The sequence below is a fragment of the Dromiciops gliroides genome, chromosome 1, assembly GCF_019393635.1.
Source record: "Dromiciops gliroides isolate mDroGli1 chromosome 1, mDroGli1.pri, whole genome shotgun sequence".
Classification (NCBI taxonomy): Eukaryota; Metazoa; Chordata; class Mammalia; order Microbiotheria; family Microbiotheriidae; genus Dromiciops; species Dromiciops gliroides.
Window position 1 is genome coordinate 282,244,186 of NC_057861.1, and position 61,131 is coordinate 282,305,316.

Here is a 61,131-nt window from a genome sequence, read left to right on the forward strand (position 1 = left end):
GGTTTGAGATAGCAGAAGTGATGAACTTAACCTGGGAGAGTCTTGTTCTGTGGATTTGCAACCAGGCAGAGCAGCAGATGGCAGCTAGGTGGTGGTGCAGCGGATAGAGCACTGGGCCTGAGTGAGAAAGCTCTGAGTTCAGATCTGACCTCAGCCACTTACTAGCTGTGTGACTCTGGGCAATTCACTTAATCTCGTTTGTTCCCAGTTCCTCATCGTAAAATGGACTGGAGAAGGAAATGGCAAACCTCTCCAGTCTCTTTGCCAAGAAAGTCTAGGACACAACTGACATGCTTGAACCAAAATCAACATCAAGAGTAGCAGATACAAAGTGGAATGAAATGAGTTCTTTCTAGAAAAAAAAAAAAACTTCTAAAAACTAATCCTCATTGTACCTGAAATCCTACTGTGTGCTTATTATAGCACTTAAGAGTAAAATGGCTTCAAACATTTACTTTGTAGTCTAAATTCATGAACTGAGAGGTTCAATCTATCTTTGCTGCCTGCAGGGTTATGTTTGAAGGATACCCTGAAAGCTTCATCTGGCATAAACACACCGAGCCCATCTGCTCAAAAGCAGTAGCTGAAGCTCTATGGAATACACTATATTATCATTATATGGCATAAATAACACAATCAAGTCGGCTTTGAGTAGAAATTCTGATTCCTATAAGAAAAGCAACAGTGTGTATTAATCATCTCTTACTTTGATGCCTGATTTAGGCATTGAAGCAACACTAGCATCCTAAAGACTAAATCAGTGGAGACGAAACTTCAGTACGTTTCTAACCAAGTTGGAAAAGGCATTGAGTGAAGGCTGAGTGGTAGATTTTTTAGACATCTGGAGATCAGTTTAACAAAGTGCAGAGCTGTTCACTATTTTGGCCACAAGGCAAATTAATGGGGGCTATAAGAACTGCCCAAAGAATTGAAGGCATGAAGAGGTTGCAGTCTCTTAGGAGGAAGATGTACCCACATCAACAAAGTCAGATTTTTTTAATAGCCATCACTCCATTACAATTTAATCAACTGAGGCATTTATATATCAGTGTTAAAATTTGAACTCATGGCCTACTGGACATACTGCAAGCTTTACTTTTCTTTGGGTCTAACTGAAGAGAATAAAACTAAAATTCTTGGATGGGTAAATTGGACTCTTTACATATAATCCCAAGATATGTTGACTAAAATAGTGGAATCTGTGATTTGTCAATTTAAATAACACCTGAAATGTTTATTTTTAGATTGTATAACATCATTTGGTCTTTTTTTTTTTTTTTTTGTCATTCACGTTAAGCTGTCTGTTTTAGGGATGGGCCTGATACCAGCACCCTATCATTACTTCAGATTCAAAGTCGGAAAGAAATGAGGCACTCATAAGTCACCGAATCGTTAATGAAGGGTTATATATATGTTAACAAAGGCCATCTGAAAAAAGATACAATGGCCCTTAGCTTCTCCAGCAGGAAAGGTTGTGGTGAAATGCCTGTCTTCAGACATCCACCCAGTCAGAGGGCATGAACTTCAGGTAGGTAGGTCTTTTATGCCGGTAGGTGACTAGGAAGCATGCAGACACAGCCAGCTAGAGGCTACAAGGAAGCTATATTAAGGGAAGCCATGCTGGTGAGTCTTAGGGAAAACTAATCCATTGTTGGGGAGTGGGAGGGAGGGGGAACCTGGGCCGGGCAGAGGGAAGGCATAGGCCTAACCATGTTATGGATGGGATTAGGTGAGGGGCATGAAAACACTTGGGAGATTTTTTCCCATCCTATCTTTCCCCCCATAACCCACTCCTCTTTCTAATTTCCCTATTACTGTACTACCACTATCCTATCAGTTATCCAGGTTCACAACTTGGGTTATCACCTCTACTTCTCACTTATTCTTCCTATATCCATCTATTGCCAAGTCCAGTTGATTTTAGTCATATCATTTACTACAGGCTCCCTTTTCTCTTTTGACACTACCATAAGCCTGTTGTAGGGTCTTATCACCTCATGGCCTAGACTATAACAACAGTTGGTTGGTGGTCGCCATGTCTCAAGTGTCCTCCCTATTGTAACCCTAAATATCCATTATACATATTTAGATATATTGATCTATATCTGTATCTAAACGTGTGTGGTTTTCTAGGTCAATATGAGACGTCCAGAGATCCTTATGTAAGGTTCTGTTTCTGAGTTTGATGCCTCTTCTATACCCACGGTCTTCCACCTCTATAAAGGAAAGGAGGTGGATAGTCCCATCTTTCCTTTAAGGTCACACACTTGGTTATCATTATTACATAGAATTCGGTTGTCTTTTTTTTTCCTTCTGATTTCCATTGTTGTCATCACTATGCATGTTGCTTCCCTGATTCGTCTCACTTTACTTTTGTTTATGTTAAGTCTTTCCAGGCTTCTGTGAGTTCTGCATGCTCATTGTTCCTCACAGTTGAGCCTAGGCTATGACAACAGAATTCTGAATAAGTCTTCCTGTGCCAAATATCCTTCCACTCCCTTAATTCATCCTTCAGACAATATTCCTAGACTAATTTTCCTTATTCACAGCTCTGGTCATGCTTGGTTTTTTTCTTCAAATTTCCATGACAGAGAAACTCACTGTCACCAGGCCAACAAACGCACCTCTAAGGGGTGTCTTTGCAAAAAGTCTCTTCCTCAATCATTATTGTTTAAGTTTTTGCCAGAGCCACCCTTTTGGGCTATTTCCAAAGCTCCTACAGATGGCTTGGTGGCCCCAGCTGTGAAGAGTAAATTAAATCATTTTGAAGTAGAGACAGGTCTCCCAATATAATTATTAATTTACCCCCCAGAAAACAATCTGTTGTGCTGTCAGATACCTGGGTATCAGTTGGTTTTGGTATATTTTTTCCATTGTTTTAAGGCAAAGTCGGGGTATGTACAAGTGTGCATACTGTGTATCTAGGAATGACTAATGTAAAAAACAAAAGGCATTATTAAAACTTTAAGAAAACCCAACTTCTCTGACACTTTTGTGGACAGAAACTCATCATATGTTGCTTAGTGTGGTTTCAAGTTGCCTGGTCAAAAAACTTAAAAACATTCTCACCCCATGACAATACTGTTCCGATGGCTTTAAAACTTAATAGGGAGGGCAATCTAGGTGGCACAGTGGATAAAGCACCAACCCTGGATTCAGGAGGACCTGAGTTCAAATCTGGCCTCAGACACTTGACACTTACTAGCTGTGTGACCCTGGGCAAGTCACTTAACCCTCATTGGCCCAGTAAAAAAAACCCAAACAAACAAAACAGACAAAACTTAATAGTAGAATAAAAACCTCCATACTGGTTAAAGAAAAGATGCAGAGCACTAATTGTGAAAGTAAAAAATGTCTTTATTTTAACTGGGTTTCTCAATGTATGGTTTCAACCTGAATGACAGTTTGTAACTGGAACAATCTAGTTCCCCTAAACTCCATAATGCTACAAAAGTACGACCCCTTTTCCTAGAAGTGGGTCAATAGCTGTGAAAATGGAAAGCACGACATTATTAGCAGCATGGCCACTTCAACTGCAGACCTCTTAACAGGGTGGTCAGGGGAATAAAAGCATATTTTTGTCTGCAAATTTTACACTAAAAAAGGCACAAACATTTACTTTTTTTTCTGATAAAGAAACGGGGACAAGGATGATAACACCGAAAGAACAATATTATGCACGGGAAAGACAAAGACAAATCAAATACAGCTATAAGGATTTCAAAGGATGATTATAGAAAAGGGAACCAAATATTTTACTCAAATGCTTTTATAGCCTTTCTGTAAAGATACAAATATATATATATATTTTTTATCCAAAAATATGTTTTATACAGATAAATGTTTCTCAATTAATGATTGGAATCAAAGTTATAGTTATAACATAAAGCATTGTCTTTCATAAGACTGCTCATCCACCTTAACTTTCAATTCCTTTTTGAATTAGTGCACATAGTACATATTCTAGATGTAAATATGACATTCGTTCAAATATATTTGATCAAGTAGACAGCATTATTTTCCAAAGGGTTTGCACACCAAAAAAGCATTGTTCTAGGACAACCGTACACATTGGACTTTAGACGAGCCCTACTAAGAGATATTTTTGATGAACTTACTTATTAAAAGGGCTGCATAAACCTTATTTTGCTTTCTACAGTGTACAATTAATATTCTATTTTCCAGTCTGTCAGTGTTTTTGACATACACTTTTGAAGACTTTGTTATGAATATTTTCATATTTATATAAGAATTTTCAATTCAATAGCGGCAATGTGCCTTTGAAATACTTCACGAATAGGTGTCTTCTTTTTTTCCCAATATTAGTATGCAACACTGACAAACCGCTAACTACAAAATAAAGCACAATTATTTTGGTGGTTTGATAAATCAGGTTTCCAGTTGTAATTCTACTAAAAATAATACTCCTAAAAATCAGAGACTATCTAAAACATATTTAAAGTTTGACTTCCAATTTTATGCTACTTTCATATGATCTTGAAAGAGAACTAAAAAAAAAAAAAAAGGATTCTTGTGGAATTGGCTACTTGCCAAGTTTCATAAAAAAAACAGGTGGGAACATTAAATTTAATCACCGATCTTGGACATATGAAATTTAAATAACTAATTATTCCCAATTATTACAAAAAAGTTTAAAAAAGACAAAAAACAAACACGAAAAAAGGTGTGGTGGTCCTTGATTATTCTGAAGACAGTAGCTAGTCTAAGCCAAAATGTTTCTCTCCCTCACAGGAAATCACCCTCCCCCAACAACCGCCCATAAAAAAAGATGCGTGAAATCATACAAGAATAGCAAGAATCAAAGAGCAGGAACTGTAATTTTTAGGATCAGAATGATGTCTAGTGCTGAAGAACTCCTATTGTAAAAAGCAGATTTCTTTGGGGACATTAGTCATTTCATTTGATACAATTCAGTTATGAGGATTTCTCTTTCCTGTTACGGGGGGGAGTCAGCTCCATTCGAAGTTACTGTTCCATTTACACCATTTTCTGAAAATGGAAAATAATTATTATTACTCATTTGTAAAAATATAATTAATGCAACTATTATGAACAGTGTTAAGTTATTATTTCATTTGTAGTTCAACAAAGACTCATTTATCTGAATAACAACCAAAAACCTATTAAGAAAAAAAGGTTGCTCTTTATCCAAAATAGATGTCAGCCAGTCCACACTCATGCACTCAAGAGAAAGAAGACCTCATTCACAGAGCTTCTTTTCATCTTACAGAATTCTAAAAAGGTTGGTCTCCTGCATTTTCAGCAAGTCTAAAAGTAGTAGTGAAGGTTTCAGGTGTTTAAGGACAGGCATATTGAACAGTGAGAAATGGGAACAAGAAACAGAAAACCTATAAAAAGCAAGATAAAGAAACTTAAAATAGGGGCAGCTAGGTGGCACAGTGGAAAAAGCACCAGCCCTGGATTCAGGAGGACCTGAGTTCAAATCTGGCCTCAGACACTTGATGCTTACTAGCTGTGTGACCTTGGGTAAGTCACTTAACCCCAACTGCCTCAGCAAAAATCCAAAACAAACAAAAAAAATAAATAAATAGCAGTTAGTGCCACTTGGTGCAAGGATTAAGAAAAATTCACAATAGTCCATGTTTACTTAGGGCTTTAAGGTTTACAAAGCACTTCACTGCTTAGATATACAGAGAGGGAAACTGGCAGTTATGTGACTGACAAGGGGGACATAGCTACTAAGTGGTTTTGTTGCTTATGGCGGGGCAGTGAGGGTTTAAGTGACTTGCCCAAGGTCACACAGCTAGTAAGCGTTCAGGTGACTGAGGCCAAATTTGAACTAAGGTCCTCCTGAATCCAGGGCTGGTGCTTTATTCCACTGCACCACCTAGCTGTCCCTGCTACTAAATGTTAAAGATGAATCTCAACCCAGATCTTCCAGGTCTAACACTCTATCCACTATGTCATGATGCCTCACAAAGAGCCCGGCAGCCACAAGAGAGACTGAAGCATCCTCGAGTAACAACTTACTATGATAATAATTGCTCCTAATGATAATTCAGTCATCCCAGCAGAGCAGCACAGTGCAATCTGGGGACTCAAAGCCTGTCTTGGCTACTTGCTACTTGGGTGATGCCTCACCTCTCTTGGGCCCACTCTCAGTTCATAAAATGGGGAGGTTACGCTGATGGCCTCTCAGCTCTAGATCTATGATCTCTTCTTCCAACACAATTCTGAACCTAGCACACCATCCACGGTGCCATTCTAAGACTTTCCTATTGAAGATAAGGTTAACTAATAGAGTCCAAGAAATCAGGGGGTAGCATCACTTTTAGAAAACTTTTCAACACAAATTGTAAAATTTGAGAAAAAATGACCCAAAGGATAAACTCTTTTTATTCAGAAAGACCAATTTCTTAAGACTTCTAGGGAGAAGTTTTAGTGTAATTTTGCATCATTTCTATTGGTGTCAATAAATTTAGACGTGGTGAATAGCAACACCTACCACAGATTATGTATTAGTGCTTCCCAAACGGCCCAACTGGAACATAGCAACATAATTAACTATTATCTCTCTTGCATTGTGGCAAAGCTGAGATTTCCCCACAGTTCTGGTTCTCTCCTGAACAGAACGTCACCAGGGATAATCTTTCCAATGTATCCCCAAGCAGATCTGTCTTTCTAACCCTTTTCAGAAAGTAATTTGTCTTAACACACACCCTAGCAGTCAGCCCTAATATGGACTTTTGCAGTAGTTGATTCATCAGTGTTGCTGGTTGGGTTCAATATACCTCTATCATGCTCTATCACGGTGAATTATACACTGCTTTCAAAGGCCCACATCCTTGACCTGTTCCAGCATAAGAATCCTCTCACCACATTGAATTTCAACCAGGGATCAAGGGATCCACAGGTTATATACTGTAAATTCTACCGGCCAAGTACAATGTGCCTTCTCAACTAAGAAAGCAATCTTAAAGAAGGGGTATGATTAGCTGAAAGTAGCAAAAAAAAATGCAACAGATATCTGAAATGAAAGTGAGGTTGGAAAAGTTCTGAAGTGAAATAAAGGGGGTGTGGAATACTGTGTGAAGGAAAATGGTGTGCAAATGTGTCTCATAAATTGTGTGTGTGGAAGTAAAAGTATGTATGTGAGAAAGATACACTGTCATCAAGTTCATAGTATGTATGTGTAATAGGAATGGAAGACACATTGTGCTAGACAACTGGGGAGAGGGAAGGAGGTATGTGTATGAGGTGTGTTGTGGGCAGTGAGACACTATTGTGGGATGAGGAAAATAGGGATACATATGCAACAAGGCTTGGATTTAAAGAAGAGTGGAACAAAGTGTACTTTAAAAGACCTCAATCAATGCAAAGGAACAACGAGGACTCTGCAACACAGATGTTGACTTATGCTTCCCACTTCTTGGATCAACCAGATATGCTGAAAGAGAGATATACTTACAAAGCACCGATGTGTGATTGGGTTTATTTCCCTATAATTATTGGTTACCAAGGAGGGGCTTCTCTGGGGGAGAGGAGTGGTGGGAAATGAGAGTGATGATGAAAAAGAAAAGTGCATCAATGAAACATTAACCAAAATGTTGCAGTGTACACAAAGAGTGTTTCTTTTGTGCCCATCCAGGTCAGGATGAGGAGAGCCCAATATCCTCATCCATCATTCTGTTCATCCCTTTGACCCAGCAAAATAGCTAATTAGGACTTGCCTGGGTATGCAAACTTCTGCATTCCTTTGCTAGCCTTGAATATATCCCCAAAATTCCTATTCCCGGTGCAGAGAGCACCACGATTCAGTGGATAGTTTGGAAACACTTTTATGTTCTTAACAATGCTGACTTGCCTCAGGGATACATACAATGAAAAGAGAATGATGGAGAAGGGATGAGAAGGTAAGTCATATATGTATATAAATACATATGTATGCATGCATGTGTGTGTATATATGTATGTACTCACACATATATTTATATTCTCCTTGAATCACCCTAATTAGAGTAATATGTCTCATTTTTGTCATCTCACCTTAATGTATATCTGTGAAACATCATACAAAATTGGGCTGAAATTAACCAGGGAGAAGTTTTATTAGAAAATCATGAATAATATCTTAATTGTTAAGGTGATAAGATACTAGGATAGGTGAGGGAGGTTATAAGACTTCTTTCTTACTCAAGATACACAACAAAATGAAAACAAGCAATTATCTGTGAGAGACGGGTGACACTGAGCCATGGCAAGAGAAAGATCTTGGGCTAGAAGACTTTTCAAGGCCCTAGTTTCTTTTATCCTCCTTCAAAAAACATCTCACAACACTCCTCTAGTTCTTAGAATGTTAAGATCCCTAAAACTCTAGTTTCCATGCTGGTAATTACCATCTCAGGCTGTAAGAACACCTCCTGTTTGTCCCCTTGGAATTATCTGTGACTTGGAACCAATGCCATCTCACTAGCAGGCTAAAAATTATAATTTAATTAATTTTAAGCACCTGCCATACACCAAATATTATGGATAATATTTACAATTTCACTTAAAAGTGAAGGAAATGAAGCTAAGCAGAAATATATTTTACATACTTGAAAGAAACCTCAAACATAGTAGCACTTAAAAAAAAGAACTGCTATTTACATTCATTTTTTTCTCTACAAAGAGACAAAATTGCTGCTCTGGAATCAATACGTTTTGTAGATGAGGAAACAAAGACAAAGAGTGATTGAGTAACTGGCCCAAGGTAGTATATATAATTAGTGGTAATGCTTGAAGTAGAACCCAAGCCTCTAATGTCTTTTCATTTTACTACCCTACATCTTAAAGACCTCAAGATCACATAATATCTTTCCTATAGTTATAAGACTTCAACTTTAAATTGGGATTTTGCTCTACAATTTACAAAGCATCTTCATATTATCATTTCAATTGAATTGTCACAAAAATCCCACGAGGCAGGATGGGTCTTAGGATTCCAGTCAAACAGGGCAGGAAGCTGGGGCTCTGTGAATCTGTGATTTATTGGAGGTTATAGAGCTAATGAGTAGCACAGCCAGTACTCAAACCCAGGTCCTAATCCCTCCTTTCCCACCTAGGCTGAAAGACTGACAGCTGCTTCAGTACTGAGGGCAGAATTTGCCTCTAATACCTAGATCAAGAATCAGTTCAATAAAACCTGCTTTTTCCTCTGGATTCTCAAAAACAATTCATATTTATGTCTTTCTTCACAACAATAAGGCAAGGTCAGTGGCATGTATACTATTGTCCCCCCCCCCTTTTTTTTTTAGTGAGGCAATTGGGGTTAAGTGACTTGCCCAGGGTCACACAGCTAGTAAGTGTTAAGTATCTGAGGCCCGGATTTGAACCCAGGTACTCCTGACTCCAGGGCCGGTGCTCTATCCACTGCGCCACCTAGCTGCCCCGTCCCCATCTTGTAAATGAGAAAACTGAGGTTCAGAAACTAAATAACTTGAGTGAAGGTTATACAATTATTAAATGACAGGGTCTGGATTTGAATTCAGGTCTCTTAACTACAAGTCAAGGGCTCTTGGAAAAAATTATTGTTTCGCTCAATATAGGACTGGTAGCTTGTATTATTTCTAATTCTCACTTAAAGAGCCTATTCTGAGGGGTTGCTAGGTGGCACAGTGGATAAAGCATTGGCCCTGCAGTTCAGAGGACCCGAGTTTAAATCTGGTCTCAGAAGTCACTAAACCCCAACTGCTCCCCCCCAAAAAGAGCCTATCCTGTTATTGTTTGTCTTGTTCCTATCATATTGAACTTCTATTTCTATCAAGTTTAGAGGACCCTGACTGACTTTTTGCTTTATTATGAACTTAAGAAACACCAACACGTAATATACAAACAAGAACAGAAAAAGGACAGGATATGAAGTATGAACTTCTTGGCAGTTTTTTTCTAAAAGGTGAATATTAAATGTGATGATAACAAAATTGCCCTGTCTGTCCTGTGCTCTCATCTATGTCTTTTCTCCTTTTTTTCTTTTTGCATCAATACTTACCAACTCCACTTCCTTAACAGAAGACTTCCCTTGCAATGGATAAAAACAGTCAAGTAAAACAACCCAATACAATGGATACAAGCCACAATTATGTTTGTTCCTAAATACATTTCCAAAATCCACAGGAGCAGTTCAGGAAATGCAAATATTTACTGTGTCAGTGATGGTGAGGAGGGAATGAGGAACTACGTGGACTAGGTAGATGTAGGGTTGGATACTGGAATGGCAAGAGATGAGCCAATATGGTGAGCTGGGCAGGTGAAGGTGGTAAAAATGCTAAGACATGGAGATGGCAAGGAGGGGCAAAGAGTACAAATATGATGCATAAAGATGGCAAGAGTGCTGGGTTGGGAGCTAGAGCCCATTAGCCTATCTCAGGACAAGGCAAAGGAGAGGACTCCAGAATCTGTTAAAGGAGAAGACAGGGCTGAGGAGAGAGTAGGAGGACAGGACTTCCTAGGACCAATACCAGGGGTACATCTATCAGTTATGAGGTACAGGTCATGGATTCAATGTAAATAGTTGGAAATAAGCCAGAAGTACAGATTAGGAGAACAAAGGAAACAACCCTCAGATTTATATAGCATTTCAAGGTCACCAAAGTCTCTTCCTCATAACAAGTAGATAGTATAAATAATATTATCCCCATTTGGCTACGCTCACATGTCTAGAGTATGAAAAGACCCTTACTCTTTTTCAAAGGGGAACCAGGAGATAAAAACAATGGAAAATGGATCAAATGGGTCTCGTAGCCAAATCTCTTTGTAGTACTTTTATATTTAAACCATCAGAAGCCTCAATGGCAGGGAGATGAAATACATTCAAACCTAAACTTCTGAAGCTAATGAGATTTTGTACACCCTGGCAAAAGATTATTGAACACCAAAAACCTGTGCATTGGGATAACTGCAATGTGTCATGGTTTGGGACCAATACTACCAAAACAAAACCACCGAGAGAGTAAAGAGTGAAGGTTAGGGCTCAGGGAAAGCTGTGGATCTGAGAAAGTCCTCTCTCTTGCTCTCTCCACCCATAGTAGCAGCAAAATTAAAAACAAGGTTTAATCTGGGGGGGGGGGGCACCTCCTTGAGGTTTAGTACCACATCATAGCCTAGGTTTTATATAGAAAGATAAATATAACTACTGTTCCACATTTCCCCTTTACTTCAAGGAGTCTTTTACTCATGGTGGGCAATACAAACCTTTTTCTTTTCTAGAAGACCTGCCTTTAGTCACCATAGATTTCTTTTTCACAGTCTGAGGCTGAGAAGAAGAATGTTCCCTCCACCTTCGAAGTTGGAAATTAATGAACTTCCACATCATAAATGCCTGAGTGATGCAAATTGATGCAAGAACAGCAATTCTGTGAATAGATTTGGAAATAAACAGAAAATTAGAGTACATTAGAACAAAAAAAAATTAAGGAGAAAATTGCCTTTCTAGTTCAAAAAGAGGCTGATTTATTTTATTTTATTTTATTTATTTGGTGAGGCAATTGGGGTTAAGTGACTTGCCCAGGGTCACACAGCTAGTAAGTGTTAAGTGTCTGAGGCCGGATTTGAACTCAGGTCCTCCTGACTCCAGGGCTGGTACTCTATCCACTAGCTGCCCCGAGGCTGATTTATTTTATGCTATCATATGTCTGGACAAAAATTGTCTTTATTTTCTCCCAACCTGTTTTATACTTCTTGTGGGTTGATGTTTTACTTCCTTGTTACTTCCCCCTTTGCTTCCTTTCTCAAATTAAAGGATTATCAACATTTCCTGGAAAAACCACACTTATTAAAATGTGTTTTTCAGCTGGACTAATTGTTTGCTTAGCACCAAGAGATCACTACTATTATAGGTAAAACAAAGAAAAGGAGAATTTCTCTGCCAGTTAATTAAAATCCTCTTAGTTATTATATGTATTGGCTAAATGCATATCAGCAAGCAAGGAAAGGAATGAATGAATGAATGAATGAATGAATGAAGCCTAAACAGGGACCTCTGACAAAATCCTTTCAATGGTTAAATTCGGCCAGTAAATAAACATTCATTAAGTGCTATGCATAGTGCTAAGTGCCAGGGAGGCAAAGAAAAGGCAAAAGACAGTCCCTATCCTCAAGAAGCTCACGATCAGATGGAGGGTGACAAGAAGCAAACACATACAAACAAGCCAAATGGAAAATAATTAAAAGAAGGAAGGCACTGGGATTAAGATGGGTTGGGAAAAGTTTCCTGTAAAAGATGGGATTTTAGGTGGGACTTGAAAAAAGCCAGGAGGCAGAGTGGAAAAAGGGAAGCATTTCAGGCATTGGGGCAGCCTGAGAAAGTGCCTAGAGCTGAGACAAGGAAGATCTTGCTTGTGGTCAGCAAGGAAACCAGTGTCACTGACTCTAAGAGTTCAGGGCAGGGAATAAGGTGTAAGAAGATAAGGAAGCTAGGAGCGGGTTAAGTTAGGTAAGGCTCTGAATGTCAAACATTGCTACTCTATTTAAAAAAAAAAAACAACCCCCCCCTCCCCCCAAAAACAAAAAAAAAATAAATACGACCAAACTATGGTGATGAAAAATACTACAACAAATTTTCTATTAATGATTTATTCCCTGGGGTTAAATAAATGGTCCATTCCACTTCGATATAGGATTTATGAACCTTCTGGAGATAAATCCACTAATTTACTTGTTTCTCCCTGGTATGAATGAATCTTTCCAACAAAATACATGTAAAGCCTACCCTTGAAGAAAAAGAACTTAGGTACGAATGAATCTACTGCACCTGACAGGCAACACATTGAAGTTTCCAGTACTGAAATCCAGCTTCTGATTTTCTGCTCTTGCTAGGCCAAAGCCAACAGTTAACACAGAGAGAATCAAAGTCAGAAGTCTTCCCAAAACAAATAGAACTGCCCACAAAGAAAATCTGTAAGACAAATTTCACAAGTCAAATACATTAGCATATACAGATGAGATAAGAAAAAGATCACAGTAAAAGCTAGATTAAAAGTCTTGAAATTAATTTAAAAGCCTGAAAGAGGATAAAATACTTAATTTTCTACCTTAGTTCAGAAAAATATGCTGGAGTATGTGGTATTTTTTTGGGGTGGTGGTGGTGGTGGTAAGGCAATTGGGGTTAAGTGACTTGCCCAGGGTCACACAGCTAGTAAGTGTCCATCTGAGGCTGGATTTGAACTCAGATCCTCCTGACTCCAGAGTCAGTGCTCTATACACTGTGCCACCTAGCTGCCCCCAGGTATGTTTTTTTTTTAAGGCTTTGAAGCATTATAATTTACCTTTTAATTCTGTTTCCAGACCTATTTACTGTTTTAGCTTCTGTCCTACCCAAAAACATTTTAATTAAATCCTTTTATAAGGATGCTCTATTGTCCTTTCCACTTACTGTTGATTTTTTTTTTTTTGCAGGGCAATGAGGGTTAAGTGATTTGCCCAGGGTCACACAGCTAGTGTCACCTAGCTGCCCCCTACTGTTGAATATTTATGCTTCTTCTCCCTTTATAAGTGTAATCTTAATGAAAGGATGTAAAATATTTTCAAATTAATGGTTTGCTGGGATTAAAGAAACACATTACCACGTACTTTATAATATCAAGTATTTTCACTTTCTTTTAAGCTTTTAAAGACAATTGTACAAGACTGATCAACTTGGGTATGGAATTAAATATTTGTGCTGTTTCAGAGACATGACAAATAACTTACCCTTTCTGATATTTTTCATCACTAAAATAAAACAGTCTGGAAATATGGAACAGAAACTCAACAAAGTAATGCACCACCAAAAGAACAAGTCCCAGATGGTTCAAGCTGTTAAAACAGAAACAAACACAAAGAACAATTATTAGTTTAGTAACTTCTATGAATATGGGGGATGAAAGAGATAAAAAAAACCCACAACTTACTTCAAAAGATAAGCTCCACCAATGTGAAACAGGTAAAGACCAATGTAGACAAGCTGTCGTGGAATATCTTCCTTTTAAGACAGAAAAAACATCAGAGATTAATTAAAGCACATTGACATTTAGAGGGGCAGGGGGCAGCTAGGTGGCACAGTGGATAAAGCATTGGCCCTGGATTCAGGAAGTTCAAAGCCGGCCTCAGATACGTGACACTCACTAGCTGTGTAACCCTGTGCAAGCTGCTTAACCCTCATTGCCCCGCAAAAATAAAAAAACAAAAAAGACATTTAGAGAGGCAGTGTGACGTGATGACAAGAAACATTTTCTAAACTAGAAATGTGCTCTTCAGCTTGACCCGATTATTTTCTTAGCACCAGGAGAGCACTACTTAACCAGGTAAAACACACCTTTTAAAAAGTCACGTTAAAAACAAAAAACTTTCTTGTTCTTGAAGTCAGGACTGTTCTGTAACATCTGGGATGTGTGGTCTCCACAGGCACAGAGGAAAGAACCTCAGAGAAGGGAGTCACTAAGGTCTAGGCTGCCCACACTATTTACTAGCTATTGCAAGTCACCAGCACCTGAATTTTTAAAAGGCACAAAAGGAAAACTGAAGCAAAGGTAAGCAGGTAAGAGAGGATGAACATGTGTTGGAACAGCACTGTACCAGAAGGGTCAAAGGTCAGAATGAGCTAATGCTGGTGAGTAAATCTGAGGCATTAAAAAAATTTTTTTTGCCTTTTTTTTTTTAAAGCTATAGAAAAAATATTGAAAGAGGAGTAGGACTGCTTCTCCCAGTGGATGGGCTAATCCATCTATATTCAATCTGTTAACAAACAGAAGGAAGAGCTACTACATTTTTACTTTGATTCTAGTTCCTCTGCCAAAGAGTTTGTATCGGAAGGAAAGAACAAAATGAATGAGTAAGCACCTAGTTGCCTTGATGAATCCAAATCACCTATCCCAGATGATTAACATCCTCATGTCCTGAAAGAAAGTAGCAGATGTCACTGGTAAGACAATATAAATGATATCTGAAAGTTCATGGAAAAAAGTGAGAGAGGTGCCAGACCTGGAGAAGGGAAAAATGGCATCTCACTTTTCAAAAACAGGAACGAAAATGATTATTTCCAAATTGTGGTCAATAAGTTTGACTTTAGTTCCTGGAAAAAATTCTAAAAAACATATTATCAAAGAGACCATTACTGATCATCTAAAGTGATTAATAACAAGGAACCAGTGTGGCTTCATTAAAAACAGGCCATGAAAAGACTCCCCCCCCCCCCCCCCCCGAAAAAAAAAAGAGAAGGGGGGAATTTGCTTTTCTGGATTATCTATGGGCTCATATACAATTCATTTACCTGAATTTTATTGTGTAAACTAAGTTCGTTCTATGTTTATTTTTTTAAAAAAGAACAGGTCATGCCAGGTTAAACTAATTTCCTTTTATGATAGGGCTATTAAATGTACGGATCAGTGGAATTCTGTAGATCTAGTTCAAAGAGATTTAGCAAAGCATTTGATAAAAAATCTCTTATGTTGCTCTTTAAGCAAAGATGGAGAGATGAATGTTAGAATTTGATGGATTAGGGAATGCTTAAATAGCTAGAACCAAAGAATCTTCATTAATAGTTTGATGTTAACTTATCTAGAGGTATGCAGAACAGAAGAGGTAATTTTTCTCACTGGGAATTCCCTATTCCAATAAATCAAAGATTAGGACACAAAAAAAAATAATGGGGAAAGACTGGGAAGATATGACAGTTGTTGTCTTCACATATTTAAGGGATATCATGTAGAAGGACTGGATTTTTTCCCCCTTGGTGGCCCCAAAAGGTAAAACTAGGAACAATGGATGGAAGCTGAAAAGAGAAATTTAGGCTCAAAGAAAAGTTTCCCAATAATGAGAACCATCTAAAATAGAAGGTGTCGATTGCCTTGGTAGCTCCTCATGAATGTGGCTCTTTAAGCAGAAGGTTGAATGACCCTTGTCAGGTATGTCTATAGAAGAAATTCTTTTTTGGATACGGGTCAGATTCTAGGATTCTGGCTCTGTTGTGCAACAAATCTTGACATATTTGAAGGTAGTCCTTTGAGGCTTAAACTGCCTCTCTGGGAGAGAGGACCACCATAAAAGAGTTCTCAAATTCTTCATTGAATACAATATTCTTTCTAATTATTTATTTAGTATGTTTCAATGAAATTACAGATATGCTAAAGGTAAGGAATTAAATAAAACCCTGTTTCATATGGCTGATTCTCTAAAGTATAAGTCTTTATCCCCAACTACAATGTAAGCTGTTAAAGGGCAAGGCTTTTGTCATATTTCCCTTGTGTCCCTACTGGGTACAAGGATGACAGATGCTCAAATATATTTTGTTGATTATTGGATTAAAATGACTATCTCTCATTTCACTTCACAGTCATTTTCTATGATTTATTTCTGAGTTTATATTAGAAAGCTAACGATATGTGTGTGCATTCATATGCTCATTTGAAATAATTAAATAGTAACCTATAATTAAAGTGGACTGGGAGTCAAAAAACTTATGCTTAGTACTGCCCTTACTACTAACTACAGTGTAAATTCAATAAATATTTTCTGGGTCTCATCAAATCAAGAAGTTGGTGTAGATTCAATTTAATTCACTTAATATTTACTGGGCATCTATTCTGCGAAAATTCTCTATTATCAGTGCTGGGATGTATGGGTTCTATATCAAAGATGGAGACACTACTCCAATGGAAATAAGACAAACACACAAATGTAACAAAATTGTAAAAGTACAAGTGGTAAAAATGGAAGTGTTAAAAATAACTAACAAGAATAAAAAGTCATTTCTGACTGAGGGGCAGGGAACAATACATGGAGAAGTTGGAATCTGAAGGAAGAGTACAAAGTTGTGTTATGTATTTTTTTTCCTCATAAGAGTCCAGGGTAACATCTGCAGAAGTTCTTTGAATGAAAGAAAGATGTAAATCACCAGAAAAAAAACACAACACTCTTGTTGGACCTCTACAACAAACACAGTTTCCCCATATGACTCAACTTTTTCTAGATAGCCATATGTTGAACCATCAAGTCTTACCCCCTACAGCCTCTCTTTTCTTTTCCACTGTAAAAACTTCAATATTTACAATTACAGTTTGATTAACTGTTGGAGCCCATGAACACAAAGGAACTGGTTATAAAATTTTAATGCATATACCATAGCATGTTTGTCCAATGTGTTACTCTGAAGATTAGTATCCCAAAGGCAAGTTAAAATATGCTAAAGGAATTCTCAGTATTTCTAATGAGAGCACTTTCATTTTCTTTCAACAAGTGATTGAATTTCTGGGAATGAAAAAGTATAACCTTTAGATTAGAATCCAAAGAAGGAACTCTGGTAACTTAAAAACAAAGCAAAGAGAGTGCTTAGTAGACAGAGAACATTGCCTGAGACATTTAAATCCCCCACTACCTACCCCCCAAATCTTTTGTTTATTTAGGGCAAACATATGTCATTCCACATTCTGTTTCTAAAAATGACAGAAATCTATTTTTTATTCTAAGAAATTCAAAATTATGTTGGTTTCAAAGCAGATCCATTTCCCCTGTTTTCTGATTTCAAATTCCAACCAAAGAGAAAAAAAAGTCCCAACTTGTTAATAGAAAATCAATTTGCTCTTTACTATGGTTAGCTACCTAAGTTCCGTTTCCGTATTTCAGCTCTATCAATGTCAATTGTGGGGGAGGGTCAATGGACAATGCTAGCCGTCACCCTCATAACCCTCTGCATTGTAACTTCCTGGGGCCAGAACTGCCCAGTGGATAATTGTTTTTAGTGTTTTTCCCTACACCTATAGATAGAAGCTCTAGATTGATACAGAAGTGGCTTAGAATCCACCAATTCTTTTTATATCCTCAGAATTATCTTTTAAAAAGTTTGGGAATATGGCATATTTTGTGAATTCTGGGCTCCTTAGCAAGAATATTGTCACTAACCTTTCCTGATTATTTTAGTGGAAGCTTATTTGCAACGCAAATGAATTTTAGGCTTACCTTTCCAATTTCTCAAACCACTATCCCAAGCACTAGACAAATATGCACTATTCATTCTGGTACTCTTTAACTAGCTTGCAAAAAACTCTTAAGTTATCCACCACACACTGGCACACTGACCAATGTCTTATTAAGAAATAGGGATATAGGATAGAGCACCAGCCCTGGATTCAGGAGTACCTGCGTTCAAATCTGGCCTCAGACACTTAATACTTACTAGCTGTGTGACCCTGGTTAAGTCACTTAACCCCAGTTGCCTCACTAAAAAAAAGAAAGAAAGAAAGAAATAGGGGTATAGAGGGGGCAGCTAGGTAGCACAGTGGATAAAGCACCAGCCCTAGATTCAGGAGGAGCCGAGTTCAAATCCAGCCTCAGACACTTGACACTCACTGTGTGATACTGGACAAGTCGATTAACTTTCATTGCCCCCACCAAAAAAAGAAGAAAAAAAAAGAAAGAAATTCAGTGCATGGAATCAGGAAGAACTGCACTCAAATCCTGTCCTTCATACTAGCAGTATGACTCTGGGCAAGTCCCTTAATCTCTCAGTGCCTCAGGTGATTTTCCTAAAATTTATGTAGTAAGTCATATACCTTTTGAGATTTGGAAGGCATTCCCAAATACTCAACATCAGCACACTGGTTATTTTCTGTTTCTTTACCAATGGGAGATATTTGCTGATGTATATAGACTTAAACTAAAAACAAAACAAAAAAACATTTCACGTAAGCAGCAATAAATGTAAGCCTATTTCCTGACCAGAATTTTAAAAAATTCATTACAAAGTAGGTCTCTGAAATTCTGTATTTTCCCCTTTGAAGAAAATGACACATTATCTGTCATCAACACCCCCTTTTGAACTGCCACTAGCAGCTCTCTTTCTTCTGTGTACCAGTGGGGAACATTTCAAAGCAATCACTGTTCTAGTCACCCTCTTTACCAATTCTTTCCAGACAGTGTTCTTCCCAAAATAACTTTCATAGAGTAAATTTTAAGTAACTGTTTAACACATATGCAGCTGCTACTTGCAAATTATGCTAATTATTTCAAACAGTTACTTTCAACTGTCACATATAGGTGTTAAAAATAGTTTTAGTTACTTCTGAGTTATGCAAATGACTTTACAAAAATAAGATGGGAGCTCTGGATGAATTCCACCTGGAACTGGTGAACATGAGGATCGGGGACAAAAATCAATGACTACTTTGAATTGTCTTTTTCCATCCCACCAAGTGAACAAACTTGGTGATATAATAAAGGATACAGATAAACAGTGATCAAACTGGATATAAATTTGTCTGTGGGCATATATATATCTAAAAACCAAGTGAGTAGATAGATGTGTCTAGAAAATTAGGTATAAATGCCTACAAGTAGCTAAAAAACCAAGACAGAGAATCTCAAACGTTATGCAGAATAGGGTAAATTCCATAGGGCTATGTACCAAGGGCATGTTTGTATTTCTGCCAAAGGCAAGTGGCCATTCATCTCTGTTCTAAGCGTAGCCTGATCTCCCTTGTAGGAAAGATGAAAAAAACTTAAGGACATCTTTCCATACTCAAGTTATTAGAGACAGTGAAGCCCCCCCTGCCTCTCTAAACCAAGGACCTGAAGTGGGGCTTCAAGACAGGAAAAAAGGGTCATCACTGACCACAAAGAAACTTGACTCTTATGTTAGGAGGTGGGAGAATAGAAGAATGTGGCCAAGAAGAGGAAAGGGACAGAATAGAACAACTGTGTACACAATTTGAGATTTTCCTAAAGGGGAAGGAATTCAATGCTTCAAATAAGGAAACGGCTTCTTATCCTCAAGGAATGATAAAGTAGTGCCACAGAAGCCATCAGCTGAGAGATCATCAAGCTGAAGCTATTCAGTGACCTGATAACACTGAAGATGTCTGCTTTATTTCTGGTGTGTGGATGCAAGACACAACAGAGAACCTCTCAAGACTTGTCAAGTAGAGAACTATTGGTGATTCACTTGACCATATATCATACTGCCAGAAGAAATCTAGAGAATACTGTCCAAGAGGATCACATGCCCTAGATTTTGAAAGAGTAGATTTCAAACAGTTTTAAAGAGGAAATAGGTGGGATACCATGGACTAAAATTCTACAGGGAGTCAGCTGAAAGGAATAGGAATGGGGTAGTTGGTGATGCAGTGGATAAAGTGCTGGGCCTTGAGTCAGGAAGACTTGAGTTCAAATCTGCCTTAGACACTTACTGTGTTACACTGGACATGTTACTTCACCCTTGTCTGACTCAGTTTCCTCAAATGTAAAAAAAAAAAAAAGATAATAACAGTACCTACCTTTGCAGGGTATCCTGTGAGGGGTCAAATGAGGTCATATTAACATAATGCCTGGTACATAGTAAATGCTATATAAAAGTTTATTCCTACCTTCTCCTATAATAATCAGATATATGCATAATCAAATGGAGAGAAGAGGATCATGTATACATATTAATAAGTATAAATTTTTTGGTGGTGGTAGAAGAGGGGGGAGAGGAAAGAAAAGCCTTCACGTTGGAGGTAACACAAGTTGAATTTTCAATTCAACTAGGTATTCTAAGTAGGGACCATAAAGGAGTATTTACAGTACTTTGCAGGCATGGAGGAGAACCTATGCAAAGACATGGAGTTGGGAAATGGAATGTTTTGTATAAAAAAAAGCAAATAGGATATTTCAGCTTATAGTAGAATTCATGAAGGGGAATAATTAGGAAGAATCCCAGAGAAGTGAGTTAGAAATAAAAATTAAAAGGCTTTGAAAGCCAAACAGAGGAAACTATATCCTAGAAGCAATAGGGAGCCACCAGGACTTTGAGAAAGGGAGTGACATCTGGCTCAGTACTGTGCATGGAAGATGGATAGAGAAGGAAGAGACAGGAGGCAGTAAATTAACTGGTAGGCTATTGCAATAGAGAGGGTGGTGTAGAGACTAAGGATAGATATACTGCTCTGGGAGTCATCTGCATAGACATAATTAAACTCATGGAAGTGATGAGGTCACTAAGAGGGTGATTGTAGGGAAGAGAGGCCCAGTACAGTGTCCTTGAAGTATGCCTATATTTAAAGGGAAAGGATAATGATAAAGCAAAGAAGACTGAGAAGAGGGAGAAGAACAAGGAGAGAAGTGTCACAAAACTCTAGAGTATTCTGGAAGGAAGAGGATCAACCTACATCATATGCTCCAGAGAGGTCAAGAAGGATAAACAAAGAGAAAAGGCTCCTGTCTGCATGTTTCAGGAGCAGTGGTAACTTTGGATAGAACAGTTTTTATTGAATAAGAACTTTTAAAACTATATGTAAGAGAAGATGGAAGCATGGGCAGGTAATAATAGGGTATATATAAGAACATTCCATTGTCATGTGGCAATTAAACAGGTTTGAGGGATAATTTCTGGGTAATTTTAAAAAGGCCAGTTTTTATTAATTAAAATGATGGTCATTTGGCCATCTCTCATAGAACAAAAGATAATCATGGTGGGCAGGCTCATAGCTTATATGCCCTTTTGGAAGAGGGGTGGCAATCAACTTTGACTGGTTAACAATTAATGAGAGAATGAATATTACAATGTGGGGCTAAACCTGAATTCTGATTATGGCACCCATTTCTAAGTTCCCCCCAGTGTTGGGCAATCTATTCAAAGAATTTATGTCCCACCCAAGTCTGAGCAGAAACACATGGCTACTCCACCTGGATAGGGTCTGAAAAAGAAAGTTAGTCCAATCTCCTTATCAGGAGACTGAACTTTTAAAAATCAGGACTTTAGAAAAAGGGAGGAATTCTGATCTCCCCAAATTGGTTATTAATAATAATTTCTTTTAGTCATATAAAAACAGATGCTAAAACTCAAAATGAGTTGAGGCTGGTAAAGTAAACTAGGGATAACAATAAGTATTTTTTGTTTTGTTTTATTTTGAAAAAGCTATACTGTGTATTAGGTGAAGAAAGGCTGAGATTGTTTCTTGGGGGAGGAAGGGGTGATACAAGAGAGAGAATGCAAAGTTCATCAAATCTTACTTTCATATCCCAGGTAAGTAAGGAGATGGTGAAAGTGCATTAGTTGCCTTTGGCGAATTCATGTCTCCTGACCCAGATGAATTACATAAACATAGTTTCTAAGAATTGGGGGGATGCTGATGGATAATACACTAACTGGGGATTTCTGGAAACTCAATGAGAGCAGAAAAGGTTCCTATCATTGGGCGGACGGGCAAATACTGCAAATTTCAAAATGAGGAAGAGAACCAAGTTGGTCCACCTATGCCAGGGATTCTGCCCAATTTCATTTCTGCCAAAATTTTAGACTATTATTCAAGAAATGTATAGCAAACATCTAGAAAAGGAAGCTGTGTATGCAAAAGGCCAGTGTGGCCTCATTAAGAACAGATCATGTCAAAAAAAAAAAAAATCTGGCCCCAGACACTTGACACTAGCTGTGTGACCCTGGGCAAGTCACTTAACCTCCACTGCCCCACCAAAAAAACCCCAACAAGTCATGTCAGACTAACCTTATTTCCTGATAGGGTTAATTAAACTGGCTTATCAGAAGAATACTGAAAATATAATCTACTTAGATTTCAGCAATGTATTTGATAAAAATGTCATTCTATTCTTTCGGAAAATGGATATGTAGACCACATGATAAATACAATTGGATAGATTCATAACTGGTAGAATGGCTAGCCTCTAAGAGTTGTCACTAATGATTAATTATCAACACTGAATGAAGTTCCCAGGGCAGTGCTCCAGATATGAGAATGGCAGCCTTGTGCTCTTCAACATCTTTATCAATGACTAAGATGTAGGAGTAGATAGTATGCCCCTCAAATTTTTAGATGACGCAAACCTCTGTCAACTTCAGCCAATACAGATCATAAAAACAGGATCCAAAAAGATCCTGACAGACCAAATGTTGGACTAAATCTAATAAGATGAATTAAAGAGAGAGAAGTGTAAAGTCTTATAGTTGGGTTAAAAAATTCAGCTTCACAAATACAAGACGTGAAAGGCATGGTTACACAGACGTTCATCTGTAAAAGAACCGTGGGCTTCAGCAGACTGCAAACCCAGTGTATCTTATCAGCATGACATGGCAGTGGCCAAGTTAATGTTATGCTGGGTTTCAATGAGAGGAATAGCTTTAAGAAATGATGCAATAACCCCCTTTGTACTCTGATTAGAGTTTAGGAAGAAAACTCTAAATCAGTGAGAGAGTGTCCAGAGAAGAGCAATGCGAAAGGTGAATGGCTCTGAGTCTTGTCATGCGGTGATAGATTGAAAAGAACCAGAGATTCAGCATGGAGAAGAAAGGATACTGAAGGGAAACAATACTGGTATGCAAATGTGTGAAGGACTATAATGTGGAATAGAGATTTTACTTAATTCTGTCTGGTTCCACAATGGGAAAAATTGCAAGGAAGGAAATGGAGGATTGATGACAAGAAGAACTTCCTGACAATTTGAACTATCCAAAAAGGGAATAGGCTAATAAAATAGGAGGTGATGTTTTCGCCTTCCCTCATTACAATGGAGGCTGGACCTCCATCATTACAATGGAGGCTGGACAACCATTTGTTGAGAATGTTATTTAGAGATCGATTACCTTTCGGGTAATGGGAATGGACTAGATGGTCACTGGGGTTACTTTTAGACTTCAAGGGCTGTCTAGTGGAATTCTGCCACTGTGAGATCTAAGATATTATTAGGATAGCAAAAAAACTTGAAGATCCTTAATGACAATACTGAGGGTAGAAGTGTCATTGAAAATTGTGGCTATCATCCTTGCCCTTCTTTTTCCTGATCTTAATTTAAGATTATAAAAAAGAGTAATAATCTTTTGACCTCTTTTTCACGTACTCACAAGTGATTACCCCCACCCCACCCCACCCAGCAAATTGAACTATCTTCCAATGATATCTAAATACACGGACTTCAGGCAGCTATAAGTTTGGCAGATAATATTCAGTGAGGTTAGTATTGTGAAACAAGCAAAAGAAAAAAAAAAATCAATGGCCACCATCCATGAATTACTATTTTTCTATATCAAGAAATAGGTTTATAATCCCTGACAAGGCATATGTAAAGAGTGCTAGAATCAAGAAGAGATGGTTTAGCTCCAGTAGCTAAAGCTTATGAGATGCATGACCACTGTCAAGTCATGTAAGGTGTCAGAAGGTTGAGTCTCCCTCATCTATAAAATAGGGACAATGCCACTTATCTCATAGGATTGTTAAGGATCAAATGAGAAGGTAAATCAGGTGCTTAAAAAGACTCCCTGAATATCAGCTACTTTATTATTATGTGTCATTAGACTGGGCTTGGTGAACAGAGGAAATTTTATGGAGTTCTGGAGGGAGAGGGTGGTGAATAATTCTAGGTATAGACGGACAAGCCAGGCATAGAGGGGAGTGCTCCTGGAAGCAGAATAGAAAAGTGAGTGAGAAGATGTCATGCAAATAAAGCATAAGGATATATGGAAGGAAAAAGACAGATCAGAATATTAAACATCCAGTGAAACCAGGAAAAAGCTTGAGAGTAGCAGTAAGTGGCTTATTTTAGTGGAAGGCAATGAGGACGATATTAGAGACTTTGGGGAAAACAAACTGGCAAAGACTGCCTTGAGAAAAGTATGCGTAGTAAGGAGACTAGAAAGTTAGGTGTTGGCTCTACTTAAGAATTTTACTTACATGTTCAAGAAAAATCATGACTTTCCTATACTTTAAAGAGAGGATCCATCCATTTTAGGAATGTTTGTTTTGAGAGAAAAAGTTGACTTCATTAGTCATAAACACTGGCTATGAGTTACTTCTCTTGTATTGAATTCTCTCTTAAGATTTACACATAACTCTTTATGCTTCAGTCCTCTAATATCTTAGTCCTTTTAATACAGCTGAGGAGTGAACTACTGATGGCAATTATAGTTCAAACTCAGGGTAAAAATGAAAAACAAAAAATGAAAAAAAAAAAACCCCAAGCAATAGTAAAATTCTGACTATTGGCACCATTCAAAATCTGTACTTATTAGCTCTTGAAGTGTTTGAATTAAATTGAAATCAAATGAATGACCAAACCTAGTTTTAGAAAGGAGAAAACTTTTTTTAAGAGGAAGGGAGGTTTGGGGAGGGTAAGCAGAAGGGAGGATAATGTGAGTAAAAAAGATACTAGATAAAATAATAAAAAGTTCCTCCAAGAAATTTTTTTAAAATTGATAGTAAGATAATTTTAAAAAATTATACATTGCCCAGCTTACTTTTTTGGTTTCTGGAAGTAGAGCCAGGAAAAGCATGAAACCAGTAAGCCAGCTGTGATATGTAGAAAAACTTCATTTGAAATCTGTACAACACAAGAAAGTGAAATAAATACTTTAAAAACATAATATATTTAAAGAATACAGAATAGAACAAATACTGGAAGTCAGGATCATTAGAGTTATCTATCATATCACTTCCTTACTGTATCTATATTGCATAGATACAATAGGGAGTGGTGTGATGAGAGGGATGCACTAGTGACCCCCAAAATAGATCCCACAAGCCACCTGCTTCACAAAACAGGCCTGAAATCCCCATCTTTGCAGTCCTTTTAAGGATTATTAAAACAAAGAAAGGGACACTAATCTCTATAGGTTGACTGGTTACCATAGAAATTACCACAAAATAAATCTAGCCTTTTTATAGTGCATAAACACTGATTAGTTTATCAGGGCAGCTAGCTGGAAAGCACAGAGAATCTAATGCTGAAGGGATGAGACACAGATTTAGTTTTGGGTAGGAGGGAAGGAAGGAGAAGATCCTTGCAACAAGAAGAAGCAGCAACCAGAGGAAGGGGAGCAAAAGGAGTATACCCCCAATGAAAAGACAGTGGAGCAGCATTAGGGTATAGGGTGTAGATATGCACATTTTAGAAAGGATACATATAATAGACACTTTAGAAAGCTTTCAGGAACTGAGGATAAAATGCAGTTGACACTTATTTAAAGAATAGTATTTCTTTATTTAAAAAAAAGCGTCAATGCAATGGGCATTTTAGCAAACATGGATGCAAAGACATACTTCTAGAGCTCCTTTTAAAATTTTTGTATCTCTCCTTCTCTACCCACCCCATCCACTTGTTATGTCAATTATTATGGAATACTTCTATTTTCCAGGTACTATAAGTAATATAAAAAGAAGTATGAGACACATTCTCTGCTCTCAAGGAACTTCGAGGAGTCTGTTGAGGTGACAAAACTGACATAAGTTTAAAAATTAGAGAAGCATACGGACAGTATATAACTAATTTTTACATGAATGGTACAGGGTATAATGGTGATGAGAATTCAGAGAAGGAAGAAGTCACTATGGGGAAAAGTATTGCAGAAGAAGGGAGACTGATTGAGCTTAAAAGATGAAAAAGAAATATGAAGGAATGAATGGATCAAAGCTAAAAAGGGAAAAAGGCAAGAAGATAGAGAAGAAAGCAAAGAAGAGGAAGTAAAAAAGCAAGAACAAGATAAAGGGAAGAAGAACATAACAAAAGGGCCAAGTGTAAGGAGTATTGAACTAATTAACATTTGTTGCCCTTTCTCTTTGACAGAACTATTTTTTTAATCAATAAAAGCAAACTAAGAACAACTTACGTCATCAGGGTAAGGGGGTAGGATTTCCACAGTATAGCTGATCTGAGATGAAGTTCTCCTAAGACAGTATTGACATAAAAATTAGCCTACAGAAGATAACTCAAAAATAAAGTAGAAGACTATTTCCATTTCTTTGATGCCCAATCCCATCACAATCCAGTGATAAAATAAAGGGACTACACTTCTCTAAAGTTCTTACGGCTTTAAGGTTTAAGTAGGTGCTCAAGGCAGTCCAAAATTTTTGTTGATGTTTTAAAATAATATTCTAGTATGATCAAATAGTTATTAAAATGCATAGACAATATTATTGACTTATTAATGGTCAAACTGGCATTTATTTGAAAAAAATACAGTTTAAATTCTATTTTAAGATATTTGATCTTATTCTTACTGAGTAGTTATCCCTGATAAGAAAGATTATTTGTTCTTGTAAATATTTATGAAGGTAAGACTCCATTTTAATAAACTTGACAAGACATGAAAACTATTCAGTGGAGAGAGGGAGGCATATCAATTATAAGTTGTTTGCTCTTGCTAACAGATCCCAACTCATGACGGCTACATTTTCACTCTACTCTCAGGACCTAGCCTATTTTAATCCCTCTCTCAAATCTATGAAAGAAACATTTTGCAATCTTTGCTACCTATTCCTCTATTAAAACAGGAGATATATGTATGTGTGTGTTACATACATATTTATGAATTTTAAAAACTTTCAGTGAATTAAATATTTATATACCAAATTGTAAATATAAAAACAAAAATGTCTTTGGAGATTGACGCCCATATGGACTGGTAAAAACATGTTACACAAGAAATTTTATTTAACAGAATTCATTGTAAATCAACAAAACACTGTTTCTATGGACCTGGATGTAGAACTAGTCTCCAAGTATCTTCATTAATTTCAGAGTCTATCTGTATTAATTTTGTGGAAAGGAGTATCAAAGCAGTCAATTTATAACAAATAGAGGGAGATAATTGACTACAAAAAGTAGAAAGGAAATTAATTCTTGGTTGATGTAACCCTGACCATCTACCCTGAAATTGTTCAAATGATTTTGTTTCTTTAACCAAAACAACTTTCCACCAACAGCCTACTGATTTATTTAATCTACTTTTAGAAACTCTAATACAGAAATCTAACTCTATGCTTTAAAATAAAAATGCCATTTCCCCCAAAGAATGTCATGCTTTTTAGAAAAATCTAACTTCTAGATTGTAATTTAGCAAAAATGTGTGGAAGATGACATATTTTGAGAAAAACATTAATAGAAATAAATGCCTTTAACATAAAAGTTCTTGCTTCTTCCATTAGTTAGAATGGTATAAGCAAAGTTCTGGTTGTACTTTTTGAAAAAGCATGCAATATTTTTAAAGCTCTCTGGAAAGCTGGCTGGCTTTATTTGCAGAAAATAGTGAAAAGATTTCACCTTTGGGCACCAGCAGAATTAAAATCATTGCTATCTTAAAAAATCTTTTTTGTTAACACAGATACTGCCTGCACATGAATACAAGAGATAAAAATATTTTCCTGATTCAGAGGCTATGGATGTAGTATATGGCATTCTAAACAAATAACACAAAACAAACTAATCACAGCATACAGTTCAATAACAAATGTATCAGCACCCTAATCTCCACAAATAGTTGGGGAAAAGGCAGAAATTAAAAATTTCAGTAAACCAAAATTAATTTATAGACAGGAGGACAGTTTCTATCTGGTGTTTAAAACATGCGCTTTTTGGATATGACAATTTTAGTATAGGGAATACTTACAGACACTAGAATGCTTGTGCCCCAAATACAAGAAAAAAGGTAGAATGCACTAAGTTGACCAGATTCATTAAACTTGCTGTGTTTCGTTTTGGAGAAGTGCATTCGCCTGTTAATTTTCTAAGAATAAAAAGTCATTAATAATTATTAGGAATCTAAGTACATAACAAGTTCATCTCATAATGCTTTACACTATGTTAAAGAAAGCTACATCTGGTACTTACATCTAACACGTATTCCTGAATTATGGCATGAATAATTATTGCTACCAGCATGTAGAAGAAAACTGTAGCCAAATCTTTGATACCATAGTAATAGAAAGAGAGTGTTTCAGTTGCACGGTCTTCTGAAGGTCAAAAAGAAAAACAAACAAAAGTACATATTAAGATTGTTAAGTAAGGATAGAACTCAGTACAACATAGTTTTATGGAAACAATCAAAAAAATAAGAATTAAGCTCTAATAATTTTCCAGGGTAATTTGCTCCTAGGGGAAGTCTAACTAACAAAGCTTCAGAAGCAATTACAGTTTTGATTTGAGAGAAAACTCAACTTCATCTGAAAAGGTCAAGGTTTATGCTACTATGAAAAAAAAAGAGTTAACAGCATCTCTGACTACTTTAACTATTACTGGCCAATTACGATAATTAAAAAAAATTAACCACAATTCTAATTAAACAAGAAATACTCTATTCCTTAACATCTTTCCCTCAGACTTCTTCTAGAAGTTCTTATCTTCCCTTTCCCCTTTTATTCTGCTTAGCTAAATTCATTAGAGACAACTTTTAATTTTTTATGGTCATGAGGCCTAATCACCTAATTATTACACAGAAGATTTCTAAAAATGTATAATTTAGAACCAAAGTGCCACAAACAAAAATAACTCTGAGTTTTGTATGTATTTAAAGAGTGATGTGAAAAAATGTTATTAACACTCATTCTCCATCCACAACATTTAATATCACTTTAAACTTTCATTTCCTTCCAATAAAGCTTATTTTTTTGTTTTGTTTTGTTTGTTTTTTGGTGAGGCAATTGGGCTTAAGTGACTTGCCCAGGGTCACATAGCTAGTTAAGTGTCAAGTGTCTGAGGCCGGATTTGAACTCAGGTGCTCCTGAATCCGGGGCCAGTGCTTTATCCACTGCGCCACCTAGCTATTTAAAAAAAAAAAAAAAGGTTTTAATTGTAATGTGATATGTTAGGAATAATCTTACTTTTTGAAAGAGAAAATGCAATTTGGCTCATAGTATAAGATAATTTAGGAGATCACTAAGTCTACTATTTATTCTTGACTGATTAAAAAAAAATTTTTTTTAAACCTTGAGAAAGAATGTTAAGGGGCAGCTAGGTGGCGCAGTGGATAAAGCGCCGGCCCTGGATTCAGGAGTACCTGAGTTCAAATCTGGCCTCAGACACTTAACACTTACTAGCTGTGTGACCCTGGGCAAGTCACTTAACCCCAATTGCCTTACCAAAAAAAAAAAAAACTAAATCAGAGAAAGAATGTTAAGCTCAAAATCTATTCCTACAGGCCTAGAACTATATAATCTGAATGATAAATATGAGGGTAGAGGGATGTTAGTTGATTTGAGATTTAGATTTTAAGCCCCAAATAGACAAATTTGCACGGTCATTTCTACACAGAGATATACAAGTCCTTCATACAAATAAATGTAAAATTAGTAAGTATATACAACATCAATTTGAAAGAATGAATTCTTAAGCCACTCCATTAAAAAAATCTGAAAAATTCAAGCACTGAAAAAGAAAAGCAAATTTCTATATAATATACTGGGAGATGCCAGTCAAAAATGGATTTTGTACTACAACTTGAACATCAATAAACTAGAGCTCCATCCTACTAATGAGGTGTCTGTGAAGATTAAAGTAGAAATAAAAGTCTATGGAATTCTCAATACTACTTTATGCTCTGCTCATCCCAGTAGCAAATCCTAAAAAGGTATTTAATTACCTGTGGCTGGAATGGTAACATTGTATTGAAGAGTAACAAAAATAACTGCTGCTTTTGTTGTAATCTGAAAGAAAGAAAGAAAAATTAAGACAAACCAGAGTGCTGAATCAACTTGAAGAACCTGACACATACAGATCAAATACCTCCTCCCAAATTCAAACAAGGGAAGAAAGAATTATGGTGATGGCCCCAATCCTTAGATACAGAAACCATTAAAGAAAGAAAGAAGGCAGCTTAGTATAACATATATGGAACTGAGATACAGAAAATGATGTACTGTGGTATGAGGAAAAAATTAGAATTTTTATTTCTTTTTTATCCAAAAAAAGGGGAAAGAAATGTAAACTTCATCGATATTTAATATATAGATTGACACTGGCAACCTAATTCAGTCTATATAACAGATGACACAGTAGCCCAAGAGAAAAGTGGGAGTTCTCCAACCATGATGCCTTCACCTAGTCCTTAAATTGTGACTTCTCTGTACTCAGTTAAATGGATAAACAGACCATGTTATCTGGTTTTAATAAAACCTCACAAAATGGGACAAGCAGCTTAAAGAGATACTTGTAAAAACAACAATGACAAGAACGACAATGTGGACTTAAGATAATAGTAATAAATAGTAAAGATAATTGTAGAATTGATACATCTACTCCTAGTACAAATATTGTCAGCCACATCAGGAAGTCAAAATAATGATGACCATTTAATAAGACCGGACGAGAAGTTGGCAAAAAAAGAAAGAAATCAAAATATTTGAAATATGGATTTATATCTTCTATTGTTAATAATGAAATTCTTGCTTAATGTAAATTGTGCTATCATGTTTAATTAGCAAGGTACTTAGAAACTAAGCTTTCATTGCTAAAAAAAAATAAGTATTACCTACAAACTCTCAGGTCTGCACAAAAGCTTGAAGACAACAATTTTAAACCTTTTTATAAATCTTCCAAAGTTTCTGTGAGTTTTGAACTGACTTGTTAAAAATCCAATCAGTGTCTGGGAAGAACTAATAATCATGGAAGAGTGAAATATAATAGCCAGATTTCAGTATAATTGGTAGATGGGAGTGAATTATGATTATCATGGTCTGTAAAGTGCAGCTAATGATTCACTTATTCTATATGGATCCATGTGCCTTTGTGAGGTGTCTTTTTCAGTTGAGTCATTAAAACCAAATAGTAAAATAAACTGAACTTAGAATCAGATCTTTGAATTGCTGCATCACAAAATATCAATATTAAATGAAGATTTCCCAAAAGAATATTCAATCATATTGTTCTCATGAAATAATTTTAATGAGAACAAAAGATTCTGCACTGTTAAATGTAAAATTATTGTAAATTATTGTTTTTTTCTTTCATCTGTTTTAATTGCTGTTTTGTATGCTTTTTACTTAAACGGATCTGTGATCCCATGGATTCAATTCAATAAATGTTTGGTTTTTTTTTTTTAAATTAAGAGGACCTACCGTGTGCCAGACATTGTGTTAAGTGCTGGGGACACAAATAAGACGACATTCAGTCCCTACCCTCGAGGAATTTACAATTAATGGGGGAAGACAACATACAAAAGGAAGCTGGAAAGCCAGTGGGACAGCTACAGGGAGTACCTGCCACAGGGGCACCCCCATTTCCTGGAGTTGAAACCAAGCAGAGCTGCAGGTGGAAAGTGGAGTGGGCTGGCAAGTACACACCCTGTCTTCTATAAAGTGCAGCAGTTCTCCAGTCAGAGGGCAGAGGGAAGCTAAGGTGGGTGGGAAGCTGTCTAGAATTCAAGGCTGAATTAGCAGCAGGATGATGAGATAAGAAACAGTTTCTCCTGGGAGGGGCATCTTGTTCTGTGGAACTAAAACCAAGCAGAGCTGCAGATTTAGTGAAGTGGGGAGACTCTAGAACTTCCTCCAATAACACAGGTTGTTGTCCATTCCAGGCACTTCTTGTCCATGTCCTCCTTTTAAGTCTGCCTTCCTGGCTTTCTCCTGACATCCCAGTTACCAGTGGAGCACTCTGGCCATCTCCCTGTTGTCCCCTGTTGTCATATGACCAGCCTTTTTAATCACACAGTCGCTCAATGACACCTTTTATTCCTATAATTGTTATAAAGAGCTCCAAACAAAAAGTTGCATCTCTTCTCTGCCCTCTGGATGACAATCACTTTGAATTCTTCAGGTGGAATATTCCATTCCTTGATGTCACAGAACAACACTGGTAGACTGTTAATACTAAAAAGATGGGCCTTGCTTTCATGGGAAGCTTGTGATGAGTAAAGCTTTGCAAGTCCTCAAAAGCAATCCAACCCACTCTCCTCTTCTTTTTCAGTTCAGGCCCAACATACTATCCATCTGTACAGTCTATCCCAGACAATGATGGATAAGCCCTATAATGTGTTCATCAAAAAGCATTTTGGGGGGCAGATAGGTGGTGCAGTGGATAAAGGACCAGCCCTGGATTCAGGAGAACCTCAGTTCAAATCCAGCCTCAGACACTTGATACTTACTCGTTTTGTGACCCTGGGCAGGTCACTTTACCCTCACTGCCTTGCAAAAAAAAAAAAAAAAGGCATTTTGATTTACTTGGTCTTTCCTGTGTGGACGAACAGGTCAAACAGATTACAGATCCATTGCAAGAGGCTCTATGACGTTCTGGGGCATGATGCATGATCAGCACAATGTCATTTACAAATAGGAACATCCGGAAAAGCTTCTCATCCATAGGGAATAATTCCTCTTTGACCTGAACTCTGCTATGTATCTTTTTCACAGTAATGAACAGCTTTAGTGAGCATGACTGCCTACTTTACCTGATGTTTATCAAACAGGTTATATTTCTGCTCTATCTTCTGTGGAATCTTGAATGATTTTGATATGAGAGACACCTTGTTGTAAAAGTCTATTTCTAGGGGCAGCTAGGTGGCCCAATGGATAAAGCACCGGCTCTGGATTCAGGAGGACCTGAGTTCAAATCTAGTCTCAGACCCTTGACACTTACTAGCTGTGTGACCCTGGGCAAGTCACTTAACCCTCATGGCCCGGCTCCCCTCCAAGTCTATGTCATTATATTTACTAATGGTAGTTATTAACATTCTTTTCAGTTGCCCTTTGAAGATGCCAAGATCATCCACTGTATCCTGAGCTGTCTCAGTCACCCTCACTTTTGTCTTCCAACTACTCTGGAAGAGAGTGAAGCATCTCCACCTCACTTAAATTCAAGCACAAGATAAGACATCACTCATTTGTAATGTCATTGGTTTTCTTTGAAAATGAAAATGAAGAATGAACAACAGCACTGGTATAAGGTCTGAGATTTTTTTCCCTACGTCTTCAGATATATCCTCATATCTGTTTTATGTCCAACATAAAAATGTATTTCATCCAACTTGGGTTTTTCTACCATAGTATGTTTTGCTGCATGTATAATACAATGGAACAATAGTATATGTATGAAATGTATAAATAAGTACATGTATGTCAGAAGTAAAGACTTTTTAACATAGGGCTATGGAACCAAAAGTTTGGAGAATAATTGCTATAGAAGCTAGAGAACCAGCCTTGGATTCAGAAAAGACTGGGTTCAAATCTTATGATTTAGATACATATTGGTTATGTAACCCTAGGCAAGTCACTTAACATCTTGCTGCCCCTTGACAAAACTTCTTGATACTCTCAGACAGACATTTTCCTTAAGGGGGCTTCTCCAAACCAAGTAACAGGTCTCCACTTTCAACCTCCAGAAACCACGAGATCTCAAACCATACAATGCAGCCAGACATAAAGGGGGACTGCTGATCACTAGAGGAAGCACTTCCTTATACTTCAATATAGCAGTGAGAGTTTCCTAATTTACTACAGTAAGCAGCCCTTGTCCAAAAGGCATGACTTGGTTGTTACTATTCTTTAGTCTCCTGAACTTACATAGAAATTTAAAGAATGTAATTTTGAGGATAGATGTCATCTTAATTTTTTTTTTATCTTTGAAGTTTTGTGAAGACTAGCAAAGTACCTTCTCTAAATTATTGAGTATTTCATTAACGGTCACTGAATTTCTTGCTAAAACAAATGTTAACGTGTAAGTTTAAAGGAAAAGAGTTAAAATAGAAACAGACTAAGGATGAAATTTAAAAAGGAGGAAGCATCCACTGTCTAAACTATTTAAATTACATTGTTTCGTGTGGATGGGGACTTTATTGAGAAGAGATTCCATTAGAAGTCATAGGTAAGTAACAGTGAATAATTCACATGATCATAACTACAAAATAGCCATTCTGCTTTGAAGAGTTGCCTAGAATTCAGAATAAGTGAAGAACTTAAAAATATAGGGCTGCCCAGGAAAGAAAAGGTAATAGATGCAAAAAGTAACAAGTGCTATTCTGCAAAATTTGTTTCTCATCACAAAGACTTGTGACTCCGAACAAAGGAAGAAAGAACATAAACTCTTTTGGGGTAGGAACTGTTTAATCTGTGTCTTTGTATGCATAATGTCTGGCACATAGACAGGGGCTTAATAAATGCTCACTGATTGCTAATAACAAAGCGGCTGAGATCCTTAGGCTACATGAAAGCTTCTTAAACTATAGGTTTGCATAACTGAATATGGAGGTTGTGAAAAATTTGGCAATAAAAGCTTTTGTGTACCAAATCTTACATACCTCTATACCAGGGGTCCTCAAGTGAAAAGGAATTGTGAATGGAAAAAATTTAAGAAGCCCTGGGCTAGATAACCTTTAAGATACTGAAAGTTAGGTGGTGGAGTGGATAGAGTGCCTGGGCTTAAGTCAGGAAGACCTAAGTTCAAATATGGCCCCAGACACTTACTGGCTGTATGACACTGGGCAAGTCACTTAACCCCATATGCCTCAGTTTCCTCATCTGTAAAATGAGCTGGGAAAAGAAATGGCAGTATCTCTTCAAGAAAACCCCAAATAAGGTCACAAGAGTTGGATGTGACTGAAATGACTGAACAACAACAACAAAAAAACCCAGGTGTATTGTTCACTTCTAAAAGAGGAAAACAGACTAAGAGCAGCTTAAATTTATCTTTTTACTTGATTTCTATAACAAAGTTGCAACAGGATTACAAGAATCATTATCGCTATATCCAGATAAGGAAACTAAGCAAGTGATTGAACATCTTTGAACTTACCATCTCAGGCAAGTAAGTAGCAGAACCAGGATTTCTACCCAGGTTTTGTGCTTTCAAGGTCAGTGCTCCTGTTCACTAACCCATACTGCTCTTAATGTAATAGGTCACATTTACATACTGCTTTGCAATCACCAATGGGTTTTACATGTGTCATTAAGCATAACAAACCACAAATTTGGAGAAAATTAAATTCTATCTAACATGTTCCTGAGCCTTTCCGAATCCTGTGTCTGTCAGGGAAAGAAAACTAACTTACTATCAGTTCAAGTAAAATAATTGAGAAGCTAAGCCTCATTGAGAAATACATCATGACCTAAAATCATAGAATCTTAAGACTTGAAAACAACATTATTAGTCACTTAGGCTCAATCTCCTTTCTGTTGCAGAAATCCCTTTTTTGATGCTCCTGATAGGCTGTATCAGCTTGAAGACTTTCAACAATGGGAAAGTTCCCTCTCCAACTAGGTAGCCGGGCCTGTATGATCATCACTGGAACATTCTTCCTTATTCTGAGCAGGATTTGTGATCCTGACTAGGAAGAGCTTCTTTACTCTGCCTCCTGACCAAGAGTTCTACATTATTCTAACTACTCTTAGTCCCAGCTCCACCCTCTGAACTATCCCAAGTCAGTCTTATCCTGCTCCCATATAAGAGCCCCTCCTTCCAGTTTTGGAAGAGAGCTCACACCCTCAATTCTTTTCTTTCTCAGTTCTTTCATCTTCCTTTCCTTTCCTTTTCTGGTTCCTGGATTAAACTTCAGTTTGCCAAAGTCCCTCTTAGTAACTGAAAATTGTGTCCATGAAATCTTAAAACAGGGTTGTCATGAAGTCAAAATGATCATAAAAATTCACTGTACTGGGATTAAGTTAGAAAAACATTTATGTTTTGTTATTTTAAATTTCTAAAAACATTTAATATTTTATTTTTCTCATTTACATGTAAAAATGGCTTGTTATTTCTTAACAGAGGATCTGACCTGTATATTGTAAACATGCATTCTGGAGAAGCGGCTTATAAAGCAAATTTCCAAATGCAAAATCTTATTTTCTGACGAATTTCCATTATAAAATAAAGGACTACTACTTATTATTTTTTGGCCTTAAAAGTTATAAGATATACTTTTATGCAAGTTGTAGTTAGTACATTCCACTTGAGAACAAAGATTGCATCTTACTTATCTTCTTATTTTCAGTGCCTAGCACAATACCCCACACTTAATAATGTTTGTTGAACTAACTAAACCTCCTAAACTGTTCCAAGCTAGTATGACCTGAGGTCAAAGAGAATTAAATAACTATTATTGAAGCACTAACCCCTAGTACATGGCCATGACCTAAGACCTTTGGGAAACAAACTTCAGTTGCTAAACATTCTTCTTAGAAAGCTAGAACGAGGAGCCAACTTGTACCTGTAGATCCCTTGATACATGCCCCTTTAGCCCTCATTTTGGGGTATACACCATCTCCTAGAAGTTTCCTTTGCAAAGGACTTTCCTCTCTCTTCTACAGAAATAATGTTCTCCAAACTTCCCTCTAGGGCAGTGATTTTCAAAGTGTGGTTCACTGACCCCTGATCCTCTGTGAGGTTAATACTATTTTCATAACAATACTAAGATGTTATTACATTTCACTATCCTCTTCTAATTAACTATCTGTTCAAAGCCAGATTTTCTTCATATGCTTCAACTCAAACAACATATTGCAAGAGACTGAATGTAGAAGCAGATATAACAATCTTCTCTTAGGCCAGACATTAAAAGATTTGCAAAAATATGTAAAACAATGTTATTCTAATCACTAAATTTTTTGTTTTAGAAAAGTTATTTTTCCATAAAAAGTTATTCATGTTACAGTGGAATGGGTTTATTATTGTTATTTTAAAATGAATTAATACTTAATTTATCAGTTTTAATTTCTAAAGTGGAAAATATCAATTGATTTAGTCCACATAAAAACTCTTTGGAATCCTCAGTAATTTTTAAAGAGTGTAAAGGGTTCTAAAACCCTCAAGTCTGAGAAATGATGGCCTTGGGTTACTGGCATAGTAGGAAAAGTGCTGGATTTGGAGTTAGTAGATCTGGGTTCAGATCTTGGTTCTGCCTCCTTACCAGCTGTGTGACCTTGCATAAGTCACTTAAATCTCGTAAGACCTCAGAGTTTCTCATCTTTAAAGTGAGATAGCTAGACTAGAAGATGATCCCTAAAGTCCCTTCTGGCTCTCATCCTATGATCCTTCTTTTTTAAGGATATATTCAATTCTATAAACATACTTTAAGCATATTATGTTGTATAATATAATAGTATAGCTAGATACTAGGTCGGTACAAAAAGATGAAATTGGACATTACTTGCCCTCAAGGGGTGCTCACACTTTAAGAAATCTGGAGACCAGTACAAAAAGGGCTAAAAAGGTATACTGGATTAAGACAGGTATACAAATAATTGTAACTCGGGGCAGAATATGATAAGTGCAAAGGAAGTAGAGAGAATTTCTAGGGAAGGCTGGAGTGAAAAGGTAGAGTTCAATACAAGGAGCTAGGTAGGAAGAGAGGATCAAGTCAATAGAATAAAATTATTCCATGCAAGACATGGTAAAGGAAGAAATCAGTAGAAACACTGAAGAATGGAAAAGTAATATATACAGTCAGAGATTCTCAGAGGTGGGATTTCAAAGAAGTTGAACTTCTGTGAGCAACTACTACAAAGTATTCATTCTATATAACACACTTTTTCAAGTGCTCATCCACAGCCTTTGCTTTAAGATCTCTAGAGTGGTGTAGTGGAGGAAGTAGAGGACCCAGGTTCAAATCACTCACTACCTGTTACCTGTTTAACTGTGGTAAATGGATTTGGTGCCAGAGTCTGCCACTCCCTGCCTGTCTGACCTTGGGCATCACTTAACCTCTGTAGGCCTCCAAGTTTGATCTCTGTAAAATGAGTGGGTTGGACTGGGTGCTTATTGTCTCCGAGACTATGATCCTATGAACTTGTTATACCTCTCAAAGCAGCCCATTGCACCTTGAGATAGCTCTGTCAGGAAGTTTGTCCTTACATAGAGCTGATTTCAATCTCTGCAATGTGCCCTCCACATCTGCTTCATGGGGATTAAACAAAATTTAATTCTTTTTCCAGAAGACAGCCTATAATAGCTATCTTCTCTAAACACTCCCAATTCCTTCATCTGATCTTAATTTGCTCACATGATCTAAAGGTCACTGCTTACCCTGATCACCCATCTCTGAACACTTTTGGGCTTATAATATAGCTGGTATTTATATAGCACTTTAAGTTTTTCAAAATGTCATCTCATTTGATCTTCCTAACAATACTGTGAAGTATTTTCCATTTTACAGATAGGGAAACTGAGATCAAGAGGTTAAATGTTTTGCCCTGTGTTGCTGTGGTCACACAGTTGGTAAGTTTCTTGAGTCAAGATTCAAATGATCTTCCTGACTCCAAGCCCAACACTATTCAGGGTACCATCTACCCTGACAACTCTTATATAAGTGGTACTTGTTATTTCAGGTCTGGTCTCACCAAAGCCGAGGAGAGGAGCACTGTTGTCTACTTAGTCCTAGATGCTATGTCTCTCTTAAAGCAAGCTAAGATCATACAAACTGCTGACACATATTGAACTTGCAGTCTACAACTCTTAGATCTTTTTCAAACCAACTAATTATCTAACCATGCCTCCCATCTGGTACTTGTGACACAGATTTTTTTTAAGTCTAAGTGTATCATGTTACATTTTTATTAAATTCATCTTGCTGTCTCTACACCATTTGATACCATCCAGCAACTTTGGTTGCCTCTTCCTCTTCCTAGCTTGGTTCTATCTGAAAATCCGTTAAATATTACAACAATGCCTTTATCAAAGTCCCGTTAAAAATGTTAAACAATGCCATTCCCTGGGGAACTACAATGGAGGACTCCTTCCAAGATGACATTAAATCATTAATGACTACTTGTAGGTTCTAGCCATTCAACTAGTTCCAAACCACTTAGTTTGTAGTGTTTGTCTAGCCCCTATCTTTCCAAGAAAGATTTTGGACACAATGTAATTAAGATATTTCTGTGAATGGTCAATATTGTCAAATGGGCAGAGAAATCAAAGAGGATGGGGACTAAAAAAAGGGCATTACATTAGGCATTTAGGATGTTACTAATATTATCTTAGTGAAGAAGGTAAGTTGGATGGTGGGAGGATTTTACAAAAGAATTAAGTAATGGGTGAGAAAACAGAGGCCCTGAATATGGAACATTCTTTTGTAGCAAAAGAAAGAGTGCACCCTCAATCCTACAATAAGAACAAAGAAAAAAATGGCTGTTAGAACAATTTGAGGAGGCAGATGTTAATCCTATAAACCCAAAACCACCTGTAACATTTACATTTACGGATAGTTTTTCCTATATTCCAATGCCCATATTTAGTTAAAAAACCAAATAAACATCTGATACATTTTGTTTGGATGCTGACGCTTCCCAACAAAGGCCCCAAAAGATCCCTATTAGATTAAGAGTATGTCCTCTTCCATGTTTATAATTTGAGAGAAAGGTGTATCCTTTATTTTTGATAGTTTGGTTACTAACATTGACCACAGCATTTGACAGGATTGTTAGCTCCGTGTTCACTCTGTATAAATTGCCACTAACTGCACATTTAAAAGTCTTCCAGGGGCAGCTAGGTGGCACAGTGGATAGAGCACTGGCCCTGGATTCAGGAGTACCCGAATTCAAATCTGGCCTCGGACACTTGACACTTACTAGCTGTGTGACCCTGGGCAAGTAGTCACTTAACCCTCATTGCCCCGCAAAAAAAAAAAAAATTAAAATTAAATAATTAAACTTAACACCCATAGTCCCACCAAAAAAAAAAAAAGTCTGCCAGCAGAGAGATAAGATAACTTGAAGGGCATGTGAGAGGATCAATGGAAGTTAATTCTTAGAACAGGGGAGTTGTACCTGTGCATATTTGAAGAAAGAAAAAAGAGCTGATGGGGGAGAGATTGAAAATGTATTGGGGGGCAGCTAAGTGGAACAGGGATAGAGCACCGGCCCTGGAGTCAGGAGTACCTGAGTTCAAATCTGGCCTCAGACACTTAACACTTACTAGCTGTGTGACCCTGAGCAAGTCACTCAACCCCAATTGCCTCACTAAAAAAAAAAAAAAGAAAAAGTATTGGGAGGGAGCAGCCAGGTGGTCCAGTGGATAGAGCACTGACCCTGAATTCAGGGGGGCCTGAGTTCAAATTCGATCTCAGACACTTGACACTTACAAGTTGTATGACCCTGGGTAAGTCAACCCTCATTGCCTCAAAGAAAGAAGGAAGGAAGGAAGGAAGGAAGGAAAGAGAGAGAGACAGAAGATGTATTGGGAGATAAGGGTTCAGAGGATAGGATGGGAAGATTAAAGCAGCAAAGTACTGAAGGGGCTGAGATGAGGTCAAAAGTACAGGAAAAAGGGGCCAGCCTTTCTCTCTCCTTTCTAGTAACCACCACCAACAGGTTCACTTTTCTTTCCTATATGCTAACATTGTTCTCATCTAGTCTGATGAGTTTGCACAAACCACCAGTATATTATGTTCGGTATTATCTTGATAGTATCAACATGAATCCTGTGATATTTCCTTTTGTAGCATGCTTCAAAATTCCAAATTATTAACATATGGTAAGAAGACTATACAGTTTCCACATACTACCTTATCTGTATGATATGTAAGTTTTGTGTCCTGAATTTATTTTAAAAACATGTTTAGCACTTTTATTTTTCTATACTAACATTTAAAAAAAACCTTCAAATTTACAAAGAAAAAATATTTTTATCCTTATTAAAAATTACTCAGTGTACCCTTTGCAAATTTCCAGTGAATTCTTATCACCAGAAAGCTATCTAGAAAAGAGTGTGAAACAATGTTTCACATAAAAGTAAAATCATACCAAGCTCCATACTCTCCGGTTTCTAAATTTGCCTATAACTCCTTCAAAAATATGATAATCTCCTTTGATTGTATTAAAATATGCTATTTTCAAGTTAAGCTTTATCAGCAGGAAACTACAAACAGCACAAAAACATGAGACCTAAGCATAATTACTAACGTTAAATATATTAGGTAAGCATTTAATTTTGCATTAATACTGTAGAATTAAGTAATACAGCAATGAAGTTAGGAATAAAACAATCTAAGTTCTAGAAAATTTGGGAGGCAAAAAAAAAAATAACAGGGACCTATATACAAGAGTAAAATAAGAACACAAGAACTTTAAAACTTTAACCTATTAATTTTCCATTTACTAAGTATCTATGTGCTAGGTGCTAAAAGATCCAAGGACGATTTTTAGGGCTCCTCCTGCTCTCATGGAGTTCAAAATCTAGAAGGGAGATATAATTCACATACGAATAATTATTATATAAAATTTGAAACTCAGCAGAGAGCTTTGAGAGAGGGTGGGAAACAGGGAAGGTTTCATAAAGAAGGCAATATTTAGGGAGCAAAGGATTGGTAAGATTTCAACAGGTAGGTGAAGGAAAGTAGTTAGGAGTTAAAATTCTTGACTTTTAATTTTAAATAGATGTTTCCTTATTGCCAAGGCCTTGTTCCATTTCATACCGAAGCATTTGTATTTGAGTTCTCTATTTTCCAATGTTGCAGACTTATTACACAAGAACAATAAAATAATTTGTGAGTTCGGTTTCTGCTGGGTCCCATACAAATCAGACCGATTCCTCAAGCTTAAAAAACATAGTTAAAGTACTGAAGATACTGTATCTTCACTTGCCAAGTTTTAAGCGTCCATTGTGTTTCATAATAGACACTCAATGCCAAGTCAAATAATCCATCAGACTACACCATCTGGGGGGAGAGACTTTGTAATGTCCCTTGCACCTTTCCATCCTATAGTCCCAGATTTTCCTTTCCTCTCATCCCTCAGGGACGAGGAATCATTTCACTCTTTGGCCTATTCTGGTCATTCTAACTAATTTGATTATGTTGTGACCGGGCTCGTCGATGATTTGTTTCCTAGTGGACGAAATCTGCATTGAGGTGGACAAGCATTTATTAAACTAAATTAAAGCTAAACGCTAAAAGGCAACGAAGGGTAGTGATGTACATACAACCCAAGTCAGAAACTCGGAGGACCGCTCAGCATGGCCCACCCGGGGCCCTGCACCCCGCACTCGCAGCTCGCAGATGGACACGTCTCCGTTTGTTTCCCTCCGGCAGTGCAGGAGGGGCTGGAAGGGGCAGCTCCACATGGGGTTTGTAGTTCTCCTGGGCCACCCCTCCGCCCAGCCCCGAGGAGAGGGGACACATTTCCCGAGAGGCCTTGCTCTGCTAGCTCGGCTTTCCCGGCTCCCGGTCCAGGCCCCCCCGCCCCGACACACACACACACACACACACACACACACACACACACTCTCCCCAAGCAGCCGCCGGGGCTGGGGGGGGGGAGGCCTCATCCCCTCCGCCCGCCCCCTCCCCTCTGACGAGGGGCCGCCCCCGGCCCCAGCCCCTCGCTCACTGCCACGTAACCCTTCGCGGGAACCAGGAACTGAGTGGCCGCGGCGGCAGCGACGCGGGCGGGAGGAGGAGGGGAGGGGAAGAGGGGGCGCCGACCCCCAGAACGCCCGCTCCCCTTCCCGCCCGGAGCCTCCGGCGAAGTGACTAGAAGCCGGAGGCCAAGGAAGCGGCTTTCCCTTCCCTTCCCTTCTCCCTTCGCCTCCCGCGCCGCTGCCCAGCTTCGGGGCCCCAGGGCTCCCGGGCAGGATGGGGGTAGGGGGGGCAGGATGCCGCGCCCCCCTTTTTTTTTCCCTGGGAGGGGGAAGACAAATACGCTGCCCGTGCACCTCGGGGTTGGGCTCTGTTCGCAGTTCCTTCTGGCCGGGGCAGGGGAGAAACTGTCAACCCCGGCAGGGAAGAAAGGAGGAGGGTAGGGGCGAGGGAGCTCCCTGCTGGGCGGGAGGCGGGCTGGGGGAGGGAGGGGGGAAGGGGGTGTGTATCTGCCCGTCTCACCTCGAACATGAGCCCCACCAGGAAGACCATGGCCACACAGGAGACGATGTCGGCGTGATTCTGCAGGATGAATTCATGGCTCAGGACGGGAGGGTTCTTGGTGCTTTTCTTGCGGATGGCCATGGTGAGGGCCGGTCCCTGTCCTGTCCTATCCTGTCCTTCCTCCTCCTCTCCTCCTCCTGCGCTGCTGCTTCTGTGGATGCTCCTGCTATGCTCTTCCTCACGGCTAAGACGCTGCTGCTGTTGCTGCTGCTGCTACCGCCTCTGTCCCCTCCCCCTGGCTGCTGTTCTCAGCCCCGCCGCAGCCACTCGCTGGGACTTCACTTCCCATCCCACAGCCACTACGCAGCCGCCGGGGCGGCCCGAAAAAAAAAAAGAGGAAAAAAAAAAAAGAAAGAGAGGGAGGGAAACCGATTGAGAGCGCGCACGCGCAAACGCAGGGCTTCCGAGGTTCGCTGCGCTTTCCCTCATTCCCCCTCCCCTCAACTCGCCCTCCTCGCCTGCAGCTCCACCTATAGTCTGGAGGGCAGTAGTCCTCTGGATGAGGAAATGCCGCTCGGGCACCCAGCCTGCTCTACTTGGGGGGAGGGGGAAGACAGAGTAGGTGCTCATTTACGGCCTTCGAGCACCTAAGCCCCATTGGTGGTGAAATTGCTGCTGGTTGTAGCCTCCTCTGCGCAGGCGCGCACAGCCCTGAACCTGATTTAGGCTCCTTACAGCTCCCTGCTGGGCAAAATCGCTAACCGACACCTTCCTCGGTGTTGGTTTTCCATTTCCAGTCGCTCTCTGATTCTTCCTCCTCCTCCTCCTCCTTCCACATTACTCTAGGGATACGTGATTTTATGTGTATTGACCTCCAGGACCGCGGCCGGAGCCCACCTGGAGTGTTGAGTTGCCGCGGCCGCTTCTCTGGGGAAGGGCGGGCGGTGGACCCACCTCCCGACCCGCACGTGCCACAGACGGGGAGCCGGCGAGGCACCTTCGAGGCACTGCGGGGGCACCCGAGTCATTATGGAGCGGAGGGGGGTCATTATGGCGAATAAAATACTCATCTGAGCAACACCACTTCAACCTTTGCCTTGATGCTTGCCACCACAGAATGGTAGAAGTGCTATTCTTACTCATATAAAGGGCCACCTTCCATTTTTTCTTGGGTGGGGTTAGCTCAAGCAAGGTTTCGGAGATGGTTCCCGGTCCAGACATTGGAGCCTCAGAGAAACTAATGAGTGAAGTCAGCATTTATTTAGCGTCATGTCGGCGTAGCACTCATCCATCCTGGAGTAGTGTGCTAAGTGCTGTGGGGAGGATTTAGAAAGGAAATAATAGCCCACAGGGCTTAAGACCTAATGGGGAACTGGAAAAGCAACAACCACAAAAGGACATCTCAAAAGAAACACAGATATGAAAGCGTAGTGAATTACAGCCAAACGAAAGCGATGCAATAAGGGCTCCTTTATGTGATAAACGGGATTACGAATTAAAACCTTCCTTTTGTCTATTTTAACCTCTTAGGGCAGAAAATATAAACTGTATTATGCCCATCCATGCCTTCTTGAACAGAAAATTTTAAACTTTTCATTATAAATCAAGGTCAGACCCATCTATTTTTCTTGTTAGATTGTTCACAGTCAACTGTTATTTCTCACTGTTCTTAGTTTACCTTCCTCTAGAAAACTGCTCACTTGTCCCAATCCCATGTTTTCTATTTTTTAAATTTATGTTGATACAAATTAGGCTTCCTATGAATATAGGCTACAACTATGAAATGAGAGCTCTTTGAAAGGAAAAAAAAAGGGTGTATGTGTGCATATATAGCTATACATACACACACATATAGGTTTGTAATGTATCTATATGTATATGTTTATATATCTACATACATACGAAAATTGGATATTGGGTGGGTGGGTATGTGGGGAATGGAAGCTCTATGCAGTTTTTATCAGGCCTGGCTGGATCTGGGGTGGTACTAATTATTACAGAATAATGGTAGCAGGGGTTTAGGGACAAGATTATAGCCTTTGAAAGAACCAGAAGAAGCAAGTCGGGCCTCCAGCCCTGGAAAAATTGGGGTACTAGCTAGGCAACTAAAGCCAGGAGTCATTCACGGGCACATAAATCAGGTGCTGTTACTGGAATGGTTACCAAAGTGGTCGGGTTGGTTATAGAGAACAAGGCAAGAAACCAGTTGATTGGAAATGGGGTACAAGGTCAGACTGCGATGAACAACAAAGGTCACCCAATGCATTAATAGTTTAGGGCGTCTTAAATTCTCCCTAACCAGGAATAGGATTATTTAAAGAGTTTGGGGAAGGGTTATTCTTGAGAGCTTTTTAAACCTAACCCAAAATTTGAAAGTCAGAAGAATGTAGTACTGGGAACCAGACAGATTATTGCATATATACATGTGAAATACTCTAATGGTGTCTCCTGAGAAAATGAAATTTTTTAATGAATGGGTTTCCTGATAGTTATTGTAAATGTTCAGAAGCTTTCTTCATAATTAGGGCTTGTGATCTGGAGGGTAGAGTTGATTATATGACCTTTGGATAAATAGAATGTTACTATATGTGTGAGGGTTGGATGCTTATAGTCTTGGCCCTTTGACTCTTATAAGAGAAACAGGAACTAACTGATCCATTAACCTTATTTTATAGCTTTATTTATTCCATTAAAGGCCCTCTTTGATGCTTTATATTGGCATAGAAGTAACAATGGGTTCTTGAAAGCTCTGCTACAAAGCAAAAGCTCTGGGATGCCCTACTAAGCAAAAAATGACTTGAATTATTAATGACTTGCAAAAAGGGCTATATAGCATATTTGTCAAGACTTGCAGATGATGCACAACTAGGAGAAATAGCTAATAGGCTGGATAGCAATCTGGATCCAAACAGATCTCTAGAGGCCAAGATGTTGGCTGAGTCCAATATGATAAATTTAATAGGCAAATATAAAGTCTTACACTTGGCTTCAAAAAGTTAGGTGCACAAGTATAAGATCATGGAGAAGTGACTAGGCAGCAGTTCATCTGAAAAAAAGATCTGAGGGTTTTAGCAGACTATATTATGAATCAATAGTGATTTTTAATTTTTGCTTTGGGGTCCATTTTGGGATTTCATAGAATCAAACATTTAGAACTAGAGGGAGGTAAATAGACTATCAAATACAATCCCCTCATTATAAGGATGGGGAAACTAAGGTCCAGAGATGATGAGTGGTATGCCTAGCCTCACATAGCTAATAAATATCTGAGGCTAGTTTCACTCAGGTATCCCTAAATCCAAGTGCAGCAATGCACCACCTAGCTACCTCAAAGAAAAGAGAAACACACTTCATTCTCTGCAGTGACAGGGCTTTGGTTGTGCCTACATCAGAGATAATTGGCCACTATATTACCATGGCACTCCATCATTACTGTCCCTTCTATTCCATGTTAGAAACTACCAATTTGGACACCAATGCAGATCAGCTATTCATCTGTAACCTGTAGTTTTAGAGGCCTGTTTGGGGCCACTGAGGGATTAAAAGTGCCAAACATAGATATTTCTATTTAATCCTAAAGTAATAGGGAATGACTGGAGTTGATTCAGTTTCCACTCAATTAATATGGATGATGTGGTTGGATCTGTGTTTTAGGAATATTAGTGTGGCAGCAAATAGAGGTGTGGAAGATAAATTATTTTGCGTAGAGGACAGATTGGAGAGAGAAGAGACGACGCAAGGAGATCCCTTAGGAACTATGAGAATAGTTCAGATTAGAGATGGTGAGGACTGGAACTAGGGTGCTGGTGGCATGAGTGGCAAAAAGGATAATTGTAAAATGTGTTGAATCAACAACATATGGCAACTGAATAGCTATGTAGGCTGAGGAAGACTGAGGAGTTAAGGATGACTTACAGGTTGAAACCTGGGTGACTGGAAGGATAATAGAGGCGTTGACAGAAATGGGAAATTCAGAAGAGGAGTTGGTTTAAGGGAAAAGACAATGAGTTCTGTTTTGCAATGTTTAGTTTGAGAGTGCTATGGAATGGACATCCTGTTAAAAACATCTAAAAAGCAATTGGAAGTATGTGATTGAGGTTTAAGAGAGGGTAGTATTTGTATCTGTAGTATTTGTATTTGTAGATAGTATTTGTAGTCTTTGCATTTCCCAGATCCTACCATAGTGATGTGCTTCTAGTAGATATGTATATACATATTTACATACACATGTATATATGTACATTTTTTAAATGGGAAAAATATCTGCCTTCTTGCCTCACCTCAACACCTCACCTCCATCCCCAATTAAGGAGAAAGAAAAAATAAAATTGTTAATACAAACATTTTTAGTCAAGCAAAACAAATTTTCACATTGGCCATGCCCAAAAAAATGCAAGTCTCATCTGTGATAAAATAATGGAATTTAGCAGACGCCGAGGGGCCCCACCTGATTGATTTAGTATTTATTGAATTGGGTGAGAATAAGAAACTAAGTACCTACTTGGGGATGATTAGATATAGGCCACACCTGGCCTGCCCTGAGTGATGTGTTAGTGTACTACTGACTCACTAGGGGGACCACTCTCAGCCAAGCAACTTGAAGGACCTCCCTTTTTGGGGGAGGGAGAGAAAAAGTAGAAAAAGGGAAGCTGGCTCAGAGAAGCTCCCTTTCCTTCTGGTGAGCTGAGGAACTTACCAGAGAGGGACTACACAGCTGACTCCCACTGAAACTATGGACCCCAGGTGGTGAGTGGAATTGAAGCCAGCTCTTTGAGCTACCTGATCAGGAAGCAAGTTTAGGGTTTGAGTCAGTGTTTGATAAAGACAGGGAGCTTATTCATTTTCTCTTCCCTTATTCCCTTGTCCCTGGCTTTATTAACTTCACCTTTGTTGTAAATTTTATTCCCATTAGTAAAACCTGGTTTGTTTGAGGAAAAGAGGCTGTTAATCTCCTTTCTTATTAGCCTGGGAGAAATAACTGAAAAAGGCAGTTTTGGAAGGGAGGGAACTTTGGATCTAGAGGTCTTTCATTATTTTCTGAACCCCAATATTACGACGAGCTACCCAATTAAGTCTCCCCATAATAAATTTGGCCCTTACACATCTCATCTGCATTCTTTTTTTTGGGGGGGGGCAATGAGGGTTAAGTGACTTACCCAGGGTCACACAGCTAGTAAATGTCAAGTGTCTGAGGCCAAATTTGAACTCAGGTCCTCCTGACTCCAGGGCCAGTGCTTTATCTACTGCACCACCTAGCTGCCCTTGCATTCTGAATTCTTAACCTCTCTACATGAAGGTGTGTGGCATTTTTCATCATCAGTTATCTGGAATTGTGTTTGGTGATTACACTAATTGTTTCTTAATTCTTTCAAAGTTGCTTATCTTTACCATATTCCTGTCACTGTAGAAATTGTTTTCTTGGTTCTGTTCACTTTACTTCATGTAAGTTTTCCCATGTTTCTCTAAACTATTTCCTCCATAATTTCTTATAACAATATATTTCATCATATTTTTATATCATAATTTGTTCAGCCATTCCCTGATATATGGATAACCCTTCAGATTAGCATTCTTTGCTGCCTCAAAAAGAATGTATCTTAGAGTTTGTTTTGCTTATGATGGTTTAAGACCCTCCATTAAACTACTCTCACTAATTTCCTCTTCTCCCTTCTCTCATTATCTGAGTAAAATGTTTTTGTTTTTGTTTTTTTGGTGAGGCAATTGGGGTTAAGTGACTTTTCTAGGGTCACACAGCTAGTAAGTGTTAAGTGTCTGGGGGCTGGATTTGAACTCAGGTCCTCCTGACTCTAGGGCCGGTGCTTTATCCACTGCACCACCTAGCTGTCCCCAAAATGTATTTTTTTTTTTTTTAGTGAGGCAATTGGGGTTAAGTGACTTGCCCAGGGTCACACAGCTAGTAAGTGTTAAGTGTCTGAGGCCGGATTTGAACTCAGGTACTCCTGACTCCAGGGCCAGTGCTCTATCCACTGCGCCATCTAGCTGCCCCCCCAAAATGTATTTTTAAACACCACTTTGTGTATGGGTTGTGTGTATTCTTCTTTGATTAGTTTAGATGAGAGTAAGGTTCAAGTATCAGCTGCTTCCCCTCCACCTCCTTTTTATATATATATGTCTACTTTTTGTAACCTATGTGAGATATTTTTCCCTAAACTTCCTTTCCCTTCCTCCCCTAATGTATTCCTCTTTCTTTCTCTTTCCATTCTTTTTTTTTTTTTTAAAGCTATGTTGTCTTAGAAATTCTAAGTTGTGGCTAACAGGGTTTAGGCTTTTTTTGGGGGGGGGGACAATGGGGGTTAAGTGACTTGCCCAGGGTCACACAGCTAGTAAGTGTCAAGTGTCTGAGGCCAGATTTGAACTCAGGTACTCCTGAATCCAAGGCTGGTGCTTTATACACTGCGCCACCTAGCCACCCCCAGCTTTGTTTATTTTCCATAGTTACTTCACAGTCTCCATTCATTTCAAAATTGAGGTTAACAAAAGAACTTGATGCCACAGCTTCTGGCTGGTCTGTCTGAACAGTGGAGTCATCCTGGAGCTTCTTCTGCTGCTCCTGATACTGTCTTTCTGCCTTTTAAAACATTCGATTTTCTTCTTTCTCTTTCTTCATCCAGTAATATTCATCAATGGCATATTGGTACTTTGGGGTGCTCTCCAAGAAAGTCACACAGTGAAAGGGTTTATGTAGCAGCACGAAGCATGTAAAACCATAGGTAGGGGCCCCAGGTAAGTTTTGTCGGATCGATAGGAGGTAAAAGGTCTCTTTTTCCCTGACCATCGCTTTCATCTTCATTGGTGCTATATTCTTCCATGGTTTCACCACTGACAAAGTGAATGACCAGTCTTGGAATTTTCTTTTTTTTCCCTATGACACCCAGCTCTACATTTTCAAAGTTTCCATCACAACTCACTTGTACCTGTCCCACCGGTTCTCTGAGTGGTGCCGTGTCGGCCACTGCTCCCAAGGCAGCTTCTCCAACCTTGAGGAATCCTTGTTCATGGCGTGACACATGGCGGCAGCAGAGTTCCTGGCATTGGCGAAATAGACCGCAATTGCCGAAAAATCTGCATCCATCCTCTGGCTCCAGGAGCCATCTGTGCCGGGGCACTGCTGCGCCAAGCTTCTTTCCATCCTTCTTTCAAGGTCATCAAGACATGACAGAACTATTCTCAGGCCTTCTGTCTAATTAGATTTCCTGGATGACCCCTAATGATGATGGGTTCAGTGGGGCACATCTCTCCATTATCAATAGTCAATAAACACTTATTAAACACCTACTTTCTGCTAGATACTGTGTTAAGTGCTGGGGATAGAAATACAAAAAAGAAAGACAGTCCTTGACCTAAAGAACCTTAGAGAATTCAAAGAAATCTAAAATCAGTACAGCTGGATATAACCACTTTATCCTTGTCATCTTTCATTGGTATTTACCTTTTTATGTTTGTTTTAATACCTGTGTTTGAACTTCAAAGTTTCTACAAAGCTGTTTTTTTCTTCCAAAATGCTTGAAAGTCCCCTATTTCATTAAAGATCTATTTCTCCTCTTTATGATTACATACACTTTTTTTTTTCTGGTGAGGCAATTGGGGTTAAGTGACTTGCCCAGGGTCACACACCTAGTAAGTGTTAAGTGTCTTAGGTGGGATTTGAACTCAGGTACTCCTGAATCCAGGGCCAGTGCTCTGTCCACTGTGCCATCTAGCTGCCCCTGATTATATACACTTTTGCTGGGTAAATTATTCTTCGCTGTGAGTCCATATCCTTTGCTTTTTGGAATATGATATTACAAGTTCTCTTTTGCTTTATAGTGGTGGATGCTAAATTGTATGTGATCATGACTGACTCACTGGAACTTAAATTCTTTCTGGCTACTTGCAGTATTTTTTTTTCTTTGCTCTGGAAGCTTCAGATTTTGGTTAGAATGTTCCTGGAAGTTTTCATTTGGGAGTTTCTTTTAGGAGGTGACTGGTAGATTTCTACTTTGCCATCTGGTTCTAAGAGTCTAGGCAATTTTCTTTTAAAATTTCTTGAATTATAAAGTCTAGGCTGTTTTTTGATCATGATGTTTAGATAGTTCAATGATTCTTTTTTCTCTCCTTTAACTGTTTTCCATGTCGGTTGTTTTTGCTGTGAGATGCCTTACATTTTCTTCTTTGTATTTTCAGTCTCTTAATTTTAATATTTCTTGTTGCCTGATATAGTAATTTGCTTCTGTTTGTTCCAATCTAATTTTCAGTTTGTTGCTTCTGCAAGGTTTTGCACCTCTTGTGCCAAACTGTGCCCTTTCCAAATTTTTCTTCCATAGGTCTTTCTCTTTTTCCAATTTTTTTCCTTTAACATTCTGATTTAATTGACAAAAACATTTTAAAACTTTTTTTTAACTCTTGCATCATCTCTTTCAATAATTCTAGTTGAATTGTTCTCAAGCTGTGTTTCCCTTTGAGGCTTTGCTTGTAGATATTTTGGAGTCATTCTCCTGCTTTTGTGTCTTTTATGTGTGTGTGTGAGTGTGTGTGTGTGTGTGTGTGTGTGTGTGTGGCAGTTGGGGTTAAGTGACTTGCCCAGGGTCACACAGCTAGTAAGTATCAAGTGTCTGAGGCAGGATTTGAACTCAGGTATTCCTGACTCCAGGGCTGGTGCCCTATCCACTGCACCACCTAGCTGCCCCCTGCTTTTGTGTCTTGAGTTTCCCTGTCACCATGATAACTTTTTTTATGTGATATTCTTTTTTGTTTGTCATTCTTTCAGTCTACTTACTGACTTTGGACTTGATTAGAGCCAGCCTCTGCTGAAGTTATAGAGGGAAGGTCTAGGCTGGGCCTGTGGCCAGGGTGTGTGTGTGTGTGTGTGTGTGTGTGTGTGTGTGTGTGTGTGTAGCATTGTGTTATTCCCGTATAGTCCTCCTAAAGTCTGATTTAGAATAAAGTGTTATTGCTTTCCTTTAGTGTGAGTTCTGCAAGTCTCTGAATTGTGTTAGAGTCCAAGCAACAATAGACTGCTGTTGGACTCAGACATGGCCATCTGGAAAGTTCTGCTGGTTTAGCATGATAGATCTGTAGGCTCTGGGACAGATGGAGTAAATACAACAAATATAGAAAACAAGGCAAAGGAATTTCAAGAGCCTATGAGTTTTTTGTGGGGAGAAAGGTCTACTGAAGGGTACACCTGAACTGAGGTGTCACATCCAAGCTGAGGTGGTATCCAGGTTGTGTCTTAAAGAAAGCTAGGAATCCAAGATGTAGAGTTGAGAAAGGGATACATTCTGCACATAGGGAACCACCTATGCAGAGGCATTGAGGCTAGTGTTAGATGGATGTAATATGAGAGTGTTTTATTCCCAATATTAAGAAATGTATTATCAAAGTTAGGCCCAGTTGGCATAGCTTTTGTCAGAAGAACTTGGTCCTACATTAGCTAGGAAAATGAAGAAGTTATTGGGTGATCTGCTGTGCAAATGGGCTATGTCTGCGTGTGTGTGTGTGTGTGTGTGTGTGTGTGTGTGTGATTCTGCACCCTGAATCTACCTCTCTGTCAATAGGTGGGTTGCACCAATTACTCATCACTGTGAGAATTGGAATGACATCCCCTGCTGGGAAAGATATTTCAGGGAAGCTCTGGCATGAGGAAAAAGCATGTGATTTGGAAACCATGTGACTTTAGCATCTGGAAGTTGCACAGCATCTGAAAGTTACATCTATAGAACCACCTGTGTGACCTGTCCGTCAGAGCTACCAGCCAATTAGCTTAGAGCTGTATGTGTGGATGGCCCTGTTTCTGGTTTCTCAGGAGGCTTCAGGGAGAAGCCGCTGAAGCGTGGGCCTTTTGGGTTGGAGACTTCAGCTTGGCAGGAGGGGAGGCAGATTAGGGAGAGCAGGCAGATCTAATTCTTTATCCGTGTGTTTCTCTTCACTAACCCCTAATATACTTTAATAAATAATCAATGCCCAAAGATTGGTGCTTTAAGTTTTCTAATTTAAAGCAACCACTCATTAGATTTTAGATATCATAACTAGAATTTTATCCCTTTACATCACTGATCTTCTGGAATCATTGTTGGTTATTGTATTTATGAGAGTACTTATGGCTTTCCAAGTTGTTTGTTTTTACACTGTTGTTATTATATAAATTTTTCTCCTGGTTCTCCTCACTTCACTTTGTATTGGCTCATACAGGTCTTCCCAGGTTTCTCTGAAACCTTCATCATTTGACCCCTTTGATCATCAAAGTGATCCCTTCATGATTTAGGCATATTGAAAGTGGATTTTGAGGAGAATATAACTGACTCCATTTTGTGCTATATTTGCTGTTATATTTCTTTTTCTGTGTGCCACTAAATGCACATGTCTCCTTCAGTACCTCTCTTTCCCCAATCACTTTACAATTCCAAAAACAACAACAACAAAAACTCACAGGACTGAATAATTCTAGGAACTCACCCACTTCTCTTTATTCTATCTAATAAGAAACATTGTAGGAGTTTACCAAATGTTAATTAACTGACTAATGTGATGTTTAAAATCTAATGCATGATTGCTGTATCTGACCCCCCAGTGTGTGGGGGAGAACTAGCTAAGTTTACAAGCAACAATTTAGACTTTTAAACACTTATTAAAGTATGTTAGGGGTTAGCAGAGAGAGAGAGAGAGAAAGCCGCCTTCACCTAGCTATCCATGCTTTCAAAGAGAACACGTGAAGTTTTGAAAGTTAGGAGATCTGTCTACCCTGCCTGCTTCTGCCACCACACACCTGTTCCTGAATGAAAAAGAGTGATCCTCAGTCTGTTCCAGTAGAAGCTTCCTGCAGGACCGGAAGAGGGGCAGTCCCCACACACACACAGCTCCAAACTAATTGGCTGGTCCATTGATCGACATGACTTACAGGCGGTCTATGAATAGATGTAACTTCCAGACGCCAAGCAGCTTCCAGACGCTAGTCATATATTTTCTTTTCAAGAGAGGTGTCACCCTGGTTCTCACAATGTCTTTCTCAGCAGGGGGTGGTACCCTGATTCTCACACTACCCCCTGTTCTTCATGAAGAAACATCATTTCCTTATATGAAGCAATAACATTACAGATACTTATGACTAACAAGTAAAGGGAATGAAAAGGGAGAAAAGAAATTGAGCAACGCATTAACAGAGGCTAAAGGGGGTACTCCCTTTTAGCAGGTGGATATTACAAACAGAGGAAAACTAAAGGGGGCAATCCCCTTTAGTAAGTGGACATTATGAACAGTATATGCAAATGAGGAAAAGGAAAACAGGAAATTTTCCACTTAAGTCTTTGGGAGTCTTTTCTTAGATGATTCTTGGGATGTCCTCTGGGTGTAGTTGTGGAATTAAAGTCTTTCAGGTGTGGATGCTGATGATCAACTAACAAGCCTCAGCTATAGAGTTTCGGGTGTGATTGCAAAGTCTCTCAGATGTTTCAGATACTGGTAATCAGATGGACAGTTTCCCACAAAATTTGTCTTAGCGCAACTTTAAATTGCTTTGTCAATAACCAAATCAAATAATGAGACTTCTCAAAAACATGTCTAAGGAAATTCAGAATCTTTTTGAGATTTTACAATTATTGTCCAGTTGTTACACATGAAACATATAATAAACACAAAAATTGAAACCTTCTCTAAAACTTAATATTATTACACTCCCCCCGTGGAGAATAAATTGAGAAGACAATGTGATATTAATTTAGAAAATAATTTTTATCTTTGTTTCATCACTTTTTTGCATTATCTGCTTAATTATCCCCATGCCATTATGAGAAATTAAAGGATCTAATATAACTGGCAGCAGATGTCAAGGCCAAATCCAACATCATATTTATCATGACACCTGAGATAATTATGGGGGTTACCATAAAAGAACAGAGAAATAAGAGAAACGAGCATTGAAAAACTTCATGGCTCTACAGACAGGTGATGCAGTATGCTGAGGGGAAACTTAATTCAGACTTAATCAGATGCATAGGATTCCATGTCCATGACATCAGGCATATAGGAGGGGGAATTGAACTCAGGCATAGAATGAGATCACATAGCCCGGCCGTCAAGTGCTATGCAGGGGATAATTAAAACAAGAGAATCCAACCTTGACTCTTGCCAATAGCCATTCTCTCAGCCTTTCCCAAGGCAGTGCACTACCTGAACTTCATGTGTGTCTCCCCATTTGTGACAATTCAATGTCTGCTCTTGTATGTATTCCTCTTGTGATTGGCTGTCATCTTGGCCAACTGGCATCTGGTAACTCAGAATGAAGGCAATTAATGTCTTAGATGGTAAATTCTCATAATCCAAGTCTCATATGGATGTAATTGAGGATAATGATGACCACAAAAAATGTGAATTTGTTTTGACTCAGAATATAAGATACAATATGCAATAATTCCAAATAATAACTTTTTTTGGTTAGAGTTGTAAGAGGCTTAGTAATTTCACCAAAAGAGGGTATCTATTGTCTGCAATATCCAGCTGCTCCCAGAATAGCCCTTAGCTGCTGCTTAGTAGAGGGAACAGAGAGTTGTTGAATAGTTTGGACACCTGAGGTAGACACCATTGTACTTTAGACTTAGAGACCTTATGGCCTCTTTTGTGCAACTCTAATAACAGGTGTTAGCTGTCTTCCTGGCAAATCTCAGCATTAGGTGCAGCCAGGAGTAAGTCATCTACATATTTGTGGGGGGAGAACTAGCTAAGTTTACTGATAAATTCAGCAACAATTTAGACTTTTAAACATTTATTAAAGTATATTAGGGGTTAGCAAAGAGAAAGCCACCTTCACCTAGCTATCCACACTTAAAAAGAGAACACGTGAAGTTCTGAAAGTTAGGAGATCTGTCTTCCCTGCCTGCTTCTGCCACCACATGCCTGTTCCTGAATGAAAAAGAGTGACCCTCAGTTTGTTCCAGTGGAAGCTTCCTGCAGGACCAGAAGAGGGGTGGTCCCCATACACAGCTCCAAGCTAACTGGCTGGTCCATTGATTGATATGACTTACAGGCAGTCTATGAATAGATGTAACTTGCAGGTGCTAGTCACCTGCTTTCTTTTCAGGGAGGTGTCACCCTGGTTCTCACAATGTCTTTCTCAGCAGGGGGTAGCACCCTGATTCTCACACTAATAAAGAAGGTACTGGTTTTTTTTCCTTTGGTGTGAATAGCTATGCTAAAGGCCACTTTTAAAAACAGTTTCAGCATCCTTTTTCTTTTACTAAATATACATACCTTTTCCTGTCTACACATCCTCCCCAATATTACTCAAAAATGCTTTGCCCTACCTGATCTTTCCCAAGAGAATATATAATTGTGTTGTGGTATGTATGATTTCTGGAATTGTGAAAGACATAGGTTCATCACCTTTTAATGGTTTTTGTTACACTCACAAGTGCATAAATAAACTTCAGTATACCTGTCTGTAACCTGTGCTGGCTTATTTGTTCAGTGGCTAACAAGTGTTAAGGGCTAAAATTCTAGCTAATCTGTCTAAAATATCTAATGAGTGGTCGCCAATCAATTACAAGCTTTAGCAAGAGTTAGACTTTTAAGCATTTATTAAGGAGAATAAGAATTTGGTAAAGAGAGAGAGAAAGGCCTAGATTCCTATCTATTAAAGGGAGAGCACATTTCTAGCTCCCTTCTCCGCCAGAGTCCAGAGGAAAAGAGCGCGAGACCGAGCGCCAGTCTCTTCCTTCCTCCTCCCACTAGTCCGCGTCACTTCCTGAAACCTGGTCTTGCCCTCAAAGACCTTCGCTTCATGGGCAGAACTCTTCTACAGTAAGTATCCAGCAGGTGGCGTTATTCCAATCGTTACACAAGGACCCTAAAAATTCTCACCATAGGAAGCTAGGTAGTTTTAGATAGAGTGTTGCTTATAGGAATACCTGAATTTAGATCCCGGTTCAGACACTTACTAGTTCTATGATCCTGGGCAAGTCACCTAACCTCTATGTGCCTTAGTTTCCTTGTCTGTAAGAAAATAGTACCTATTGCAAGTACAGAGTAGTTGTGAGGATCAAATGAGGTAACATATGCAAAGTTCTTCAAAAACATAAAAGTGCTATATAAATGTTAGCTATTATTATTGTTGCTGCTATTATTTCTTAATGCGTAGTAGCATTAATTCATATACCCTAATTTTTTTTTTTTTTAGTGAGGCAATTGGGGGTTAAGTGACTTGCCTAGGGTCACGTAGCTAGAAAGTGTGAAGTGTTTGAGGCCAGATTTGAATTCAGGTACTTCTGACTCCAGGGCTGGTGCTCTATTCACTGCGCCACCTAGCTGCCCCCCATATACCCTAATTTGTTCAGCTATTCCTCAGTTGATGGGTATCCCTTTGTAATGATTGGAATGACACCACCTGCTGGAGACTTACTGTAGAAAAGCTCTGCCATGAAGGAAGGTCTTTGAGGGCAGGACCATGCGTCTTTTCTTTGGTGTCAGGAAGTGACGTTTGCTGGTGGGAGGAGGAAGGGGGAGGCGGGCGTGCTGCCTCTCTCTCTTTTCCTGGGGATGCTGGTAGAGAAGGGAGCTAGAAATGCTCTCTCCCTTTAATAGATAGGAATCTAGGCTTTTTCTTCTCTCTCTACCAAATTCTTATTCTCCTTAATAAATGCTTAAAAGTCTAACTCTTGCTAAAGCTTATAATTTATTGGCAACCACTCATTAGATATTTTAGACAGTTTAGCTAGAATTTTAGCCCTTAACACCTTTAGTTTCCAGTTCTTTGCTACTACAAAGAGAGATATCTTTGCACGTTTTTGTACATCTTTTTCCTCTTTAAAAAAAAAAAAAACTTCAGTATAGTAGTAGTAGTAGTAGTAGTAGGTAGTTAGTAATAGTTTTCTATTTGTTATGGGGAAAATTGATGGAGGTGTGGGGTAGGGATTCTTAGGAATTCCTCTTTAAAGAATTACACACTTTTTTTTTTTAAGTGAGGCAATTGGGGTTAAGTGACTTGCCCAGGGTCACACAGCTAGTAAGTGTTAAGTGTCTGAGGCCGGATTTGAACTCAGGTCCTCCTGAATCCAGGGCCGGTGCTCTATCCACTGCGCCACCTAGCTGCCCCGAATTACACACTCTTGCACATAAATCCAATTAGAATAAAATAATATTTTATTTAGGTACTAGGGAAAGGAAACCAAGAGAGAAGTCCTTGGACTTCTCATGGGGAGAAGGCATGGCACAGAGGTACGGTTGTCTGAGAAACCTTTCTCCTCCAGCAATTGGTTTTTTGTGTGTGTGTGCCTTTGCATGTAGATATTTTGGAGTTATTCTGTTCTGGGTCTGTGTCTTGAATATCCCTGTCACCATGTTAGCTTTTTATGGTGGGATTCTTTTTTTGTTTGTCATCCTTCTAGATCCTTTTCTGACTTTGTACTTGGTTTGGGGCCAGTCTCTGTTGTACATGTGGAGGGAAGGTCTGGGCTTGGGAGGGTTGGGCTAGATGGTTGCAAAGGTTGTTTGCAACTCAAATTCTGTGATTCTGAATTATCATAGTTATAGCTGTTGGTTTATCCCTTTGTTGGTCTTGGTATATTTAAGAGTTATGAGCCTAGGATACAGGGAGAAGAGGATGATTCTTTTCTACTTTTGTGTGTGTGTGTGTGCTAGCTATGGGGTAGGGACCATCCAGTCCTGGGCCTCATTTGGTCATGGATTGCATCTGACCATTGGCAGATTTTCAAAAATGAATTGTAGGGGGAAGCTAGGTGGTACAGTGGATAAAGCACTGTCTCTGGATTCAGGAGGACCTGAGTTTAAATCTGGCCTCAGACACTTGACACTTACTAGCTGTGTGACCCTGGGAAAGTCACTTAACCTTCAATGCCCTGCAAAAAATTTAAAAAATCAATTGTACCTACCAGATGACTTTTTCTTAGCTGTTAAAACTTATTTGTGTCTATGTAGTTTAAAAAAAGAAATCTGGTTTTAAGTCATTGGTAGGGGCAGCTAGGTGGCACAGTGGATAGAGCACTGGCCCTAGAGTCAGGAGTACCTGAGTTCAAATCCGGCCTCAGACACTTAACACTTACTAGCTGTGTGACCCTTGACCCTGGGCAAGTCACTTAACCCCAATTGCTTTACTAAAAAAAAAAAGTCATCAGTAGAGATATCTTTAATATAACCAAGATAGTTATGATATTTCAAAACTTCTTTATGGAAAAGCAGCTATATAGTAGTGATTAAAAGTAAGTTAAGTGGGGGCAGCTAGGTGGCGCAATGGATAAAGCAATGGCCCTGGATTCAGGAGGACCTGAGTTCAAATCCGGCCTCAGACACTTGACACTTACTAAGCTGTGTGACCTTGGGCAAGTCACTTAACCTTCATTGCCACGCCAAAAAAAAACCAAACCCAAAACTAAACAAAAATAAAAGTAAGTTAACCTTGTATCCTGGTGAAGGGAAAACCCCAAATTCCATTATTAGTAATCAGTTCATTATTATAAAAGGTAATTATTGCAAAGTACTAGAATTTTAGTTAGGGGGGAAAAATCTTTTTAAAAAATTAGGTCATTATTACTTCCTTCATGTAGCTTATGCCCCAAAGTGGATTTTCTGTAGATATACATGATATTTTCCTATCACTGTCTTTGTTCACAACCCTTTCTCCCTGTGGAGTAATCATTTGCTCCACTACCCAATCCTTTTGCCTGTTACAGTCCTAATTATCCTTTAAAGCTCTCTCAAACTCTGCCTCCTTCATGAAACTTTTTGTGATTCTTCTGCTTCCCCATTTCTCATATACCACTTGTATCAAGCATGCAGGTTAACTATTCCCAAATCATTCATCAAAGGTATCTCAACAGGGGAAGTTGTGCCAAGGAGCAAAAAGGAAGAGCCATATATATCAGGGAGAAACAAAATCCACAGACCTTGCTTTTGTAAGGTACTAGAGTTCACACTGACAAGGAACCAAGTGCATTCAGGAGCAATTTGGCCCTATTCCTTCACTGGTACTGAGAGTCATGCGAATTGTATAGATTCAGAGGGAAATTGAGATCTAACAGAGAAGAGATTCCTTCTGGAAAAGGGAAGAGACTTCCTGACAGGGAACTTGGTTAGGAACCTACTTTGTATTTTTGTTGGGTTAACTAAATTTATTCCATGTGTAATGTCTTATTAGCCTGAATGCTTAAAGGGAACCAGCAGGGGAAGCTAGGTGGTGCAGTGGATAGATAAAGCACCAACTCTCCCTGTAGTCAGGAAAACCTGAGTTCAAATCTTACCTCAGACACTTAACTAGTTGTATGACTCTGGGCGAGCCATTTAACCCTGTTTGTCTTAAAAAACGGGGAGAGCGGAGGAAACCAGTGTCTTTTTGAGGCAAAAAGAGAGATATGATATTCCTAGGGAAGCTTTGGGTGGGGATATGAGCTAGTTTGTGTGTGTGTGTGTGTGTGTGTGTGAGACACACACATCAGATAGTGACATTCTTAGAGATGAACTAGAGGTATTATGTGAGAGATGCCCCCTAAACTGTACCTAGATCTCTCAACAGAGGATGAGACTCTAGTAACACATGGGTTATGTAGTTATATTCTACCCCATACCATATTTATTTGTGAACATAATTTTTCTTTCTTAGAGTAATACTTATAATAGTTGTCATTCATTTAGTGCCTCCTAGTGCCAAGCCTGTGCTAAGGGCA

The 61,131-nt window shown here is 38.7% G+C and overlaps 1 protein-coding gene and 1 pseudogene across 1 annotated transcript; both read right to left on the minus strand.

The window, feature by feature from the left end:
- Window positions 1–3,339: 3,339 nt before the first annotated feature.
- Window positions 3,340–43,913, minus strand: TRAM1 (translocation associated membrane protein 1). Its single transcript, XM_043976734.1, is given in 14 exon segments — window positions 3,340–4,965; window positions 4,967–5,010; window positions 11,215–11,375; window positions 12,773–12,916; window positions 13,711–13,815; window positions 13,911–13,981; window positions 16,147–16,181; window positions 25,238–25,296; window positions 26,582–26,621; window positions 26,624–26,639; window positions 28,361–28,477; window positions 28,582–28,703; window positions 30,329–30,392; window positions 43,484–43,913. Coding segments are annotated over 14 exon segments (1,131 nt in total). The 5' UTR covers window positions 43,607–43,913; the 3' UTR covers window positions 3,340–4,935.
- A 309-nt stretch (window positions 43,914–44,222) lies between these two features.
- On the minus strand, window positions 44,223–50,615 carry LOC122748443 (annotated as a pseudogene).
- Between the last annotated feature and the right edge of the window lie 10,516 nt (window positions 50,616–61,131).